We start from the raw sequence: 72,089 nt of genomic DNA, 5'->3' as shown, positions 1-72,089 counted from the left end.
TAGAAGGGACGCAAGAAAGCGAGTAGAAGTAGAGGAAGAAATAGAACGAAAAGGAAGACAGCATGGACTTGATGCCAGTCTCATTTGTAAAGACCAAATGAGGCTGAGGACAGAAATATGGTGGGACAGAGTGGAAGAGATTCTTCTGATAAAGGAAGTAATGCCAGCAGTATCTAGAGTAGCGCTAGGAGAAGAAAGAATTGATGCGGAAAGCATTGGGGAAATAATCAATAAGGTCTGTCAGCAGTAAGGTGAGGTAGTGAGTATAGAACTCGAGGGAACAGTGATCGATCTCCAGTACCTCAATCCCAAAGTGAGGAGGGAAACCTGTTCAGTGACGAACGTCGGGCATTGTCTTTGAGCATACTGAACTTAGACAAAGGTGAAGGGGATGATAGTCAAACAAGTTGGGAAGGCAAGAGGAAGAACGAATTAGAAGGGACGCAAGAAAGCGAGTAGAAGTAGAGGAAGAAATAGAACGAAAAGGAAGACGGCATGGTCTTGATGCCAGTCTCATTTGTAAAGACCAAATGAGGCTGAGGACAGAAATATGGTGGGACAGAGTGGAAGAGATTCTTCTGATAAAGGAAGTAATGCCAGCAATATCTAGAGTAGCGCTAGGAGAAGAAAGAATTGATGCGGAAAGCATTGGGGAAATAATCAATAAGGTCTATCAACAGTAAGGTGAGGTAGTGAGTATAGAACTCGAGGGAACAGTGATCGATCTCCAGTACATCAATCCCAAAGTGAGGAGGGAAACCTGTTCAGTGACGAATGTCGGGCATTGTCTTTGAGCAGACTGAACTTAGACAAAGGTGAAGGGGATGATAGTCACACTAGTTGGGGACTAGACATGTCAGACGAGGAAAGAGAGTCCGGTTTCTGGGCAGAAGATGGGAGCGTATGTGCCCCTGAAGGAAGCCTGCAAATGGATAAGGAATTGGGATGGTCTGATCTGGAACATAGAACACCAGATCCTATAGCATATCCTGAGTGTCCCCGAGGACGATCACATGGTGAGAAGGGAGAGTCGCCACCATATGTGAGCAGGTTAAGGTCAATACCCACAAGGAGACAGACAGGGACAATTATCCCTGCCATGGATAGACTAAGAGTGGGATCCGACTATGGGACAGGCTCCCGCAGTTTCCCTTGTTAGAAAAAGGTGGAGCAAAACTGCATTATATTCCATGGCCACAGATGGATAAGGATAACTTACGATGCAAGCTCCCTAGTTTCACTTTGGGTTCTGGGAAATGGATATACAAATTAGAAAAATGACAGGAGGAAATACGCTGGCCATAGGGGACATATAATGTTCTCCTCACAGCTATTCTTGGGGAGAAGGCTGATGACATATGGAGGAGAGCGGGATATTCAAGTGTGACTGCATAAAACACAGTGTATGATGGAGCGTTGTTAAATAATTGTAGAGCAGATGTTTGGAGGGCATTCAGAGAACGGTATCCTGACACATCAGATATGGGTGCTAATTATGACACGTAAGATTAAGAAAGATAAAGACCTTATTGCTTACATTCGGGATATTCAGGAGAAATGGCATCTTGAAACTTGTGAGCCATGGGAAAAGACAGTGGCATTATTTTACCACTTTTTATGTCAGGGGTTGCCTGAGCCAGTACAGAAGCATGGATGGAAGCGAAGCCATTGGCTGAGATACAGTTGATGATAGTACACCATTGTCAGTTACTACAAGAAAAGAACAAGAAGAAACATGAGAATCAGAAAATAGAGGAAGCAAAATTAGTTCAGAAAAAGTTGTAAAAATGTGCCATAGACGAGACGGTATTGACAAGCGGAGAACGATTGGGAATGCAGGAAGCAAAGAGTACATCGCAGGCAAACAATCTGCACCCGATGGATCAGAGGTATGGGTTACAGAGGAAGAGGAGGTGGGTTTCAAAATACACAGAATGAGAACCAGAATGTTCTGAGAGGATATAACCAAGGAGGGACTAATAGGAGAGTTCCTCCAGTATGTTGGAATTGTGGAATGACAGGACACATTGAACGCATATGTGGGAGCCAAGGGAATGTACAAAATTGACAGATCTCAAGAGGGGAGCTGCTTACACTCCACCATATAGTACACAGACCAGAGAAGGTTTTGCCCAAGATCACACATCTTATCAGACACAAGCACTGTGACTACAGAAGGTACCAAAGCAGGGACAAGTACAAATGAATCTGCCACAAGGGCAGTCACAACAAGCCCCTATGCAGACACAACAATATGCAAACACAGGACAAGTATTGACATCCAGAATAGGAGGTGTCACTATGGTAGGAGGAAATCCTTTCACAGGGACAGGGATGAGCCTGTAGCCACAATTGGACAGCTCACAGGGTGAGAACCATGGGTCGCTGTGATGATAGGAGGCAAATCCTTTTCTTGTACACACTGGAGTAAGTCGTTTGTGTATACGAGAGGGAAAATATCCAATGTCAGGTATTGCCATTAATGGTCAAGGGTTCTCTGGAGCTACACATTGAGTTCCTTTTACTGATAATGATAATGATGTGTTATTTATATAGCGCTTTTATCCAAAGCGCTTTAGAGAGCACATAATTACATACAATATCACCCAACCAAAATTGGTACTCATTAATCGACCTCGGAAGGATGAAATGCTGAGTTGGCCTTGCCGAGTTTGAATTTGCGACCTGCAGATCACACTCAGATCGCATCAGCGAGCGCTCAACCCGCTGAGCTATCTTACCAGCATGATAAACTGCCAGTCTCCATAGGAGAATGTGATATGTCCGTTCTCTTGTTATATTCATGACTGACACCGGTTAATATTTTGGGAAGAGATTTAATGACAAACGTTAATATGACAATTTCATTTACTGATCAAGGAATAGTGTGCTCCATTCCAGGGATACACTACTTAAACGTGGGAGTTTATACTGGTGTTCACAGGTCAGGTGGCTCTGCGAGGCGTTCCGGTAGATCCACATATTCTTCTATATGTTCAGGGAAGACCGAAGTGATGATGAAGTGGTGTTGTTCATGAGCATTACATACTGGATAAGAATAGAGAAATGGGCAGTCCCACAGCGAATGGCGATAATGCAGCAATGACCAGCATTTTGTTCAGGAAGACTTGGAAAAGGTGCCAAGCGCCTTATGGACCACAGGACCCTATGAAGTAGGTTTATTGAAGTGGATAGGAGAGGTTATAATAAAGCTTAAGCCAGGAGCGATGTTACCTCGAGCAAAACAGTACCCCATGTCTCGATAAGCTGATTGGGTATATTCCAGACTATTTCAGTACGGACGAATCAGCAAATTCTGGTGCCATCAGAATCATCATGTAATGTTTCAGTGTATCCGATAAAAAAATCTAAAGTGGGATTGTGGCGATTTATCGAGGATATGAGACCGATTGACCAGGTAGTAGATGCAGATTTTCTTTTAGTTCCAAATCCGGTGATGATATCGTGAAGCATCCCGGTGGAAGCTCAATATTTTACGGTGATTGATTTGAAAAATTTGTTTTTCTCAATCTCGTTGCACAAGGACTCACAAGATTAGACTTCATTTACATTTCGCCAAAAAGACAGAAACATACTAGGCTGCCTCAGGGGTAATTTGAGACCCCATCAATCTTTAACAGAGTCCTACAGATGGATTTAGGCAATTTTGATCTTAAAAGTGCGGTGATACAATACGCAGATGACATCTTGATTTTTAGCATCACAGAAGTTGAGTGCAGATAGGATTCTGTTCAGTTGATGACTATTCTAGCAGGCATGGGATATAAAGTAGACAAGGAGAAGCTACAATACTTGCTAAGAAGAGGTGTTATATATAGGTTAGTTTATTTTGTATGAAGGAAAGAAAGTGACCCCTGAAAGAGCTGAGGCGATTACGAAAACCTCAAAACCAAACACAGTGAAACAGAGGCAATGGTTTTTGGGTCTATGCTACTATATTAGAGCCAGGGTGTTTGATTATAGCACATACACAAGACCACTTCTTCAAGCATTAAAGAAAGTGGCAGTTGGTAAAACAAAATTAGAATGGACTAAAGAAATGGAGGAAGGATTTGAAGAGTTGAAAAAAGCAATTTGTACAGCCCCTGTTTAAGTAATTCCCAACTATGCCGCAAAATTTTATTTGTTTTTGCATACAAATGGGACAGTCATGACAGCAGTGCTTACACAGAGGATCACATTGGGCTAAAAACCTTTGGCATATTACAGTGGGATTTTAGACCAAGTTATGAGAGGATGCTTGCCTTGCGAACAGTCTTTGGCAGCTGTCGCGTTTGTGATAGAGAAATCTACAAGTATTGTCATGGGCTGCTCTATGACCCTCTTTGTGGGGCATGCTCTATTTGCCATTTTTTAGGACACATTAACATCACAAAGAACTTCTGATTATGAGGTAATGATCTCTAACCCAACGATTAAAATCGTAAGATGAAAAATAGTGAACCCTGCCACATATATAACAGAGCCAGTAGAATAAGGCGAACATGTGCATGACTGTGATATGATATGATGTGGCATTTATAACGCTCCTATACACAAGTGTTTCAAGGAGCGATGAGGCAAGGGAAGGGGAACGGGACGACACAGACAGCGATCTTCCTAGGCCAGGTGACATTGAGATCACCAAGTGCAGGGGGGAAATGGAAAGTGCAGGGGGAGGGTAGCGGGCAGTGCAGTACATAGGATCAACAGTAATAGATAAATAGAATAAATAAAAACAAAAGGTAAACGTGCGGCCAGCTTGTGGCAAGTGCAGGAGTAAGTGCAGACATGAGGTGTCAAGAGCTGGTGGGGACTGCAAGGGTACATAAACAGACCCGAAGTGCAGGGGCTGCCTGGGAGGCAGTGCAGGTGTGCAGCTGACGGGGGAGGGGACCTGGGCCCGAGATCAGAGGGTAGCCAGGTGACCAGTGCAGTTTCAGTCAGGAGTTCAGCAGGGGAGAGGAGGAGAGAAAGCAGAAGCAAAGAGGAAGGTCTTGAGGTGCTTCCAGAATCAGAGATGGTTCTCCTGAAGTTTCAGGGAGGCTGTTCCAGGGAGAGGCCCCAGCCAAAGAAAGAGTGCTAATTATGTTGAATTTTATGATTATATACCCTGTGTGAAAGAGAATGCTTTAGCAGGAGGGGAGATTCTCTTAATTGATGGTTCTTCGAAAAATTATCAGACTAGTGGGGAAAGGTGCTTCAGGCACCACAGTAGTAAGACACAGACTAAATGGGGAATTTGAGGTGGCAGCAAGTGCAAGGCTACCGTCTCACTTTTCAGCACAAGCAGCAGAATTAGTAGCGCTTATTGTCGCACTTAAACAACATGAAGGGTAGGAAGTGACGGTGTACAGTGACTACTCCTACGTGACGTCGACCGTACACACAAGATTGTCATGTTGGAAAAGGAGGGTCCGTTTCAGCATTTACATATCGACTATCTATATCGATATGCTGCAGGTATGTAATGGACACAGGTATCTATTAATGGTGGTGTATCCCTTTTCTAGGTGGATCGAAGCATGTCCATGAACACACCCTGATTCCACTTGCGCGTGTATACTTCCAGTCATTGACAAGTGCGAGTGGGAAAAGGAGTGTGCGGAGGACTCAGAGTTAGCATGGATTAAGGAAGGTTTGAGCATTGACTGGAAAGATCTGAACAGCAAGGAGGAAGGGAAAGGTTATGTACATATTTTGAATGAGTTATCTGAAGGGCTGTGGGGTGTTGTGAGAGGGGACAGGTTAGTTCCTCCTCTTAGTTTAAGGTCCAAGCTTGTAGATTTGGTGCATGAAGGACATCTGGGTAGATCTCTGACTAAAAGAAGATGGATGAGGATGTGGAGCAGGTTGTGAAGGAGTGTTGCATGTTCTGTAAGCAATAAGAGCCAGGTTTTGCGCCCATAGTCTCTCTGCCTGGTGGAGGTTCCCAAGGAGGTGTGGTCAAAGTTGGTGTTAGATATGTTAGATATAATAGGCCCCATGGACGCGCTTGGTGGAGAGTTGAGGTTTGTCGTGGTTCTAGTAGATTATACTTCATGATGGGTAGAAGCTATTGCTTAGGAGATAGTAACTGCTGTGAAAATTGAGAATTCTCTGGGCAAGGGCTTTGACAGGGAAGGAATTCTGGTATTGTCACAGAAAATGGGGTGCAATTTGTGTCGGTTTGTATGGAGGAATTCTTGAAGAATTTGGGGATAAGGATCCACAGGACCTCTTTGTACAATCCTTCAGCCAATGGGTTAGTGGAGAGGATGAGCAGATTTGTCAAGGGTACAATTCAATTGGCTGTAGCCAATGGACTGAGGTCCTATCAGAAGCGTTGTCTGCTTATAGACGTACGCCATCAGCTATCGCCAGACCTTCTCCTTTTGAACTCAAGCGGGGTAGAAAAGCTGGTTCGAAGTTGAGGACATTTGCTCTTGGTGGGGATGTTTGCATGGAAGTGAATATGATTGAGGTTTTGGAGAGGGTGCATATTCGTCACAAGAGGGTGAGGTTACAACAGGGAAACAAGAAGCCTGTTGAGTTGTTGGTCGGTGATTGCGTTCGGGTGACAAATCCAAGGTTTGTACCTAAAGGAGGCAGTCTGTACATGGCTCTGCAGAACGTTGTGAATGTGGGTGCAGGTTATGTTGTACTTGATAATGGTTATAAGTGGAGCAAAAGGAGGTTGGTAGTGGAGAGGGATTCAAATGTTGGGCAAGTTCCTAATGCGGGAAGTGATTGTGTTTGGGGTCCTAGTGAGGGTGCAAGGAAGTGTGGCTGTGAATGGAGCAGGTGGTGGGAGTGGAAACGTAACAGAGAGGGCATCCACCCCAGGTGTTGAAGATGGCGTGGGCCTGAGGGCCGCTGGAGGGCAGATGGGTAGGGGTTGGGCTACTGCTGTGGTAGGGAAGGACGGCGTGTGCCAGAGCTCTGACAAGAAACTAGTCGTTCTGGTCGCACTTTAGGTTACCTCCCATCAAATCGAGAGACCATGTGCTTTGGTGTGCGAGGAAGTGAGCATGTGGGTTTTCGCATCTGTCTTGGTTACTCATTGTCTTGTGTTCATTTGGGGAAATTGTTGCTTCCCCTCTCTTTGTCTTTGCTCTTTTCTAGTTCCCCTCTGTCCTTATCCTTCCCTTTATTTTCTTATTTCCTTTTGATCATTTGTTCAAGCTTATGGCAGGGGGTGAGGGGGGAGAAGTGTTGTAATGGAACCCTGGTGCATTTACTTGCATCCAGGGTTCCACGCTCTGCATCTGTTAATGTTGAAGGGTGGCTGGGTGGCCAAGGTCCGTTGAGCAATATACTTGAATGTTTCTTACCTTCATCCCTGCCTGGACAAGTATCCTCAGGGGCCATGGAAGTGTTCTCCCAAATCTTAAAGGCAGTGGTCGAAGTGAGCGGGAGCGGGCGGGAGCGGTGCTCCTATACTTTTTTTAATTAGCCTGTACAGCTCCTATACTTTTATTTTAAAAAGAAACCGTTCCGGAATGGTTTTGTTTTAAAATAAAAGTGTAAGAATAAGTTGAAACCTTCACTTTTAGTGCACTGCACTGAACGTTCCCTTAAACAGCAGGTGCAAGTGTTTGGGGGGGTGTATTGTGTTTGGGAGGGGTTGTGGCAATGGGGTTTGTGGGGAGCAGGGGCAGGCCAGCAGGGAACATAGCTCCACTACTTCTTTTTGTACACTTCGACCACTGCTTAAAGGGGATGGATGCAATGATTTGTCCCGCTGGAAGGTGCGTGGGGCGGGGGCAGGGTCCGTCCTATGTTAGGCTCCCTTGGGAGATATCAAAAGCTGATGCCATCCGGAAGTGCACACTGACTGGCCCTTCAACTGTCGTCTTTTCATTGGACAGAGGCCGCACGAGGGCGGCGTGAAACATCCAATCCCGATGAGTGGCTGGCTTCCTGGAGACCAGTCTGAGCGCGCAGCGTGGAAGTGTTGCATCCTTGCAGTAAGTGGCCCATATTACTGATGAGAAGACCCGAAGAAAGGCAGCTTAGTTCCTTCACAGAATTGACCTGTCAGCAAGTCCTCAGGTGAACTCACGACACAGGCCCACATCCCTGCGCCTCTTTGCGGCTGTGTTCACTGGCCACTCCATTGGTGTCTTGACTGGCGCATTTGTTCTCTCCTCGGGATTTCAGTGAAGTTAATCGCCGGTTAATGAGGGGGAGACATGGATTTATGCTGCGTGGGGTGTGTGCCCGCCTTGCAGGCCAGAATGCAGAGTCCCACCTCTGCTCCGAAGAGAAGTTCATTGGACGAGTCTCTGGAGCCAAGAGGAGCCACCGGCACTGCCTGCATACTGGTACCATTAAACACCCATTTTGGGGGGCAGAGAGGGGTATCCCCCAAGGATCTTGTTGGGAAGCAAATTGCCAAATATTTTAAAGCATATTGGGATAACAATTTACCAAAAATATGCGATCCGCCAGGCCAGATCGGGTGGTAATGGACCGGGGCCCAAGCATTCGGCCCTTACCGATGGGCCCCAGTGTCGTTATCACCCCCGGCACTCCGGATCAGGTATTATTGCTATTAGCAGCTTGGGTTTGCAATCCCGAAACCCGGAGTGCTAAGAGCAACATATTTTGTTTCAATGAATGGGTCACCTCGCGGGGTCCAGTTTATTGAAAAAAACTATTTACCTAAGATGGCTGCTATGGATCAGGAAGGCGGGGCTCCATACGAAGTCCCTCGTCCATTTCCATGGCCTCCAGCAGGGACACAGAGTCGGGGAGCGTGAGGGGAAGATTGCGGGGCAGGGGAAGCATCAGTAGATTCAGCCCGCGATCCAAGCAACCTGATTGGTTACGACCCCCACCCCAGGTGCTAATAGAAGTTATACCGGGATAAACAAGCATTGACCAGCGCTGCAGTGATGAATGGAAGAGTTCGAAGATGGATGGGTGGATGAATGCATAAGTGTAATGTGGATAAATTATATGATCAAATGTGGCATTTATTACTCGCCTGTACACAAGTGTTTCTAGGCGTGACAAGACAAGGAGGGGAAACAAAGGGAGGACAAACAACTATCTTACTAGGCCTTGTGACACTCAGATCGCGCAAGTGTGGGGTAGAGGGAAGGGGAGAAGTGCCCGGGGGGAGGGGAAGGGAGAAGTGCAGGTAACTCAATAAGTGCAGCCAGCTGGTGTCTCATAAGTAAAGAGGGAAGGGGCTGTAGGGTTGCAGATACAGAACCTTAAATGCTGGGGATCCCGGAGGCAGTGCAAGGGCCACTGGACATGTAGGAGCCTGGGCCCGAGTTCAGAAGGTAACCAGGTGACCAGTGTGTGGAGCAGTCAGGAACATCAGCAGGGGACAGGAAGAGAGAAGGCAGAAGCCAAAAGGAAGATCTTGAGTTGTTTCCAAAACTGAAGGTGGTTCTGCTCAAGTTTGAGACGTGCGGGGAGGCTGTTCCAGAGGGAGGCCCCAGCCGAGGAGAGGGATCTGCCCCCAGCTCTCTGCTTGGAGAAGCGCCTCAACCTCAGAGAATGGAGGTGGATAAGTGGAGAGCTCGAGAAGGAAGACGATTCGGAAGAGAACGTTGGAGGTAGAGCGGTCCCAGGCCCCAGAAAGCCTTGTGGACGATGCAGAGGGTCTTGAACTTGATCATTGCAGCCACGGGGAGCCAATGATGAGATTTCAGAGCTGGAGAGATACGATCCCTGGGCTTGGGGCCAAGGAAAAGTCTCACAGTCCTGTTCTGGGTAAGTTGTAAAGGTCGAAGAGTAGAGGCAGGAAGAATTAGAAAGAGGCTGTTGCAATTGTCCAGCCTAGAGAGGACCAGAGCTCTGGAGACAGTGAGCTACTGGTGGAAAGTGAGAAAAGGAAGACTACTTCTGAGGAGGTGCAGCTGATAGTTTGACTTCTTACAGAAATCAGATATGTGAGGAGAGAAGGAGAGGGTGGAGTCGAAGATGACACCGAGGTTTAGCCTCGCAGGAAGGAGCAGGAAGAGGGCCCAGAGTGGGCGGCCAGAGAGAGCGGAAAGGAGGGAGCGAGTGTCCCAATGAGGAGGATCTCAGTCATGCTGGTATTAAGGCAGAGATCATTGGTGGCACACCATTCCTGAATTGTAGCCAGTCTTATATGAGAGAAGAAGCAGAGGTGGCTGAGGGGAACCTGATAGAGAGCTGAGTGTCAACCGCATAACATTGAAAACTGGAGCAGAAAGTAGCAATGCGTTGGGCAAGAGGTGCCAGGTAGTGGTTGAAGGGCCAGGGAGAGAGGTTAGACCCCAGAAAACCACAAGTAGAGAGAGAGATAGAAGAGAGGGAAGACCCCAGTTGGACCTGAGAGGGTCGGTTGGTGAGAAAGGAGGTAAACCAGGACAGTGCCTGATCAGTAATACCAAGTTTGTCGAGGAGACGATTGAGCAGGACGGCATGGTTGACCGTGTCAAAAGCAGAGGATAGATTGAGAATGAGGACAGAAGGGAGAATAGAGTCAAGAAATTAGAGCACGTCTTCACAGGAGGGCATCAATGGAGAACACCCATTCAAAAGTAGTATCTTCACACCAGGGTGCTGCATCTCTAGGGCCTTTGTTCTTGGTGGGAAGGAAGGGGGAAGGATCAGCCTAGATAGGAGTGCTCTGGTCACTGGAAGGAGACTTCCACCATCTTGTTTCTCACTGTCTCACTTTCTCCTTCCTGTGCCTCCCACTTCCTCCGGGCAAAGTACTCTGGATGTGACATCAGAAGGGCAAATTCCACTCCATCCAATCACCTGGGGACTATGGCTTTTAAAAGAAGAGGTCTCCCACCCCTTCTCAGAATCTTCTCAGTATCTTCAAGAGACTTGAAGGACCCACTGGACTTTCTTTGGGAAAGTTGTTCTTTCCAAAGGCCTCAGCCTGAGGTGAAGAAGGAGCCATCCAAGACTGAAGGAAGATCTGTCCCCTACCAACTGCCAGGGCACATCCAGAGTGACCTTTGTTGAGGACGAGGACCTACCACTCTGCACCAGAATCTCCTGAGCTGAGAAACGGTCGCTCCATGTTCACCACACATTGAACGAGAGGGAAGGTGCCGGCACTGACTTTTGTGCTCCTCCACCCACCTGAACTATTGCATGCACTTTGAATCAGGAATGACGCCCATCGCCTAGTAGGCCTGTATTGACTAGACAATGCTGGGACCCAATCTGAATCACTGGCAAGTCACACACTGACTCTCACCAAGGGTTACAACTACAGCTCAATCCAGCGAGCCATGAATGGCCGCCTCATTGACCTGCACATCAATGCCCTCAAGGTCACTACTTTGACAATCGTCACCCGCCAACTCGGACTGCTGGAGCGTCACTCATTGACCACTCCCAATGGACAAAGATAGTCCCAGCCTGGCCCAACAACGACGAAGTGATCCTTGGATCATTCCGACCATCATCATTGAGAGCCCCCCTTTGACCACACGTAGTGACTGTATTCGCGCTTACTCGGTGCCTGCTTGCTTTTTGGGCCTTCACAATCCAACGTGGCCAAACTGAGCTTGTTCTGCTTGCATCAGCGTTCAAACTCGATCTGACTCTGTCCTCCCACTAAGAACTGAATCCAGGTATCTGCTGACCATGAACTGCCCTCTAGATCCACTTGGGTCCTAGAGACTGCAAGATAAGCTTCTCAGTCGCTCAGTGGCCTTAGGAGAATCTGATTCATCAGACGGACACAAGGATAGAGCGATTTTCTTACCTATTACATACTTTATGCCTATATATTTATTTTATACTTTCTGCCTATCTGGTAGCTAATTCTAGAAAGTGCTGGTGTGCCACTCATCTAAAATGAGCCAGTAAAAGAAAGGAAAAGCGATCTTCTTTTTAAACCCTCAACAGAAAGTAGTTCAAGCTCTGGACAAATGATCAACCTGATCTGTCCTAGGCCTCTGTCTCCCATGTGTATAGGTGCATAGGGAGAAAAAAGAAAAATAATTAAAAACAAGAAGCAAACACCCGTGGCAATTTAATAGCCCTTAGAGTTACTGAGTGCCCCTATGGTTACTGTAGATTAAAACAAAACCCCCAAGGTTAGGAAAGTGTCACTTGAGTAAGCAACTCCTATTGGGAAGTGGAGGAAGACACAAGAAAACCTCCTCACTCTCTATTCTTAGGTACTGTATCTTCACAGGGAGTATGGAGAGATACAGGTTGCTCAGATAATATGGGTAGGCAGACCTTAGCCTCCTATATGTAGCAACCGCTGTCTACCGGTTTCAGTGGCGTGAGTGTTGTTATAACCACTTTCTTCAGGACAGTCTTCACAAATATCTGGAACTACGAGACAATGGATAGCCAGAAAAGGTGTTGTGTGCGATATACTTTAGCACACCTCTAGTGCCATCAACTGGAGAGGCTCGGGACCAAGACCTGTAAGCAAAGAAGCATAATCCAGGGTCACGAGTCTGTTGCAGCCCAAAGTGAATTGGTTAGAGGATATGGACTCTAGTTAGTGCATTTCTTCAATGTACAGAATCTTTGTAGAGAAACACATAATTCTCAAAAACCTTATGACAGGTTAAGGATACAATCCTATAGGTTACACCTTAGTATCCGCATATATAAACATCTGAATGAACACTGACCTGTTAGTTGGCTCTTATGTAGGTTAAGCTTTGATTTAATTTTTATAGAAGAGCTCTCTCCCTTCTCTCGGGTATGGTTTGGTTTGCTCTATTTTCACCATATAGTGAGGTACTGGAAAAAAACAGACAACAGAAAAACCAAGGGCATTGTCAAGCACTGTGCATTTGCTCTCTGTGTTTACAGTCCAAAATTCAGTGTCTAATTCTCACAGGGAAGCCCATCCCCGGTGATGTTTGGGACCAGGACATATCATAAGTGCCCACAGTAAGCCGGTCAAGTGGCACAGCGAGTAGAGCGCTCGCTTTGACATCTGTGCAGAGCCTGCTAACGCAGGTTCGAATCCCGGCGGGGCCAAACTCAGCCTTTCATCCTTCCGAGGTCGATAAATGAGCACCACACACCGTGGGTAATAATAAGCAGCGCTCAGATACCTGAGGGTTTGTAGCGCTATATAAATGCCTAATTATTATGCCTAATTATTAAATAAATACTATCGCACGTCAAATACATTATCTCATTGTCCCGTGTCTGCATAACCCGGCAGCCGCATATGCATCGTGTACAGCCGAGCACTGGGTAGCGTAATCGCGGTTTTAACATAGGCAATCCCGAAAGTGACGTAATTGTTTAAAAGCTTCACAATGCATCACTAATCCATGTCGCGGTGCTGATCCGGTGACGCTAGAGGATTTGCTAAGCATATTGTAGTTGTTAGTAGTCTGTCGCATCTTCTCTGTTATTCCTTTGGGGTGGGTTTTTGTACAGTGTTTTCCATTGGTTCTTTTGTAGATGGCGTGTTTAATTAAAGTATATATATTTTTATAGAACCTTGACTGGACATTCCATTTATTTTGAACTGTGATCCTGTGTTGTTTGGGTCACTACTGGTTCACCTCCCCACATCCCTCTTAAGAGCATAGCCTTCCCTCGGTCCACGTTACCACAAAAGGCAAAGGAGGGTTGTCTCTTAACTGTGCCTGCTTTACCTTTGTTTGGTTTGTAGAAGTGTGAGGCTGAGTGGGTCATTTTACCCCGCCTCCTCCTTGTACTCCTACGGCAGACATTCCTATTTGTCACACTTTCCTCTGTAGCCAAAGCAAATAGGCAGCACATTTATTTTGGAAACACATGTGATTCCATGTTATTCTTAAATAAATCACACAGGAATGACATGTGCACTGCTCTCAAGGTAACCCACGTTAGATGTGGAAGCCCAATCATTCCCAAGTCCCAGAATGCAAAGCAAAAACCAGGACTGAATGAGTCGACCCATTCAACAAGAACCGCCTTGCAACTTCTGCACATGCAGAATGCCCCGCTGCTCAGAATCACACCCCCCGAGAGTCAAGGGGTACTGGTTAATGGACCCACGCAGCAAGGCCGTCCTAAAGTACCAGGAAAGCTCCAGTGCTGCAGAGAAGCATTCCACCTCTGTGCGCCACGGAACCTCCCACAGCTGCCCCAGGCCAGCAAAGTAGCTAGGCATCTCTCCTCTACAAATGGCCAGAACATGTGCAAAGAATAGCCCCCCCCCCATGGGGATCCTGATTTCCTAGGATGAATGTGCACGTTATTTTCCAAGCATGCTGCTGAGAGGGGAGGGAAGCTCGCGAGATAATGGTCACACGTCTTTATACCGAAGTCATTTATGAAGAATGCCCATATATCGAATCTTTTATATTGAAACATTTTATATTGAATTCACTTTTTGGGAGGAGGGGTACCCCCAATCCCCTGTTTCCCACCCCTAAAAACCCATCCTGACCGTTTCCGAAAAATATTTAACCCTTTACCCCACCCTACATACATTCATTATAAACGTGTTCAATATAAAATATTCGATACATGGGCATTCTATATAAAAGATTAAATATGAACACTGTATACCGAGATAATGCAATGCATGGAGTGACAGTGGTATCCAATCAGGGTGTGCTTGACGCTGCTGTGTAAGGGCCAGTCAACAATCTGACTTGATAAAGGCGCTACAGAAAGGAAACAGCACACCCAACCATACTGTATCCTTACACAAATACGAAAATCAACAGTACGGGAATATTTTGGCCAAGTTCCAAAACTAAAAACTAAAGATCACTTCACAAGTGGCTGCGACTTTGTAATGCCAAGTACATTAATTGGAGAACCGTGTGGTAAGTGTCAATGATCCATTAAGTCGTAAAATGAAATATTATATCCATGAGGCAGAAGAAGCCATGATGACCTTCAATAGATAGTGCGGGTAATACAGACCGTCCCACCCCCCACCCCCCCACCCCCTTGTCACCAGACACTAATGTATGCAATGGGCCTGCCCAGCACATGGAAAAAAGCCCATCTTCTGAGCTTTTTTAATTTGCAATCGTTTTTTGAGCATTTGCCCAAATGTGTAGTCTATGTTTGCCTATTCACCACATCGTTACCAGTTTCTATTCTTCTCAAGTAAACCATCAATGGCATTTTCTACATCATTGCCCAAGTATGCCATTAATGATAGTTACCGTTACACCATGTCAGCACATCATTGCCAGTTTCAATTTTGCCCAGGTGTGCCATTAATGATAGTTTCCATTACACCATTACACCATGTCAGCACATCATTGCCAGTTTCCATTATGCCCAGGTGTGCCATTAATGATGGTTTCCATTATACCATGTCACCACATCAGAGAGAAATCAGAGGACCCTCCAGACGTTCCAGACCCGGTACCCAGCCAGCACACAGCGTGCCCTGCTAGGCTCTGCATCAAGCTTCCTGGATAGGGAGTGCCAGAAGGTTGTTGAACCTACAACAAAGGACAAGGCAGCTGCCTGCAACACGCGCCTCAGATGTGGGCCGTTCTCCTTAAAGGACGACACAAGCTCATTGAAGAAGCTGGTAGAAGGCCTCGATGAGCATCTACCACTATCCGTCTTAAAGGACAATTTCGAGCCAGTCGAGTTCCTCGATCTGCAACCGACAGCAACACTGTCCGTTGTGAAGCCGCTGTCGCTTAAAGACATCCAAGAGGCCTCAGATGCCTGAATAACCACTGATCAACACTGAGACGATTCCTAACCCCGAGCCGCCATGTAGGCTAGCCTGATACCTGCAGCTGACTCCCATTTCGAACTCTGTTACAGAAGCCTGCACAGTGCCCTGAAGTCGACTCGACCCTGTCGAGCACCAAGAACACCAACAGCCAAAGGTACATTGTGGTTCTGTGCTGCTGGTCATTCCCAGAATGCCCCTGGAGATGTTTTAAGACCCTTTTTCACCTTTGTGCCAAATCTAACAAACCGTAACAAACCTTGGTGGTTAACCATACGGACTACCATCCTGTCAGTATCCAGAGTGCATCCATTTTCCTTCTTTGCAACTGTCTGTCCACTGCATTCCTTTACAGGGTGGGTTGTATTTCGTAGTGTTGTTATATTGTCTGTTTTGATTAACAAAGTAGTTATTTGTAATACAAACATGACTGGACAGTCCCTTTTATCATTGGGTAATAATTGTATATTTGCTGTGTTGTAACTAACCAACGATCCACAACCTTTCAGAGATAAGCCTGCCATTCCGTCCACGTTACCAAAATTGGACAAGGATGTTTATAATTTGCTTGTGGTTTCAATCTGTTCGGATCCCTTTTGGTTTGTTAGAGGTGTGGGGCTGATTGATGGTTTAGAAATCGATATTCACCCTGGACCACTGGTTCCCCCGAAAGTTGATTCGTCACAGTGGCGTTATCACTCCCCAGTAATGCAGTACTTGATGTTGGCTCATCATAGCCCTGTCACTGAAAGGCTACCACTTCTGGGAAGTGAGTCTATGCTGTCGACTATATAATACTGCAGTTGGCACGCCTCATCGGTTCAGCAGTGTGCACCAAAGGTGCACATCCATGTTGCTGAAAGGCTGCACGTGGCTGGCAAGGCTACAGGCAGCCCAGAGGGTTGTTGTTATGGTGCCTGGAGGGCAGCCCACGAGAACATCATATCAGCCCCCTGCTCCCCAGTCCACGAGTTATGCTGCTGCTGTGTGGTCTCCCAGTCTGATATTGGTTACATGCTTACTGTGAGGCATGGTCTGTCAGTGAAGAGTGGAAGACCCATGCAGCCTCCTGCAGCTTACAGAGCTCTCCTGTGCTGTTGGAACAGTTTTCTAAGTGTAGGAGGTGGGCAGTTGTGCCGCCTCACCGAAGTCAAAACGAATATGTAAACTAGTGGAACTGAGCCAGCAAGTGGAGCAAATGAGAGAACTCCATCAGCCATTCAATATGCAGGGGTGCTTTAAACCTGATACATTGTAACCTGTGCCACAGATGGCCTTAAGAACACAGCAACTCGCAGAGATGTCTGCCTCCGCCCTCCGATCTTCCGTCCCACTACTCTGCTCTCTCTCCTCGCCAGCGCTACTCTGCACTCTCGCGTGTCTAGATTGCCACTACTCCTCCTCTCCACACTTCCATTACTGCCCCTCTCTTCACTGCCGCTACTCTCCCTCTCACTACACCACTACTACTCACCCCACACTGCTACTATGCCACCCACACCCAGCCACTCCCGCTTTCATTTTTCCCAGCCACTCCCCTGACAATCCGATCATACAGACACTCATTCACCTCCATCTCACCACCCAGTACCTCACCTTGATTACTCCTCCACACCCCCTGCAGCCCAGGGGTCTATTGGTCCGCCTCCTCCTCCTCTGACCTCACCTGAACAACCCACAACTTCCTGCTTCATAGGTCTCCTTTTATCCCCCACTTTTTCTCACCATTTCCTATCCCCCTCTGCTGGTTTCCTGTGGCAATCTTTCAATACTCTTCTTACCTCGCAGGAGGTGAAACAATCAACGGGAATACATAAAAGGGGTCTAGGCACCTCCGCTCTCTCGTGTGCGGTTCTGCCGGGGGTATGCAATGGCGACCAGCGGTGGCGAGCAATACAGTTCGTGTGAGGGTCTTTCAGGCTTCTTAGCCCCTTAGTTTGGCTGGGGAGGAGTTTCTGCAGCTCCGTGACAGGTAAGCATAATGTCCTTAAGCATTTTGGAGCCCTCTGCATAGGCACTGGCTTCTGTTGTGCTTAGTGGCTCTGTGTTCTATACTGGTTATCCTTCAGTATATTTCCTTTTGGCGTTTGTAGGCACCCGGACAATCTTTGAAGTTTCGGATCAGCTGGTCTGTTGGCTTTCCACCACTGGGCATGTTGGTAAATGTAGTTTCCTCGCAAAAACAGGAAGAAACTGGACAGCAACGTGCGAGACAGGTATGGGGTGATTGACAGTGGTTCTCTTGACAAGCATGTTGACGCTATAAAAAGGGACGTGAATTGGGGCTCTTCCCATTGCCGCCTTCCTCCTAGGGGTAGGACTAGCGCTGGATACCACGCTGCTAGCCCTCCCACTCGAGGCTGAGAGGGGTCCCCACCCCTCTTGACAGAGTCAGGCTATTGCCCCTAATACACCCTGTTGTCAGGGGGGAAAGCGCCTGGACATCTCCAGGAGGGGTGAGGGGGGCGCATAGCTATCAGCCCCTGACTCCCAGAGCAGGGCAAATATATGTCTTTTTAGGATTAAAAAAGGCTGCTTTATTTTGACTCATCTACGCACAGCGGGTGGCACTCAAGGGGTTGAAGGGCATTTTACCAAACAAGTGATTGACTAATGCTATTTATGTCAGTGGGTCCCTTCTCCATTGAAATGACCTCTTTTTTCAAAGAAACCGTCAGAAAGAGCATTATTGCATGGAAAATGAGGGTCTTCCACCCCGAGTGCCCCTCAAAATGATGCATTCACACTCTGCCAAATTGAGCAAATTCCCCGTGTGCACTAGTACAATATCTATAGTGCCACACTTTGTGCCCTGGAGGCAAGCATACTGCCAGATGTGCTGTGCAGCTGCAAATGAGCTTCAGCGGAGGCAACCGTGCCTTCAGAAGCAGTGGCCACCAGGAATTCTATACTGTAAAAAAGCAAGAGCGCTCATTGTACACAAATGCATAAACTGCATGAAGGGGAGATGGTACCTTGACCCCTTGAGACAATGGGCTCAAGCATTAGTGAGCCCCCATATCTTTATTAACACCTGCCACACTTTGCTTAGAGAAGCGTCTGATTTGCAGAGAGTTGGGGCCAGAGGACCGAAGGGCTCTAGCGGGAGGTATTTAGGAAGGGAGAGTCGGATGTAGCAGGTCCCAGAACCCAGAAAGCCTTGTGGATGATGCAGAAGGTCTTGAATTTGATCCTAGCAGCAACGGGGAGCCAGTGGAGAGAGATTAGGGTGGGAGAGATGCAGTCCCTGGGCTTGAGGTCAAGAATAAAACTCTACCATGCGTCACTGGGTTTACTGAGTCTCCTGTCAATCCCGGATCCCCCTCTGCTGCATGGATATTCCTCCTTCGACTCCTCTACTTACATCATGGCAAGTCCAGCCTGGACCTTTCCTGCCACCTGCAGGTTGTGGAGGTTGATTCTAAAACCCGCCCCCACTCCTCCACCTCATGGTCCTTGTCCATGCTTTCCCGCCACTGACCAACCTCAGCGTTTATGGTCACAGGTGAGGAGGATGGTCTCTGATCTCCTGCTCTCTCTAGGCAATGTTTGGGGGTTATGTCCTGGCTTTAGGCTTCCTGCCAGGCCCCCAGTTGAAGAGTCTTTGCAATCTGAAGAGGTGCAGCTTTCTCCAGCAGCTGCCAGGCTTAGACCCGCCTTCCTGTTTTCTGGTGAGGCCTCAGAGTCAGGAATTAACTTCTCCAGGACTTGCCTTCTTCCACTTTATCAAGAGCACTTGCACACCAGGATTGCCCTCCGCTCTGGGCTTTCCCTGCCTCTTTTATATTTCAGGGAGGGACTCTGTCCCACCCACTTCCCATCTCATAGTTTATTCCCTGAACATCGATGATATGCACCCTTCAATTATTCTTAGTCTGATTGCTTCATCGTCGTTGAAGTTGGCAAAGTCACATTTCACGATTTTTCTCTGGAGGCGTATGACGAATTCACCTATGGATTTGTGGATAAGCTGAGCACATTGGTTAAACGTGTAGCGTTCATAGTCTCGATTGGGTGTTACCACTAGCTTTTCGTTGATGGCGTCAAGGAGGCGCTGATATGTCGCTCGATTTTGTGGTGGAATTGTTTGTGTTATGTTTTTGATTTCTCCTCCTGCCACATTTGTGAAGATGCTGATTTTGTTGCGGGGGTCTTGTGTCCCGATGGCACCCACAAAATCTTCAAACTCTTCAACCCACTCTTCCCAGCGTTGTCCTTGATCATGGTGTGGGTTGAGCGTGAAGAGGCTCGGTCTCCTCATGAGGCTGGCGTGGGATGAGGGGTTGGTGTTGGTGGGTGGGTTTGCTCCCGCGTCGTGGTTGACTGGCGGCTGTGGGGTTGTAATCCCGTTGCCGGTGGGCTCCTTGTTACCTAGACTGTTGACTCAGTTGGTGGTTTGGGTGTCAGTAACAGTGTTAGCTGGTGCACATGGGTCCCATAGGGTGCGCAGTGGTTCGTACAGCTGCTGAGGTTGCGGGCAGATGACTCTTATGAGGCCCTCTCGGGGTTGGTGCATGCTTAGCCAGGCCGCGGTGCACAGATGAGGGGTGCGCTGGCATGAGTTGTGCTCTCTGTGGGCTGCGTCCTGGTTTAAGGCTGCTATGATTTCTCTTCTATATGGGGGGGGGGGTGGGGTGTCTTACCGGCCCTCTTGGTTCTCTCTTCACGTTGATCGTCTGTCCCAGACTGCTTGCGTCGCTTGGAAAAGGTGACCGCATGGTCGGATCTCCTTTCTTCCCTCCCCGGCGTATGTTGTGGGTGTGTAATGATACACGTGAGCAGGTACATCTAATTACTGTCGGGCGTCGGAGCGTGCGCCGCTCTTGTAGCTGTTCCTGTCTCCTACTATTCTCTGCCGGGCTTGTTGATGACAGTGGCCGCTCGTTGTGCTCGCTTGTTGTCGGGTCGATGCGTGACTCTCCCCCACCGCCGGCGGGTGAGTGTGTTTTGTTGCTGGGGGCCGACGTGCCCCTCCGCTGCTTTTGTACTGCTGGGCTGGCTAATCCGATGCTGCCCTCCCTCTTACTACATTCTGCTGCTGGGGTGACGTGCCCTACTGCCGCTCCTCCGATGCTGGATGCTGGGCCAGCTTTATCAACGCTGCCCTCCGTTGCCGCAGTTAGGATGGCTGCTTCACTGCTGGCGTGCCACAGTTGTGACGGCACCCTTCCTCACCGCTGGGTCACAGTACCCACTGTGTGGCACGCCATGCGTTCGGCGGCCTCGTCGCCAGTTGTTGGATTTCACTTCACTGCATTCACTCGTGCATACTCTCGATAATGACACCCCGAGCCTTGCTTGCTGTCAACCTTCTTTATTCATTAACAAACCATAACTAACTTCCTAGCCCCCGTTCCTCGTCCCTCCCCTTCCGCCCTCCTCCCGCCCTAGCGCACGCTTCCTACTTAAAGGAGCCGTGTCTTGTTTCACTCATTACAAACACTGCAATGAAAAGTAGTGTGCTCTCAGTAGAAAAATTGCCCCTTAGTAGAAATGTGCATTACAGTAATGCATGATACCACTCAGCAAATCAGACATAGACAATGGTCAAAGCTTATCGTGGCAGAGCATGAAGCCTCAGGATAGGGTGAAGTAGAAGAAAGCATTCGTCGCGGGAGGGTAGCTCAGGCGCAACGTGCTTGCCTTGAAACCAAGACGGCACAAACCACCACAGGTTCAATCCCCGGTTCCGCACTTAGAAACCTGGGTATTAAGTGCATTATCAATAACCTATCATATCATAAATGCTTGCTAAAGCCCGTATGGTAGCTGAGCAGGTTGAGCGCTCAATGCTTCATCCTGTGAGAGATCTGTATGTTGCAGGTATGTATCCCGGCAAGGCCAGCTCATCCTTTCAAAGTCCATAAATGAGTACCAACCTTGGGATGATAGATGTAGGTAAATCTGTCTATTAATAGCGCCTAGGCGTAAGCGCTATATAAATAACACATCATCGTCATTTCTTTGCCTGTTCAAGAAAGGCAATTTTATAAGCCATTTCATATTTCGACGCAGGCTAAGTGCAAGTGTAAACATTTTTACTGTGTGTTATAATGAAACTTTAAGCAAACAAAAGATATCACAACTGAATGTCAGGATTTAACCTGGCTGGAGCCAGATATTGTGTAACTAGCCTAGAGGAAGCCATTGTTTGGCGAAACAAGAGACACGTGTCCCCAGAGGTTATTGTTGGCTGTTTCTTACTGCATTGTATGCAATGGCAGATAATGATTGCAAAAGCTTATTACACAGCTGATAATTATGATGTAACCTTCTCATAGCAAGTTATTTGATTAAATAAGCACTTCTAGAAAAACTAACGAGGAACAGATTCGTTTTTTGAATGACTGATCACAGGCATTGAGCGCACAAGTGTGAGGGGTCAGTCACCCTTTCATTTCTTAGACTGAAAAGCAGCCTTGCAGTTTATCCAGCTTAATCAGACCCTCCAGCTTATAGCGATTTTGCGATCCCGCAAAATGCAGCGAAAACGGCCTTTTTGTACAAAAACAGCATCTTTAAAAAAAAACATTTTTTTTTACTTTTTCTTTTTTAAGTAATTTGCAAAAATGAATGTTTTAAAAAAAATTATACTCGGGGTGCCTGGTTCTCAAATTTTTTTTTTTTTACACAAGAAATGAAATGCGCTAACGCATCTCATCACTTGCACCCCAAAAAAGTGCAGCCCAATCCACAAGGGACACATGAATGGGCACATTTTATATGCGCGCCCATTCAGATGGCCTTTTTCACCTCCTTGATCAAATAAAGTAGCGTTTCTGTCAATTTAAAAGTGCATCCCTCATTTCCAAGCAAGATGCACTTTTAAATGTGTAGAAATTGTAGGCAACCCTACGCGCACGGGATGTGGGGCTGCCACTGCATGACAAGGTCTTTCCTGACCCTGTCATGCATTTCTTTTAAGGTATGAACCGCTGCTGTGTTGCTTGCATTTCTGTTCCTCAAACAGGATCAAAATGAATTTTTTGGGTCGCATTTTACAGTGGCAGGCACCTGGAGGGCCTGTCCCTATGAAAGGTGCTGGGAGTTTGCAGAACACTGTCAGGAGAGCGATTCCATTCAAAGTACTGCCCATTTTGATGACAAAAATCTATCGAATGTTCCAATTTGACCTATTTCGTCCAGTACTATTCCATCGATTTTTATAAATACTGAACATGTGTTGCGGGGGTGTCACCCGCTCCCCATGTTCAGTATTTTTGGTCTAGGGTGGTTGAGAAGTGTTTTCCCCTTTTTCTTCAAAATTGGAGGCGGGGACAGAAAAAAAGAAAATAACGAAAAAAGGGACACTGCGGAGTTGGATCCAACCCGCGTTAGAGGGACGGATCTGGCACCGCAGGGTTGCAGGGAAAGCGGCAGCGAGCAAGCAGTTAAGTGGGGGAGGGGGTGGGGTGGTGGTGAAAGGTACATTTTGGCTGGTTTGGCAGAAGTGCAAATCAATTTGCAGCGAAATTGACTACGGTCAATTCCGCCGCAAATAATTACACTTCGGTCAAACAACCCAGATCACCATTCAAGGCAGCTAGACAGCGCACAATTTGCGCAACAGCTCAAGCCTGTGGAAATGCGCCGGTCACCTTTGAGAATAAGGTGACCTTCTCATTTCCAAAAATGGGTTGTCTAAAAATAGCATATCCTCCGTTCTTTTTTTAAGTGCCCCATTATTTGAGGAACTGGGTCAAAATGTACCATTCAAAAAAATAAAAAAAATGGTTACACTATGAGAGAGAGGGAGAGTGATGGGTGAGATGTGAAGTGATAGGCAAGAAAGCAGAGGGAGAGCAGTGGGTCAGAGGAGGAAGCGCTGCACAAGAGAGCAGAGTAAGCAGTGATGCGGTGGGCCAGAAATCTGAGAGCGAGCAGAGGTACAGAAAGTAGAGGGAGTGTGTGGCCTGAAAGAGGTAGTGAGCTGCAGATTGGGAAAAAGGATGAGGGAAGAGTGTGATAGAATGGGAGATAGGATGCAAGATGCAGAAGCAGCACAATAGAATGAAGGACTGTATATTGCGGGAGGAATTGTAGAGTGTAAGGTGTGAGTTGGGAGTATGATTTGGAGTGTGGCAGGGGCTGGGCGGTGTAAATTGTGACTTGACAGTGTGACATAGCACATGAGTATTTGTATGACAGAATGAGAGGTTAAGGAATGCAAGTTGTGATGGAGAGTTGGTGAGATGTGTGTTGGTGAGAGAGGTGTGTGGGTTTTTGGGGGATTGGAGAACATAGAAGGGGAATATTTTCAGCATTACAATTGATACTGATCAATTTAGTTAATACTATTAAATAGGCATGAACATTAAACCAGAAATGTAGCCAAATCAAACACTGTTCTGCCAAGCCAGAGACATCTGGGACTCTTCCTATTAAATTAATACAAAAGATACATAATAATGATACCCTGGCTCTCTTGTAGCCTTGCACTATGCCTATTTTCTGCAATGTGGCAATCTTACACCCTCCAGTTAATACAAAATGTCCCACAAAAATGCCGCAATAAATAAAGGTTTGTGCCGCAAAATTTGCCATTTCATGCCGCAAAATTTGCCATTTCATGCCGCAAAATTCTGGAAGGTCTGCTTAATGGCAGAAGCATGCATTGGTCCTTCAGTTAACAGCCGCGTGATGCATAAAGCAAACATGCCAGTGCTGCAACATATAGAACATTTCCGTGTCAATGTCAGTCAAATTCAGGGCTAAGATTGGGTGTGAAAGAGAGGGCGTGTACACCATTATGTGCGACCCAATTTTCATTTAATCATCGGCTTCTATGATGAGAGGATGTGAAAGAGGGGGCGGTACTGTACAGTACCGCTAAACGCAAATCATGTCCTGCCCAGAGGTCCTGGGGCTGTCACCCAAAGGGTATGGCAGCCCCAGCAAGAATGCAGTTCTGTTAATGAAAGGTATAGCATCTATGCTGAGAAATTGGGGTGCCTTAACAGTAAAGGTACTACACCTGAGTGCCAGGGCTAGCCCATGAAATCAGTGGTAGCCATGCAGAGTCAGTCATGTACTGTCCTTCATCACGATATCAGTGCTGGTGAGAAGTGTCAGGAGTGGCCTGGACAGGATGCAGCCTGAGGGGCAGGGTGTGCCCTCTTATTCACCAGTGGTCCACCTGCCACATTGCCTGCAGGGAGGGGATACGTGTGAAGAGAGCAGCTTCTGCTGTTACTGCAACACTGCTCACAGCATGCGTAAGTGATGGCTTAAATCCTGCAGGGAACAGCAGATAGCAGGGGAGGGACATGGACCCCCATGTCCCCACCAGCCCCAGGGACCTGCCTGCAGCTTTGTTTCCCCATTAGATAAACTGAAAGGATCTCACCTGTGTCTGGGGCTGCCATGGATGGAAGTGGGCCCTGAAAATTGTTGTGGCTTACATCACTTTGGGCCTCATCACGAGTTGGGCAGTATCCCAGCAGTAAATTCACCAGAACACCACCCACCGCAATTACCGTTAGCGCCACATGGTCTCGCGGTATTAATGTCAGATTACAAGTGGCAGTGGCAGTATAAATCCCAATTTCTATGGAGTCCATAGGACTTAATGGGGCATTTTTGGCACAATTACAGCAGCGGTACTTGCGCCGTGGTAATTGCACCAAAAATGGGCAGATCATCAGCGGACCTACCTCCAGCTCAGAGCTGGAGGTGAACCTTCCAACTTTCCACCCAACTCATAGTTGGGCGGTGCACTCTTGCAGCAGTAACGCTATTACCACTGCATTCTCACCACACCACCCAACTCGTGATGAGGTTTGTGTTCTGGTAAAATGGAGGTGGACATCTGCTTGTGCTGTGTCTCAACTTTCTGGTGTGTTGGGATGGTTCCCCGGTATGCCAGAGGTCGTCTGGGGGTCAGCCCGACTCTCAGGGGTCCAACATCCTTCCCCAGAATAAACGGAAGACTCACCCAATGGCAAGTTAGTACTGTGGTTTATTACAAAAAACCAACAGGGATCATACAAGACAACCAAGATTCTCCAGTACATCTGAAATTTACAATGCGTGCTCCCCAGTTTTGTTGTGACATTGCATCATCACCTGGGCCCTTCCCCAAAAACCTATCCCCAGGGCGAATTGGGTGCTCAGAGTGGTATCCTTACAGACGTACCCTATACAGGTTATTCTACTGGTCTTTGCATGTCATTTGGCTGGCCTGTCCCATCCCCAACAAACGATCTATTACATTGTTGCAGAGTAGTGGGTTTACCATTGGTTCTTGCCCCTTGCCATCCAGCCCTGATTTTCTATTTGGTGATTGGCTAGAGCTGATCTCCCCAGGCTTGAGACTCGATTCAGTTCTGAGCTCTCTGTGCACCTCTTCAAGGTGATGTGAAACGTCTATGTGTCTGTATTGTATCTGGTAATGTAACACCTTTGCCTATGAGAGTGCGTCTCCAAGTTGCAATACTTGTTTCACTCTTCGTCTGGGTTGCTGGGTTCAGCTCTCCTTTCCCACCATGGGTGAATGCCCATTGTCTAGTTCGGCTGCATCATGTGCTTGCAGACCACAAAATCGAGCTCTTGAGTCTGCATTCCTGAGGATTTATTCAATTTTTCTGCAGCTGATCCCTTGTCGTCTAGAGTTTGGAATGTGACTGTTTATCTCTAACCTTGAATGTGAGCTTGCTTCGCACTCCGTGCAGCCTGGGCCAGCTCCTCTCATCTCGTGTTCTGTGGCTTGAGGACTTCTTTAATTTTCCTTAGACTTATAATCTGATTTCTACATGCTCATGTTATACTAAGTAACCTATATATTAGTCACACATGGTCCTACCAGGCTCTATATATACTCCTGTAGTTCCACAGGGTTATTCGTCATAAGCATCTGCAAGCTTGCTCAGGATCTCTTGTAGCCTCTTGTTTCTGCGTTACTGCATTTGGCTAGTGAAAAAATAAAGCTTTGACGTATGTATATGTACCCGTCCTCTAGCTATAGAACTGTGTAAGCATGTTCTTCGTGTATGCTGATGTGTCTTTGTGTAATGTGGTGCAGGGCTGTGAGTGTGCTTCATGACTAACGCTGCTATGTTGTGGTGTCACTAATGACGTCAGCATAATGGCTTCTTGATGCTTAAACAAGACTGTCCATTAGGGTATTTCCATCCACAATCTCCGTTGAGTCCCCTGTACCTGTAAAGATATGTACTGGAGTAGGTCTGTAGGACTGACTGAGGGGATACCTTTCTGTGTACGTGGAAGCCAGTGGTGCACTTGGGATTCATCCAAAATAAGTTGCGTGACTTTGAGTGTTCCTGGCTCATCATCCTGTCATGTTCATGGGGGTCAGGAGGGGCATTCCTGGGATCCTCTCTTCAGTTTAAATGCATACGATAGGCTATAATAAGTCAAACTTTGCCCTAGTCTGTAGGAGCACGCTAAAGTAAGCCTTCTGATAAAATTAAATATATATTCTTTGTTTTGGAGTACCACTGCCATAAGCCCACATGTTTAATGTTTAGGTCCACCTACAAATAAATCATGGCTACAGCCATGAGTGTTAGTACTATCCTTTTTAGTAATGTAATGTAAAGTGGTTTTATATTGCCCAATTCTGGCAATAACATTGGCCTCGCTGCAGAAGGTAGACAGGGTTAGTCGGATAGCGGGAAGGCAGAGGCAGAAACCATCGGGTTGATGGATGCAGGTCGGCAGTACTCGATACTTGTGTATCGATGTAACAATCTCTAGGTTGTTTGTGGTTGGTACAGACCGGAGAGGTTAGCCATGTAGGCAGCCCCCGGATTGTACAGCACGGTTTTTGAAAGAGATGGCGTGACTGGGTGGCCTGCAACAAATAACCACACTGAGTCGGGATGCAAGTCCTAGGGTGTTTATTGATGACTTATAGATAGATTGGCTAAAGACTTTTAAAAAGGATATTATGGGCTGACTGGGTTCTCTGGGAGGTTTAGCGCTAGGTTCGGCCTTGCCTGCCTCATCTTCCCTGGTCTTTCTTCTTCCCTAGCCCAAGCGGCCTTAACGTGGATGTTAGTTCTTGCCAACAGTAACACCTGGCTGTCTTTTGCTGCCTTATTTTCATGGTGGTTCCCCTAAGACGTTGGCTAAATAACTCCTGTGGGGATTTCTATGCTTTCCCTAACCTAGCCCGCTTAGTAGTCTTAGGGAGTTAGGGATGGTACCTTCTTCCGCCCAGTGTCACGCTCACTTATCTCACAGCAACTTGTACCTGATCCTTCACTATACTGGTCTCTTCACTGTCCTTCCGATCTCCCTCTCTGCCTTTCCGCCGTCACCCTTTGATCTTACTTTTCTTACTCCTGTTATTACTATCGCTTGTACCTCCAACTACCCCTCTACCTCAGTTATCTAGTCTTCCCTCTTTCCTCCCACTCTACTTCCTTGCTTCTCGCTGTTCTCCTTGTTATTCTCTGTCTCTCTCACCTCTTATCACTAGCCACTCCTATTCTCCAACTCCCTGTCACTCTTACTATTTACTCTTCCTCTACTACTGTTCTTACTCCTTTACTAACACTATCCGTTTACTACCTTTACTTCCTCCCAATATTACTATCAGTCTCTTCTACTCACTTGCACTTGCTACCGCCCTCTACTACCAACTACCACTCTACTGCATGTTACTACTCCTCCTACTGTCTATACTCCCAACTCCTATGATTCCCTTTGCCACTACTACCACTACTACTCTGCTACTCCTACACTACCTCTACTCCTCACACTCTACACTCTCCCACACAAACATTCCACAGACCCCTTCCTTATAAAAGCCTCTGCACTCCTTTTGCTCTAACCTCATCTGGCCTCTTTGATGTACTCCACCACCTCCTGTCCTCAACCAACTAGCCACCATTCCACAACTCACATGCACCCCCATTATATACCCCACCCCTCACAGGAATGGATACTCACCCTGTCCAATCACTTAGCTGGCTCAAGGTGGTGTGGCAGTGGAAGGGCCTGCAAGGGTTTAAAAGGGTCTGTAAGCCACATCCCCTTCTCCAGGCACTTGTGCTCTAGCACCTTGAAGCGTTTTGTGTGCTAGATGGAATTACCAATAATGCTCTTGGACTCAAATAACCATAAAGACTCAAAGAATATGGCAAAGTACTACTTTATTATCAGCATAAAATAAAGTAGGGCAATCTGGCGAACAATAAACTGTAGTCCACACACTCACACCCAAATTTCATTATGCAAAGGTTCATACCACAATATGCGTCATTTATGCCATCATCCTATGTGGCAACTAGAATAGTAAAACCTATTGAAGGGAGGGATTGATTAAGAGAACATGAATACCTATATATCATGTAAGTATTAGTATTCTTACTGGTTGCCCCTTATCAAATGGGCACTCCTTGAACCATCTCTAAATACGAATAGTACAGATTATAGCAGAATAATGGCAGTGGATTGGCATATGGAACATTGTATAGCATGTTGCTACATAGACCCTCTGTTTGGTTGGCATGCTTTCCCAAACTTGGACATTTGCCTCGTTAGTAGCACGTAATCAAAATAGACCGAAAGTAACGCTAGACTATTCCCCACTTTCCCAATTAGTCCATCATCTCTCATCGGTCCGGCCCTAAACCAAGGCTTCTCCTTTATAGTTGGCCTTGCAGCCTGTTCTCGATTCTGGGACTTTTAAGGGAGTGTAGGCACACCATTATCTTTGTCTGGAGCTTAATGAATAGCCCTTGTTTTCGACTTCTGAATTACGTGTGAGGAGACCACAAATGTGTCCATTTCGACCTTCTATTTACTACTATTTGATTTAATTGTGCTGGGTGTCATTACTTCTCTCTGCCTCTAGAGACTTGCTCCCTCCACCCTGTAGAGGCTTTTTGCATCTTTAATTGCTCAATACTTGGCTCTTGCCGAAGTTTTCCTCTTTGCTTAATCTTAGAGATATAGGTCTAACACACATGGCTTCTCCTCTTGGCTCTCCTTGTGACTTGAAATTATTTCTTGATGTGGCATCCTTGATCCCAGGCCGATAGACTCCTCTTAATTCTTGACACAAATATGTTTTTTCATCGTCTTCTGACTCTACAGCCCTGGTCTGTCTCTGAGGTAGCATGATTAGTTTCAATACGAGTCCGGCGTCCATCTTTCCATCATGGCCGCTCTAGCCATGTTATGTTTTCTTCTGCATCAAGCTTCTATGTCTCATCTACCTTGCGCTTTTACGTATATACACTTATTAGTCGGCAGGTTACTTTACTTTCTTTGCATATATGTTTTTTTCATATTTGTTTACATGTTTCTCTTGTTACTTCAGTTACATCTTTATTCTTAAGCAGTTTCATATTATTTCAGTACATCTCAGTACATTCCAGTATCTTTCCTTCATGACGTCACTCTGTCCTCATCAGATTTCATGTATAGCTTTATGAAGTCCAATGGTGTGTGCCGACATCCTTCCCCCCTCTCAGTGGGTGGTTACATTTGATACGGTTGTCTAAGTGCATATCATCTCTCATAACCCTTGATATGGTATTGGGATGATACCTGGTGTCCCACATAGGGCTCTTCTCCCGCTGTACAAGTATGACATTGATTACTGCTAAAAAGTTATATTATAGTCAGAAAGTTAAATCTGCTCTCAATAAACCTAAAGCTCTCTTTGATCTTGTCCAATCCCTCTCATCACCTGAGAATGGTAAGGCCTCGGTTCCTCCTTTGCAAGGTCTGTGTGACTCTCTTTCGGATTTCTTTCTTGAAAAAATGTCTACTATCCGCGACCACATAAAGGATGGTCTGCCGTCGCTTCCAGTTCCTACAATGGCTACTCCTTCCCCTTCCCCTACTGCTTCCTGGTCTTCGTTTCCACAGTTCTCTAACTCTGATGTACTGTCAGCCATTTCCAGACTAAAGTCTGCATCTCCTAACGATGCCATACCTCTTATTCTTTTAAAGGAGATATCTACTAACCTCATTGAGCATATCACCACTGCTGTAAATATTTCCTTTTCCACAGGGTTCATTCCTCCCTCCCCTAAACACGCCCTGGTTGTCCCTCTTCTTAAGAAGCCGTCCCTTGATCCTGATGTATTGTCCAACTATCGTCCTATTTCACTTCTCCCTTTTCTTATGAAGTTGATGGAGGCTTTGGTGTCTCCTCTTTTTCTAACTTTCTTGAGTCTTCTCACTTTTTCGACTCCTTTCAGTCTGGTTTTCGCCCAGGGAGGGGTACGGAATCCGTCTTGAACTCGGTACTTGATGACCTGGTATGTTTGGTGGACAAGGGTGGTGTCGGAGCAGTCCTACTTCTGGATCTGTTGGCTGCTTTCGACACCGTCGATCACTCCATCTTGCTTTCTTGTCTTTCCAACGCCGGTCTTTCTGGCCAGGTCCTTGATTGGTTCACATCGTTCCTGTCTGATCGCTCTCAGTCTATTTCTCTTCCCCCTTTTTGATCTAAGCTGGCTACACTTGTCTGTGGTGTCTCTCAGGTCGCACTCTCTCCTATCCTTTTCAATGTCTATATTAGATCTCTTCTGCTTCTTATTCACTCACATGGTTTCCGCTACTATTCTTAGGCGGACGACACACAGATCCTCGTCCGCCTTGATCTTACTCAAGCTGAGACCGCTGCACGTCTCAGAAACTGTTTGGAGGATCTAGGTCATTGGATGATGTCTAATTGGCTAAAACTGAATGGCAGTAAGACCGAGGTCCTGGTGGTGGGTACCTCATCCCCCCTTCTCTTTTGGACCTCGCAATTCTGGTCATCGAGCCTGGGCCCCCTCCCGCTCCCAGTTCAATCGGTCCGCAATTTAGGTGGTAAAATCTCTGCCTCCCTGTCTCTTGACAATCAGGTCGCTTCTGTATGTAGTACTGGTCAGTTTAAACTTTGCATCCTGCGGAAAGTTTTTTTTGTCCTTTATCCCTGCTGAATGCCAGGCTCTGGTAGTGGCAGCCCTGGTTCTCAGCACCCTTGATTATTGTAACTCTCTTTATCTGGCCCAGCCTCGCTACCTGATCCAAAGGCTTCAATTGTTACAAAATGCTGCCGTCCGCTCTGTACTTCGCCCCCCCTTCGTACCCCACATCTCCCCGTTGCTCAAGAAACTACACTGGCTCCCTGTAGCCAGCCGGATTTTGTTTAAATCGATGTGTCTGGTGCATCGTGCCTTTTATGGGTTGGGCGCTGAGTATCTCCAAGCAAAGATTACTCACTACACACCTGCTCGTCTGCTGCGCTCCCAATCTGCCTGCCTTCTCAGTGCCCCCTGCTATTGTTTGTTTCATATGGGAGGCCGTGCCTTCTTGGTGGCGGCTGCTAGAGCCTGGAATGAGTTGCCTATGGCCCTCCGCGCAACTGAAGATCACTTCACTTTTCGCCGGTTGCTTAAAACTACTCTGTTCTAAGCCATTTCTCTCCTTGGTTGTTGTCACAGTACTGTTTCTGATTCCTCTTGCAGTAGCCAGCGCCAAGATGCCTTTGGGTGTACGTGCACTTTACCAAGTTTACCTAACATAACATAACATAACATAACATAACAGAAGTGAGGGGGTAGGATCTAGGGATGACTTATCCACCTGCTCCTCCACACATTCTTGTGTCAGGCCAAACAATATACAGGGATGATTGCCCCTTAGCTTCAGGCCACCTTGCAGTCTTTTAATATCCTCCCTGCCTGGTGGGCTAGTAGCATTGGACAGGCCTTTAACCCATATGGCCGTCCCTGGTGGCTTAGTGGAGAAAAGACCTTTCATGGGGACTTTATTTAATAATTAAAATTGCCTATTAGATTAGTGGTAGTGGGGACCTGGGAGGGAATGCAGACTTTCTTCAGGGATGCTGTAGTGGCTTACAATTCAGCTGTTACACCCCTCTCTAGACAGCACCCGGTGTTGCAATTTTTATGGCACCCCCTGGTGCTGCATATACCGTGGCCATGCCGTACTGCACCCGGTGTAGCCGTGTATGTGGCTTCCCACTTCATATCGATGCTGCAGGTGGCCCCCACACCCTGGATGGTGGCGGTGCTGCCGGTTTTCCTGGTTCCTTTTTGCGTATAAGGTGGGATCAGGAGGGGGCGTGCCCACCCTTGGGCACCGGGTTCAGGTTGGGAGGGACTCCCCTGCCTCCCTCCGCCTGACAGGGCCATAACACTGGCCCTATCACAGAGGACAGGGTGTTAATCTGTTAAGTACACTAGACCTAGGAGTCCATCAGAAGGAGTGTGGGAGGTGTGAGCATGCAGGATTCTAGTAGTGAGGAATTAGTTGAGGAATGAGGGAGGTGTAGAGATGGGTTGGGTGTGGCAGTTCTGATGACACGTGCTGTACAGTCCCACTAAATACCGAGCAGTCCAACAGAAACATGCTTTACTCATTGAAAGTATAACAGCCCTGCTGGGGAGTTGAAGGCCATCATACCAGTAATTTAGACGCCATGCTCAGTTTGATGTATTTGCTCAATAGAATGTGTCACATCTTTTCTGAGAACTGCATGTAGTGCCTTCAAAGTGGATTTTGTAGTAATGGCTATTCCAGGCAAGATTTTAAGTTTTCATTCTGAGACTTGTAGCCTGGGTTTATAATGGGGAAATCTGGGACTACAGGTCCCAGAATGCAAACCTAAAACGGAGACTGGATTAACATCTCCCGACTGGAATGTGACATATCAGCATGTAGGTAATGTGATGAATCGAGGGATTTCGTCCCTTATCCCCAAGGGAGAGCCTCCCCCTTTGAGGCTAATGTTGGGAAAGAAATTAGCCTTTCCCACCCCACTAGGCGCTTTAGAGTGAGGCAAGTCCCATAGACAGATGTGCTGTGTACCCAGGGGAGAGGGCCCTGCTCAGAAACCCGGCACAAATACAAACATTTTCATCACAGCCAGGCCTACAGCAGACCTCCAACTCCCACCCAGCTCGCCGGGAGTAATGGCATCCACCACTGACCCAGTCCAAGAACCCCTGCATTTCACGATAGTGGGCAAACTCCGACCACCAGCAATAACAACAATGGCCATAAAAGATCTAAAGATGAACACGACCATTTCACCTTATCCCATAAATACACCCTTTGTAGTACAAGGTACAGGGAGGAATAAATTATAGCTCAAAACGAGGGTGAAGCCTTGGGTGCGTATAGTGCGATATGAACCGAGCAGAGAATGTGTGGGTCAGCATGACCGTGATCCTCCCCCTGTGCCAGTCCCCAAGATTCCCAGGTGCTGCCATAGTGATGTAGTAGTGCTATCTTGCAATAGTAACTCTGTAATGGCAACTTGTGAAGCGCCTGACCTTCAGTTCCTTGAGAGATGAGCCCAGCTGTACCCACGTGAGAAGAGACAAGCGGACGAGAAGGGAGCCATTCGTAGCCTGGCATCCCCTATGGAGCAGGCCCATGCATAGGGCCTCACCAACCAGGCTTGCGAGTTTCGACTGTATGTAATGATGTCACTGATGAAGGTGTGTGCCCTTATAATGTATTGTTCATGCAGATTCTGGCAGAACGTTCTTGAGCAGCAGAGTCCTTTGCTTGCACCTTTACCTTTTGTACAATTAAAACATGTTATCCTTGCAAGCAATCTCTAGCCCTTTTCCTCTAGCGGGTTTTATTCCTACTGGTGTGAGCGTACAGGGATGTGCCTTCAATTGGTGACCCTGATGGGATCCCGGCGCCCTCGTACCTGCAGAGGTATGTAGGTGATCTCTCCGGAAGGGCCATGCCCACCTACAGCGACCAGGCCCAAAAACGCTTACTTCCCAGTGGCCGTGCAGGAGCTGTCTTTGCAGAATCCTTCCTGCTCTTTGGAGCGAGGTGCAGCCCCAAGGGGAGGTACAGGCCGGTTTTGGAACCCCATAAATGGAGGAGAACAAGTGAACGCGATCACATGAGTATAGCTTTGCAAGGAATAACAAGTTGGGGATATATGTGTGGGGAAATGTGTACAGTGTGCACACGCAACAAATGCAATTGGTAGTGTGGCATGTTTGTGGTTTATTCTGTTTTTTTGGTTTTATGAATTTTGTTCATGGAGAATAAAGGAAAAGGAATCAGGAAGATAGGGAGCCTCCCCGAATGATTGGGAAAGGTGGCGCTACAACCATTGTTTAACAAAAGAGGAAAAGAGGAAATACATAGGAGCTCTGTATAGTTAGAGAGCTCGGGTATAGTAGTGTTTGTTATTTTAGCTTATTATTTTAGTTTATGTTATAACTGTATTTTTACCGTGTAGGGAGGAGGCCCAGGCGGGGCGTTGTGTGGCTTGAGTGTGTATATGTGTGGACGAGCAGAGTGTGGTTTGTGTCAACAAGAAGTTTTAACAGGGAACAGTGAGCTGGGAGAAGAAACAACACACATTTTTGGATGTTTTGTGTGGGTAAAGAGGGGAGGGGCAATTGAACTGTGGTTCTCACAACATCTGCATAAATGTAGGTCATTACCACAGGCGTAGCCCAACTAAGCAAGCACACGGGAGGTGTAACCATGGGGGCAGAAAAACCCATAGAGCACATGTGCAAGGCCCTACCGTTGTACTGTAACAGGAACAAGAAATATCACAACCAGTGGGTGACAAAGACTAGTAAAGAGGGGATGCCCCACTCCTGGCCAAAGCAGGGATCCTTTGACAGAAGTGCATTGGAACACATGTTTACCTTTTTGACAGCAAGTTATAAAGGGAGACCATTGCAGAATAGAAGGGAAATATTGAACGTCAGGAAAATGTTTGAGGATACAGAGGACAACAAAGGGGAGGGAGGGGCACACGACGATAACAAAAATAGAGTCCCTGGGGAAGAGGGGGAGGGTTTGGCAAGGAAGAAGGGAATCTATCCTTTAGCCTCCCGTCCCGCAGAAGGGTACATGAACCAAACGGATGTGTCTATGGGTGTGAATGTATCGACACCAGCGACGGCACCACCTCCCCCATATGTTTCCCCTCCCGAGGTCACAGCGCACACAGCACACACCAGTGTAAGCCAGAGAAATGTAGAAATAGCACTAGCATTGACACAAACAGAGTTAGCCAGGTTGCGGCCGGCATGAGACGTAACAAAGGCAGAGACGCCAATAGAGCCAGTGGGAGATGAGTGGAAGTCAGGAGATTTCTTATTCAGAACACACAGCGCACACATAAAGACCGTTCATGTAGAGCGTGATGGCGATACAGACAGTTTGGGTTACAAAAATGTTTGGTCCCATAGGGGGAGACGAAGAGAAGTGGAGCAAGTTTGATGAGGTTAAGGAAGGTGAGGATGGAGAGGCAGAGTTGGCGCCCCAACGGCAGGTTGAGGGAGAGGTTTGAACAGAAGGTAGTAGCAAGAAGAAAAGGCAAGTGCAACTAAAGGCGGAAGAAGCAGGATGAGACTGCAAATACCCCTGATACACAAGGGGGCAGGGAGACCTCAATACGTACCATGGACACAGATTGACAAGAACAATATACTTAAGGCACTCCCGGCACTCACAGGGAACTGGATATACTCCTTCGGAAAACACATAGCGGGAGTACACTTAGCAAGAGAAGACATTAAAGGTTTAATGGTGGCTGCAGTTGGGGATCAGGCTGCCGATGTGTAGGCAAAGGCAGCATACCCGGGAGTAACACTGAGCAATTAGCTCACAATGGAGCATCATTCAATAGGATCAGAGCAAAAGTTTGGGATGCGCTGCAGCGAGCGCTCCCAGACACGCCAGATTTACAGTCCATCATGCAATGTACAATGGGTGATGATGAAGACACCCCACAATTTATTCTAAGGTCCAAGAGATGTGGAGGGCGGAAACAGTTAACGCCTTGGACCAGCCAGTGCCCTTTTTCTATTTTATAGTAAAGCAAGGCTTACCAGAGGATGTGCAAAAGGCGCTCGATAAAATCGCCAGGATCGGGCAAAAGGGTTGCCTGAAATTCAGAGCATTATAGTACATCACTGTAGGAGAATGAAAGAGCAAGAGAAAGAAATGCTTCAGAGACAACAGACAGAGGAAGTGAAACTGGTACTGAATAAATTAGCCAAAGTGGCTGTGGTGGCATCGGGACCAACAGCCACCCAGATGGAGGAGGGAGGATACACCCCTAGCCATACAAATGCCAGAATAGCTGCAGTGTGGGCTGAGAAAGGACAAGGACAGTGGGGCAGAGACCCGCAATACTCTGGGCTGCAGTGGCAAGGAGGACAGCAGCGAGGATGAGGTGGGTTGAGAGGTTCAAGGGGGGGGGGGTTTGGGGGTATAGGACTCAGGGTGGAGGGGCGGGCAGTGCTGGACATGTGGAAAGTGGGGACATTTCTCGATGGAGTGCAGGAGCAGACAAGGTATGGATATGGCTACGGCCAGCAGAACAATGGCCCACCACCCCAGGGCATCCCTCAAGTACCACCCCCCAGAATTACCTCAATGTCATATGGGACACAGCAAGCTTACACTCAGTTACCCCCACAAATCCCTAGCCTTCCCCCACTGCAACACCCTCAACAGGCAGTGGCATAAGTACCAGCCCCACCCCAATGCCTTCGGTAGCATGCCCAATAATACAGTACCCCCATTCCTAGGCGCTACAGTGGTGGGGGGAAATACTTTCTTGTTCCCATGAACAGACACCTATCATGACTAGGACAGCCCACAGAGACTACCTGCGTGTCCAGCCCTGTTGATTAACCTAAACCCGGAAGAGGAACCCCTGGTGGGGGCAGAGATAGGGGACAAGCAATTCACCTTTATGGTAGACTCAGGTATAATCATGCATCAGTAAAGGTGACTTCCCGCTATCTGGAAAAACTCTTGAAATGCAGGGATTCTCTGGAACTGTTTTAACGGATCCATATATGAAAGATTTCGATGTAAATGTAGGAGGAAGGTTAGTACGTGGCCCCCTATTATACTCCAAGAGTTCTCCTGTCAACCTGCTCAGCAGGGACCTTCTTAGCAAGTTGAACATGATGAGCTCATTCACGGACAACAACATTGTGTGCTCCATGCCAGGCATATGCTCAATGAGGGCGTTGCTCATAATACACGTCATGGCACGTGACGTGGTGGTGCGAGGTATCCCCGTAGACCCAGGCATGTTCGTCTATGGTATAACAGTGCTTGCTCAAGCAGTGAGGCAAATTACCAAAACCTGCTTTCATTTTCCGCCCTGTAGTGTCCCCAGTGCAAGGGAGGCAGAAGAGGGGGATAAAGGACACAATACAAGCTTTGCTACACCAAGGGATCATAGTGCCCCCACCTCACCATGCAACACGGCCATATACCTTGTTAAATGGGGGTAGCTGGAGAATGATCCAGGATCTCTGCACCCCTCAATGATGTAGTACAGAAGGAATTTCCTTTCGTTCCAAACCTGGCCTCCATCTTGTGCAGCATCCCCAAAGAAGCAACAGCATTTACACATGGTGGGAAGTGCTACGAGTACACTTGTTTCCCCTGAGGGTATTGCCAGAGTCCTAGCATATGTAAAAGGGTATTGCAGGAAGACTTAGGTAACATCCATGTGCCCAGCATAGTCATTCAATATGTAGATGACTTATTGGTGTTCAGTAAAAGTGAGCAGTACTGCTGCAGAGACTATCACCCTGCTGCCACTGCAAGCCCACAAGGGTGATAAGGTTGATAAGGCCAAGCTTCAATACAGCCAGCTTGAAGTACTCTATATAGGGCAGCTCATTACAGCAGACGGCAAGAGAATTATATCTGACAGAACAGTGATAGTGCACCACCTAAGCTTGTTGCAGAAAAGGACATGCAGAAATTCCTGGGGGTGAGTAACTATTGCAGTGCTTGGATTGTGGACTACACAGCATACACAAGGCCATTCTTACAGGGCCAAAAGGAAGTACAAAAAGGCAGCCATAGTCTAGAATGGACAGCAGACATGGTGCAAAGTTTCAATGGCCTGAAAGAATTGATTTCCACAGCTCCAGTTCTCGCCACCCCAGACTACACGCAGGAATGTTATATATTTTCACTGTCAATTGGCATACCTATGATGGCTGTACTGACATAGAAGAGCACAATGGGCTTAAGCCACTGGTCTACTACAGTGGTACACTAGACTCAGTAATACAATGGCAGTTCGCATGTGAACAGGCTCTTACTGTAGCTGCCTCTGCTATCAAAAAAGATCCACAATTCTAATGGGGTGCTCAGTAACATTGTACGTGGAACACTCAGTATTTGCAATTCTTAAAAGATCAAAGTCCACCCTCACCACTTAGAGAGCATCGGCTTATGAGATTATTATCTCATGCCCAAATGTCCATGTTGTAAGATTCAAAACAGTAAACCCTGCCATGCTCCTAATGGAACCATGCACAGATGAAGATTTACAGCAGCACAACTGCACCACCTATGAGGGTGTAGATGACATCCCCAAAGCCAAAGATAGTCCACTAGGAGAGGGGGAGGTGCTCTTTGTTGATGGGTCAGTGGCAATCGAACAGTACACGAGACAAAGACATACTGAGGTGGCAATAGTGCGCTTAGAAGCAGGGGAGTATGAAACACTAGTAATGAAAAGACTACCCATGCACTACTCAGCACAAGCAGCGGAGCTCATAGAAGCACTTCGAGCATCAAAAGGCTGTCATGTGACCATATACTCGGACTCAGCATATGTCACCACAATGGGCCACGCTGGTTTCTCAGGCTGGAAAAGAAGCTGCTTCCGACGAGCAGACATATCACCCATGCAACATGCAGGGCTACTAAGTGACCTGATTTCCGCACTAACAGAGCCATTTGTAGTGGCGATCGTCAAATGTGCCGTCCATACCATTAACAACGACGAAATCGCTTTGGGAAACGCAGCCGCAGATGTGGCGGCAAAAGCAGCAGCATACCTTCCAGTACCCACACCTGCTGAATATGTTGTTACCGCCATTCCCACATGACCAGAAAAGGACCCGTACACGACAGTGCTCATGGTACAAATAGTAGAGCTCCAAGGTAGAGCACCGCAGAGAGAGATAGACATTTGGCTCAAGCGTGGGTGCTTGCAATCACCAACTGATCTCTTATGGAGACAACAGTTCACAAGGAAGGCAGTAATGCCCATGGAGCTACTACACACAGCCTTTGAACAACAACACTACCCCTCTCACAGCTCGAAACAACACATTGCAGCAGACATACAAGAGGACTGGGTCATTCCAAATCTTCAAGAGCTCCTCCCAACTATGGTCATACAATGCACTACATGCCAACACATCACGAGTTACCTTGCCCCACCCCATTGCTCCCTTCTGTGAGCTCCTTATGGATTATGCGGACATTGGTGAAAGGTGCAACGGAGCTCGATATCTCATTGTAGTAGTGTGTCAATTCTCACAGTGGGTTTAGGCCGGCCCCTGTGCCCACCCAGATGCCAAACGTGCCACAGAATTCCTCGTACGGGAGGTGCTACCCTGGTGGGGAGTGTGCGATGTTGTGAGTTCCAACAATGGCACCCACTTTTTTAATGAACGCCGAGTTCAAAGAGTACTTGACAAACTTAACAGGTGCAATCAAATACGTTTCACGACAAATCGCACCACCCTGCCCAGACAAAACGCAAAACATTACAGATCAAATTGCAGACACTACCCCCACCCAACCACTATTGTCCGGTGAGATAGTGTATGTAAGGAGCTTTGTACGCAAGTCGAACAATCCCAGGTTCCACAGGCCCTAAGAAGTGGTGTTTTGCACCCGTCTCGCTGTAAAGGTGAAAGGGCTTCGATATTGGATACACATTTCAGACATTCGCAGGGCACAACTAGATTCCTCACCAGTAACCTAAACTAACACAACCAGTCTACCTCTCCTTACTTAGCTTAATACTGTCAATATAAGTGCATGTTCAAAGATACCATACATGCATTGCTGTTAAAAGCATAAGCTCTGTACATTTTAACAAACTACCTCTCTCTTTCTCTTTCTCTTTCTCTCCCTCTCTCTCTTCCTCTCTCTCTCTCTCTCTCTCTCTCTCTCTCTCTCTTTCTCTATCTCTCTCTCTCCCCTTCCCTCTCCCTCCCTTTTCCTCTTCCCATCCATTTTTCATACCAGGTTTTGTTCCCATTACAGGAGAAAGAAGATGAATCGTTCAATGTCAAATTGTTCATTGTATAACAATAGAAATGTCATTAGTTCTATTAGAATGTATTCTTATCTATGTGGCTTGCATTTTACTGCCATATTGTTGTTCACCTTCCTTATGTTAATATTGGGAATATATTGGGGTTCATCTAAAAGATTGGGCAGTGGGAACCTGAACCAAAGTACACCTCTCAATATAACCAAGCTACCAAACACAACTGTATACACATATAATATGTCCCAAGCAAGTAACACCAGCGCCCGTATGACCCTATGGACGAGTAAAATGTTTGAAACATTACTTGCCACTATCAAAAGCCTTTTGTGTAACACAAATAGTAGTAGTAGCACCACTGTTAGCAGGAGCATATCACCAAGGAGGTATATCGCACCATGATAGGATGAAAAGGCAAGCGCGAAGGCCCAAGTATGATGCATACCAATACCTATGCCTGGATGTGGTTGAAGATATCTGTCATCCAGAGCACTCAAATAGTTGGTAATCTGACATGAGTGTGGTGGGTAGACAAACAACAAATTGTAGTTGCTATGTATGCTCATTAATACTGCAGACATTGGGGGCACCGAAGTTTCTAGTGCCACAAGAAGTACCAATAATAGAGGCACAATGCCTGATCCATCTTGCACTATGTAGGATAAAATGTCTCTTCCAGGCACACAACGTGCATATACAATTTGTCGATCTAGATGCCCAGAAATGCAAAGCCAATCCGACGAACACCAACTGTTTAAAGCAACCATATTTGGTGATCGGGGGAGCACAGTATGTTAACAACAAGTGGCAAAAAACAACCCTCAGTTGCTGAGCTGAAGGCCTTTTTGGGTTTCAAGAAAAGACAGTGGCCCTTGTAGAATGATGTGTGCACACACATGAACAGAACATGTTACAAAACTGACATGGATTGCAGCAATGGAGAAGCCAGTAAAGGTGCACCAAGAAAATAACTATGAGTTGTGCTTTTTTAGCAAAGGAACTGTTTTTGCCGACTCCAAGTGATGGAACAGAATTTTCTTTATTCCAGATCTAAAGAGAGGCACAACAGCACTGATGGACTACTATTGGGTGTATGTCCAGCAAGAGTACTTGCACCTCCCACCATCATGGAGGGACTATTGTTTGCTGGCCACACTACACTTAGCCCTACTAGTAGTCCCAGAAGAACACTTGCAAGGGGGGCCACTGCCTGACGAGGCACTGACAGTGTCCACAACGATCGCAGAACAAAACAGGCTTACACCACCAGAGTTTCACATACTCCCTGGGAAGGGGCCATATGACCAGCTGCGGAGAAAAACAAGAACATCGAACTATCTATCCAAAGACTCATCAAATCTGCTTGAAGAAATACCTGATGAGTACAAGTAGTTAACCTCAGCAGAGCCATTTTTCGCATCACTATTGCTACCTGCCATACAAGCACAAGCTAGTGCCAAATGGCTCCAAATTGTGCGCTGGTAACAGGTCCAGTTGGCGAATGACACTGAACAATGATTCAACATCATAAGGGTTGAGCTGCGTACACTGAGGCTGATGACGATGCAGAACCGGTACGTCCTGGATATGCTGTTGCAATGGAAGGAGGTGTATGCAAAAAGATCGGGAGTTCATGTTGCACATTCATGCCTTCTAAGGATGCAGAAAATGGGACCTTGTCACACATCATTCTGCAGTGCATGACCTAGGGGCCAAAATGAAGAAAGAAGCTGGTGTTCAAGAGGAGGAGTGGTTCACAATGGCTTTCAGCTGGGCCCCATCCTGGTTGGGAGCACTCGTGAAGATGCCTATCATCGTGTTTATCCTGGTCCTTATTTGCATTTGCCAATTGGGGCTCCGATGTTGTGCCAAAGCATTACTGTATAGCGCAATGATGATAGTTTCAATTGCTGTTTCAAAAGTACCTCATATCACAAAGGAGATAGAAGTACAAACTGACCACCCCATCACCCGCATGATCCCCATACTCTATGAAGATGAAGTAGACAGGCTATACCACACGATCATTGTCCCTCCCCAGACACTGAAAACTATAAGGAAGTATGGGTAGATTTAGCAGGGGACGGGGGCTGCATCTATATGACATGGACTCCTGAAGAGTATGTGCAAGCAGGAGAAAGCCTGCGTGACGTATGTAGCGTGTGGATGCCAATAAAGGGAATGCCCCCATGTGAAGCTTCAGTGAGAAGGGAAAACCAGCGCAAAATTTGCAGAGGAATTTGTTACTGTTGAAGTAACAAAAGGGGGGAATGTTGGTAAAGAAATTAGCCTTTCACACACCCCTAGGTGCCTTAGAGTGATGCGAGTCCCATAAACAGACATGCAGCGTAGCAGTGGGGAGAGAGCTGTGCTAAGAAACCTGGCACGAATACGATACTGTAGGAATTATAGATGCATAGACTTAGTACGCGCATATAAAGAGATGCCCTTCTATCGTTATGGTAGGTACATTAAAAAATGCTGAGGGTAGATAAACCCACGCTGCTTGCTCTCATAGAAATTTCCTGTGGTTCCTTAACTATGGCAATTACTGGCACCCACCACTGACCCAGTCCAAGAACCCCTGCATTCGACAATAGTGGGCAACCTCCGACCATCAGCAATAAAACCAATGGCCATAAGAGATTTAAAAATGAACACAACCATTTCACATTATCTCATAAATACTCTCTTTGTAGTACGAGGTACAGGGAGGAATAAATTATAGCTCAAAACGAGGGTTGAAGTATTAGGTGCGTAGAGTGCAATATGAACCAAGCAGAGAGTCACCACCCCACCCCCGTGCCAGTCCCCACGTTTCCCAGGTGCATGCCATAATGATGTAGTAGTGATATTGCACAATACTAACCCTGAAACGTCAACATGCGAAATGCCGGACCTTCAGTCCCTGGAGAGACTAGCCCAGCTGACCCCACGTGAGAAGAGACAAGCAGACGAGATGGGAGCCAATCATAGCCTGGCATCCCCTATGGAGCAGGTCCATGCATCGGGAATCACCAACCTGTCTTGCGAGTTTCTACTGTATGTAACGATGCCCCTGATGACGCTGTGTGCCCTTTTAATGTAATGTTCATGCAGACTCTGGCAGAACGCTCTCAAGCAGAGTCCTTTACTTGCACCTTTCCCTTTTGTACAAATAAAACTTGTTATCCTTGCAAGAAATCTAATGCCATTTTTCACTAGCAGGTTGTATTCATTCTGATGTGAGCGTACAGGGATGTGCCTTTACTAGGGAGGTGAGCACACTTTGCAAGACCCTCCATAAGGGATTGGGCAAGTGGGAGCTCACTGGGGGAGAATCCCCATTAGGTGACAAGGACTCCCACCACCATTCCCCGTGACAGCATACAAGGCACTGTCTGATGTGCAAAAACTTATTAAATTCCAAGACTTGGCTGAATATAAAGCTAACTTGTACCCTGATGAGCAAGAAAGAAAATGTATTCCTTTAAAAGAAAACCTACAATTAATTGCGACGAGGAGGTTGAAGAAGGAGTACATGCCGAACGAAGGCGAGCGAGAGAAAGGCATACGCAGGCACGAGAGGCCCCCTGGAAGTTTAACACCTGATGGAGGCAGGCCTAGAGAGAGCTGCAGAGCATGATATGTTCAGAACAGCTCTGAACACAAGAATCAAGCACTAAGGAGCCAGCAGGTGCAGATCCTGAGAAGCCGAGGAAACAGGAAACCAATACCAAGTGGTGGCATGACCATGAGAATGTCATGGTGGGCAAGCTGCCTGCAAAACGCTGAAGAATCAGATACCCGTCCAGTTGCCAGAAGGGATACCAAGACACAGAGAGAGAAAGAGAGAGAGTGAGCAGACAGTAGATGCTACAGAGAGTGAACCGAGGGAGAAACAGAAGGGAAGAGAAGGTCGCAGGCAACTACAGTCCCCAGAGAGGTTGTGTTGTGGTAGCTTAGGGATTGCGTGGAAGTTGGAATGTGGAGAGAGTTCTGTGAAGGGGTTCTGTGAGGGACGGTTAAACGGGAACTCGGGAGGTGGAGGAAGGAGCTTTTACAGCTGCTGTTGTGATCAATAAAGAATCATTCAAGTCACTTAAGAGTCAGTGACTTACTTCAATTTGGCGACGAGCACCAGCAGAGTGGACCCACGTTGTGTGCCTGCAGCAGTGTTACAGATCTGCAGATCTGGTGAAGCGCCATCTGCATCGCCTTTTCAATCGGTCCCAGTGTGGAAGGCGGAGCAGAACAAGGTAGGCACAGCAGCACTGCTGAAGCCCCTCTCACCGGTGCAAGGGTTTCTGGCCATCTGTCCTGCAATTGAAGTTACAGATGTGTGTCGCCCGTCCATAGGGAGCAACCAGTAAAGGCCTCAATATCATAGGGAAGAAATTAGAATAAAGGACCTTACGGTGTAGATTTAAGCGACAAAACACTTTTTTTTTGGAGTGTGAATACAAGGAGTACACACACCGAAGTACCATGGCAATGCAAGGGATTGCTGTGCATCCCCCAGAGAGTTTCCTTCCAAATGTGGGCAGCCGACTGTGCCATGGCCAAAATGGAGGGAATGTTGGCAAAATTACATAAAAACGGTGGAACATGATGATCTCATTGCAGAAAAAAAGAAACTACTATTGCTACATGCGTTAGGTGCTGAAGGACAACGGAAACATAGAGAATTACCAGTACTTACTGATTTGGATGCCGGGGACATGTATGCACACGAACAAGTTTTAAGACAACTTGATAACTATTTTGCACCGGAAACTAACATAGCCATAAATAGATTTAATTTCTGTACCAGAGTACAGAGAGGAGAGGAAACAGTGGAAGGATATGTTTCAGCATTGAAGAAATTCGCTTTGGCCTGTAGATTTGGTGCTGGTATAACAACAGAAGAATTGATACAAGATCAAATAATAAAACACTGTAAGGATTCAAGAATTCAGGATAGACTGTGGATGATAGTAGACATTATGGTGTGTGAGAACATTGGTATAAAAGGATTCGGGAAAATCACTGTTTGCCATCATGAGAGGCAGGGAAACCAACACCATTTTAAACCCTGAATGGGTCATTATTAGAAGGTTTGTAGAGGATGTAAAGGAAGTTCAGGTTAATTCCCACAAACTGAGCTTTATTGTAAACCAGGAGAGTAAGTGAGAGTAAAGAAGGGTGTGCCTCCCAGGAAAGGTGGTTTTAAGTTTTCTGATCCTGTAAAGATAAGCAAGGTATTTGGTAGGTCTGTTAGAATTGAGGACGGTGGAGTTTGGAATATGGACAGATTAAGTACATGGAGATGGAATGAGAAACAGATGAAGTTGAATGGTTTAAAAAGGAAGAAGATGGATGCAGGGGAGGAAAAAGATCTGGGCGAGTTGGTGAGGGAATTAAATATTCATAGAAGGTTTGATAGTCTGACTGATGATAGAAATGTAAGTGAGAGGGATAGAAATATTATCTATGAATAGTGACATAGGTCGTAGAGTATGCAGAGCACCTGCGTGGACCAGAGACTATGCCATTAAATAACCTATTGCACCTTGGTGTTATATTTTCTACTACATATACTGTTTATTTAGTGATTCAAACGCAGACCCCTGTGTTGGATTTATATTATTCAAATAGGAGTAAGTGTCACAGCAACGTATTCATTATGTTTTCGGTCATCACAGTGTTTCCCTTTCGTAGTACGCCATGTTCTGTTTACATGGTTGCAGAAACATACTCACTGTCTTTTATGTTTTCACAGTTTCATCACCTGTTGCTTGCTTTATTCTTTTTCACTTTGTTTAGTTTTTTTATGTTGTTTTGTAGGGACGGGGGATGTCTTGTGGTAGCTTAGGGATTGCGTGGAAGTTGGAATGTCAAGAGAGTTCTGTGAAGGGGTTCTGTGAGGGACGGTTAAACGAGAGCTGGGGAGGCGAAGGAAGGAGCTGTGACTGCTGCTGGTGTGGTCAATAAAGAATCATTGACGTCACTTAAGAGTCATTGGGCCTCATTACAACTTTGGTGGTCTGGTAACAACTGTGCCGGTGAGCTTACCGGCACCGTTGTAACCGGACCGCCAAAGTACAAGTCTGTGGCCTGGTGCCATTCCGCACGCTAGGTCTGCCCTGGCGGGTGGAACGGTACCCGACCGCAGACTTTCATGGAAGCACCGGCCCCATTATAAACGGTGCTGGTGCTTCCATCGTCCCCATTCCCATTGAGTCCTCTGGGACTCAATGGGAATGGGGACTAACACTTGCTGCCATCTGACATACCAGACCGCCAGGGCTGTAATGCCCTGGTTATTCCGGCAAGGCAGGCAGCGGTAATTCATTATGGGTCCGGCAGCTACCTGCCGGATTTACCGGCACGGTTACCGCCAGACTTGTAATGAGGCCCATTGACGTACTTCACGCTCTCAAGCAATATTGGATGTAACAGGCAGAATGGTAGGACCGGGAGGCCACCGAGGACTTGTTATATAATCTGAGAGACTCGATCCAGTATAAATGATGAAACCTTAAAAAGAAAAGTTGATGAACTTGACATGAGGGATTGAAAGCAAAGTATATAACACAACCATTGTCTCTTGGAATGTGAATGGGGTCAATAATTTGCTGAAGAGAAAGAAAGTGTTTCACATGTTACAGGACATGCATGCTGAGATCTGTTTTTTACAGGAGACTCATATTTTGCCGTATGAAATTTCTAGGTTGGAAAAGGAGTGGGTGGGTTCTGCTTATGACTCTTCCTTTTCATCAAGGTCGAGGGGCGTGTCCATTTTGTTTCGGAAGAAGTTGCCTATGAAAATTCTAAGGGAGTGTGCGGATAAGGATGGTTGGATAGTCGCCTTGTTGGTTGAGGTTCAAGGGGAATTGTTAACTCTCTGTAATGTGTATGCTCCTACAGTGGACGACGGCTCCTTTTTTATAATGGTTGCACAGACCCTTTTGGACTTGAATAATTCTAATATTCTCCTTGGGGGTGATTTTAATATGGTGATTGATCCTATGCTTTACAGAAGTCAAGTCAGGCGGGTGACACGGTGTGATCATCATCATTGGGCACTTAGATCGCTTTTAGAGGAACACAATTTGAAAGATGCTTGGCGTCTGGAGAACCGGGACAAGCGTCAATACAGTTTCTTTGCTAGTGCTCATGGTGTGTTTTCTAGATTGGACATGATTTGTACTGGTGGTAATGTGTCGGAAAGTGTGGTATCAAGTGATATTGGTAATATTTTATTGAGCGACCATGCCCCTATTGTAATGCATTTACGACTCAAATTTCGGTGTGTTCGGACTTTCTCATGGAAATTGAATACCTCTATATAGTTGGATGATGAGATATTGGAGCGGATTGTTTTGGAAGCAAACTATTTTGTTTTGGAGGACCGCTCAGAAGAAATCAGTGTGGCGAACACGTGGGAAGCCTTCAAATGCTGTATGCAAGGAGTCTGTTTAGGGATGTCAAGTGGTAAACAGAAGAGGGAAGAGAGAAAAAGACAGGATCTTGACCTACATATTGGTGAGATTTCTCGGGATCTGATGCTTGATTCGACTGACTTGGTGAAATTGGCGACTTTGAAAAAGCTTAAAAAGGAAATGGAAGATTTTTTGATGATGAGGGCGGAGCGTGGGTTGTTCTACTGTAAGTGTACATATTTTGAAAAGGGAGAACGTTGTGACAGATGGCTGGCATACAGGTTAAAGAAAAGGGTGTCAGAGTCTGCTATTGCTTCAATTCTTGACCGGGAGGGTAGAATCACATTTGATCCCAGGAAAATTAATTCAATTTTTCGTGACTTTTATGAGAATCTGTATAGCAATGAGGCTGGTATAATGGGTAGGGGTGAGAACTTCTTCAGTAATTTGAATTTACATAAGATCCTGGATACTGAGCGCGATCTTCTTGGTGAAGTGATAACGGTGGATGAGATCAAAAGTGCAATTTCAGGGCTGAATGTGGTTAAATCCCCGGGCCCGGACGGCCTCCCTTGTGGGTTCTATAGGATCCTCCCAAACTCGGCCTTGGAGCTCTTAAGGGATGTTTGTTTCTAGCAGATTGGATGGGATGTTGCCTAAAAGTACGAGACATGCATCTATCTCTGTTTTTTTTAAAAAGGTAGGGATTGTAATCTTCCAGAGAGTTATCGTCCAGTTAGCCTTATCAATGTTGATAATAAGATTCTTGCTAAGGTTCTTGCTATGCGTCTAGTGAAGTTATTACCTACTTTGATTGATGAGGAGCAATCTGGATTCATGAAGAATCGGCGTACTTCTAGTAATATCATACCATGGAAGTCGTGGATAGAATGGACTGTGCGTCCGCTGTCCTCTCGCTTGATGCGGAGAAAGCTTTCGACAGGGTTAGTTGAGATTACTTGTATTCGGTTCTGAGGAGGATGAATTTAGGTGAAGATTTTGTTTCTTGGGTCACCCTTCTATATGTCCGACGGCTGACGTTAAGACTAACGGGGTGGTTTCTGGGCCTTTCTGTTTGATGAGGGGCACGCGCCAAGGTTGTCCTTTTTCTCCTCTGCTGTTCCTTTTAGCGATTGAGCCACTTGCCTTTTGCATCAAAAATGAACCGATTTGCAAGGGGTTAATTGGTGGGGTGTGGTGCAGAAGGCATGGCTTTATGAGGATGATCTTTTGTTGGTGCTGCAGAATCTTGAAGTGTCCCTGCCCTGTCTGATGAGGATTTTGTCAGATTATCATGATTGTTCAGGATACAAAATTAACCGCTTGAAATCTGAAGCATTGCCCCTGTCCAACAGGTGTGATAAGACTCTGCTTATGGGGCTGGGGTTTACTTGGTGTGATGTGCGCTTGCGCTATTTGGGGGTATGGCTATTGTATGAGTGTGGTTATTCGGGATTGTAAATTGGATTTGGTGAGGTGGTCGCTGCTCAATCTTTCCCTGTCGGGTAAAGTAAATGCCCTGAAAATGAATTTGGCACCCAGGATTAACTTTGTATCTAGCATGCTTCCTTTGAAAATTAAGAGTGCTTATTGGAGAGATCTGGATCAGGAATTTCAGGAATTCAGGAATTTCAGAGTTCAGGAATTTCTATGGGACGGTAAGCCTCTGAGACTTAGTCTTTGGAAGTTGCAGCTTCCAGTCCATTTAGGTGTTTTAGGGGTTCCAAATTTTGGGGCCTACCATTTGGCCTTTTCTGCTCATTCTTTTGTTCCGTTTTTGAATGGTGAATTGGATGGCTGGTAGGTGGCGGAGTCGAATGCCTATGGGCCGTTGGGCCCAGAGGCCTTGTTGACCACTAATACAAAGCTTTCCGGGGGTAGTATGTTAGCAACGTCTTTTTTGCGTTCCTCATGGATTGAAGTCTTGTCATTGCTTGGTCGTAACGCATTTAAGTGCAAAAACGCCTCTATTTGGCTGAATCCTCGAATTAAGGACAATTCCAGAACAGTTTTTTGGCCAGAATGGTTCTTTATGGGTATCAAACAAGTCTCAGATTTGGGAAATGAGGATCGGTGGTTGACTGCGGCTGAGTTGAGGGAGAGATGGAATTTTGTTGGTATTTCGGACTCTGCTCATAGACGCCTGAGGAGGTCTGTGGGTGAGGTTGACTGGTCCGACTCTCTGGATGTGAGTATTTTTCTGGCTGATTAAGATGGCAAGGAAGGTGGACTAGCCAGTAGACTATACAACCTTATCGTGTCACATTATCGGGGTAATGATAACTTGCGGAGAGTTTGGAGTGAGAGAATTGGGTCTGAGATTGATATTGAGGCCTGGCAAACTATGTGTAGTAATGTCTCCTTGTATTCGCTAAATCTGGGGGAAAGGTCTCGACAAATTAAGATTTTAAATCGAGTGTATTGGTGTCCTGAAACACTTCATAAGAGAGGTATGATTGACAATGATGACTGTTGGAGTTGCATCCAGGAAGTTGGGTCGCTGGAACACATGCTATGGAGCTGTGTGCGAGTCAGAGATTTTTGGAATGAAGTTTGTGGTGTGTGTGACAGGGTTTCGGGTGGAGGATCTGTCTTGGATTTTAGGACGGTTATCCTTGGTGATGATTCAGGGTTGGCTGATGTCAGCTCCGCCCTTAACAAATGGTTTTTTAGGGTGTTCATTGTGGCCAAGAGGTTGATTCTCAGAGGGTGGAAGGGTCGGGTCCCTCCTTCCTTTGAGGAATGGATCCACGAAATGCATTGCCTGTCAAGCACAGAAAGAATGATTTACAAATTGAAATGTAAGTTGTCTTTGTATGAGAAGATCTGGAATGTGTTTAATGATTTCTTTTAGTTTGTGTTTCTTTACTTATCCTCCTGATCCTGCTGTACTTTTTCTGATTGTTGTTTTGATTTGTGTATGTACATAAATGTAAATAAATAATAAAAATATATATATATAACACAACCAATACTGAGAGAGAAATCAGTAAACACTACTGTGGGATGAGTTGGAGGTACCTCATCATTCATGAAGCACAGACCGTAACATTTCAGAGAGAGAATGCTACGAAACAAAGACAAGAGGAATCCATAAAATAAAAGAGACACAAGAGACACCAAATGAGAAAAGGGTGAACTAAAATTACACAGGAAGTAAAGTACAAATCGGAAGTGGTACTTCACAAGACAGCTGATGGGCCCCCTTTACTAGGATACAACAAAAGTCAAGAAGGGTACTATGGAAAATAATCCATACAGAGGGGGGGGGGGGGCCAAAAGAGAGATGAATTGATAGAGAAGGCGGCCGGAGACACATTTGATATTAGAAAGAAAGTAAAAGAAGGCAAACACAAGAACCACCACAGTACACTGCTTATCAGAGTGCCTCACAGTACCTGAGTTCCTCTCCCGCCTGGAATGATGCATGTTGGCATGTATGTGCGCTTTGCTTGGCAGTGGAAGCGTATCGCACTGCCTATCAGAGTGCCTCACAGTTCCTGAGTTCCTCTCCCGACTGGAATGGTGCATGTTGGCATGTATGTGCGCTTTGCTTGGCAGTGGAAGCGTATCACACTGCCTATCAGAGTGCCTCACAGTTCCTGAGTTCTTCTCCCGACTGGAATGTTGCATGTTGGCATGTATGTGCGCTTTGCTTGGCATTGAAAGCTTATCGCACTGCCTACCAGAGTGCCTCACAGTTCCTGAGTTCCTCTCCCGACTGGAATGGTGCATGTTGGCATGTATGTGCGCTTTGCTTGGCAGTGAAGCGTATCGCACTGCCTATCAGAGTGCCTCACAGTTCCTGAGTTCCTCTCCCGACTGGAATGGTGCATGTTGGCATGTATGTGCGCTTTGCTTGGCAGTGGAAGCGTATCGCACTGCCTACCAGAGTGCCTCACAGTTCCTGAGTTCCTCTCCCGACTGGAATGGTGCATGTTGGCATGTATGTGCGCTTTGCTTGGCAGTGGAAGCGTATCGCACTGCCTACCAGAGTGCCTCACAGTTCCTGAGTTCCTCTCCCGACTGGAATGGTGCATGTTGGCATGTATATGCGCTTTGCTTGGCAGTGGAAGCGTATCGCACTGCCTATCAGAGTGCCTCACAGTACCTGAGTTCCTCTCCCGCCTGGAATGGTGCTGTAACGCTCACCTGATTCCCGCAGAGGCGCCGGTCTTGACTGGGTGAATGCCGTATCTTCAAAGGTGATGTGTAACACACGGTTGGCTCTTTGGGCTGGACCTCTGTGCACTGTATGTCTGACTCGAAGAGTAAGATGTCTGCAGATAGAAAATATGGGATTAATGAACTGGGTTTATTGGGTGCCTCTCTCCTCTTCCCTTTCTCTTCTCCTGTAGAACCCCAAAGGTTAACGCCCTCACCTTAGGTAAGTGAACGCCGAGCTCTCCATCTGCCTCGGGGCAGGGTGCCGTAACCAGTTTCTTCACTGGATAAGGGTGCAGGCCTCTTGACCTCAGAGGACTGCTGTCCGTCGTTAACGGCACGAACGGTAAGTTCTGGGCACTTCAAATGTCTTAAAAGTCTTTTGTAATGATATCTCTTGTTTTGCAGGGTTCCGGCGATGGCGGATGGCGGGCTGATGAGAGTTGAGGATCGAACCCGCGTGAGGAATAGAAGCGCCTGGAAGCACGTAAGTAAGCGCTTGTAGCCTGCTTCACCATGCGCACTAACTGTCCCTTTTATCTTGCAGGTACAAGTTCGGAGCTTTAGAGAAGCTGAAGGGTGCTGGAATACCCACTGGATTCGGCGTGGGAAGGAGTAATGGCACGTGAGTAATAAAGTTGCCCAATGTCTTTAAACGCACCTTCTTTTGTCTTTCAGATGCAGGATGCAGCGCCGAAGGCCTCCGGAGCGTGCGAAGAGCTGGTTAGCTTTTGTCTGTCAGATGCCGGAATGCAGCGCGAGGCGTTGGTGACAGCCGATGGACCAGGTAAGAGATGCGCTGCCACTGAAGACCGTAGTGCTAACCTGTTCTTTCTTTGTCTTTACAGGTGCTGCTGAAGACTGGATTCCAGGATGGTAAGCCTTTGTTCCCTTAGGCCCAGGATCAGAAGCAGAAGACACGATGAGCGTTCTGCTGCAGAGAATGCAGAATAACGCAAAGCAAGATTCATCCATCGGGTGTGGTTTAAATAGCCTCCTGTAGTGCTTAGGTGTCTCCTTCCACAGCCACGCCTAGGTAAGAAAAGAGTTCCTGCTTTCCAGAAGAGTTCCAGTGTTCTGAACCTAGGGAGTGGCTCCTGCCCCGCCCAACAGGAAAAGTAGTCCCAAACAGAAGAGGATCAGGGGTTCAACTGGCAGGTAAGTAAGCAGCATGGTCTGCTGCAGGTAAGTCCACCCAAGCATTATGAGCCCGGCGCTTCCAGCGCTGGGACTGGGCATCTTTATGAGCCTGGTGCCACTGGCGCCAGGACAGGGTCCAAAAGGTCCCAATTGGGACTGGCTGGCACTCGGAACCGGGGTTATGGGTCTGCTTCCAAGGGAGTCGGGCAAGTTCTGATCTTTTGGAAGCAGAGATCATGACAGCACCCCCCCCTCAAGGCCCCTCCCAAACCGGGCTTCTCCGGGGGTTTGGGCTTGTTAGGAAATGTTCGATGAAATCTTTTGATTAGACGAGGCGCGTGGACATATTCTGCAGGTTCCCAGGATCTTTCTTGGGGACCGTAGCCTTTCCAGTCAATCAGGTAAAATAGTTTAGATTTGGAGATCTTGGAATCCAGGATGCTTTTGACTTCAAACTCGAGTTCTCCATCAACTAGAATAGGTTTTGGAGATGTAGTTAGTCGGGTTTGAGGTTGCACGGGTTTTAATAGAGAGACGTGGAAGACCGGATGTATCTTCATGTGAGGGGGCAAGTCCAACTTGACCGCTACTGGATTTACTATGGTAGTGATGGAATAGGGACCAAGGTATCTTGGGTTGAATGTGCGTGGTCCTTTTAGAGGTAGATATTTGGTGGATAACCAGACTTGATCTCCTACTTGATATTGGGGGGCTTCCTTCCGATGTTGGTCTGCTCCTTTCTTGTATTGTTCTTTAGCCCTTTGAAGGTGAGAAACGGCTTCCTTAAAGGCTTGGGTGATTGTAGAATGCAGGTGGTCTACTGCTGGTGTTCCAAGATCTTGGAGTGGATCCAACTCTGAGGTTCGAGGGTGACTACCGTATAAAAGAAAAAACGGGGTCTTCCCAGTTCCCGAGTGGACAGAGTTATTGTAGGCATATTCGGCTATCCAAAGGATATCTTTCCAAGTTTTTTCAGTTTGTTGTAGCATGCAGCGCAAATACTGTTCCAGAGTTTGATTGGTCCTCTCGGTTTGTCCGTCGGTTTGAGGGTGGTGGCTGGTCGAAAGTCTCACATCAATTTGAGCCGACCGACAGCAACTTCGCCAAAAATGAGAAATAAATTGACTACCTCGATCCGAAATTAGAACTGAAGGAAAACCGTGCAGTCGGACGATGTTTTCGAGAAATTCTCGGGCCAGAGTTGCTGCTGTTGAGTGGAATGAAATGCGCCATCTTGGAGAATAGGTCCACGATTACTAGGATCGTATTGTATCCGGAGCATGGAGGTAGATTGGTGATGAAGTCCATAGAAAGCGTATGCCAAGGGCGAGGCGGGATGTCAATAGGGCGTAAGAGGCCGGCTGGTTTTTCCTTTTGACTCTTGTTTTGGGCGCATACTCCACAGGACATTATAAAGTCTCTGATATCTTTTTTCCAAGACGGCCACCAGAAGTAGCGCTTGATCTTTTCCGAGGTCTTGGTCATACCGGGATGTCCTTCCATTAAAGAATCGTGATAACAAGAGATTACCTTTTTCTGTAAATCTGTGCTGGGCAGGTATAACCGTTCTTGGAAATATAATAGGTTGTCCTTCACCGTAAAGTCCTTTCCCTGCAGATGCCAATTCTGTATGTCTGCTGGAGTTACCAGTAGCCTGGCTTTATCCTTAACTTCCTCTATGGATTGTGTGGTGATTACACCTAGAATTCTTTGTTCTTGAATGATAGGTACAGGTTTAGGATTGATCAAATGTTCTTCCACTCCCATCCGAGAAAGGGCATCAGCTTTACCGTTTTTTGTACCAGGTCGATAGGTAATTATGAAGTCAAACTCGGCAAAGAATAGTGCCCAACGGAGTTGCCTAGAGGATTGAGCTTTTGCGGTTTTCAAATATTGCAGGTTTCGGTGATCTGTAATCACAGTAACGGTGTGTCGGGCCTCCAGAAGATAATGCCGCCAAGCCTTAAAGGCGGACTTGATAGCTAGAAGTTCATTATCAGTAATAGTGTAATTGATTTCAGGAGGCGAGAATTTGTGGGACCAAAATGCCACGGGAGGCAACTGATTGGTTACTGGGTCCTTTTGTGATAGAACTGCCCCCATGGCAAGGCTCAAAGCATCAGTTTCAACGATGTAGGGGAGTTCTGGGCGAGGATGTTTTAAGATCGGTGCAGAGATAAATCTAGTCTTCAAATTCTGGAAAGCTTGTTCCGCCTCGGTAGACCATTCAAAACTTTTGTTTTTCTTTAACAAGGCGGTGATGGGCTGGACTATTCGAGAGAATTTGGGGATAAACCTGCGGTAAAAGTTAGCGAAGCCTAACATGCTTTGAACACCTTTTACGGAGGATGGCGATGGCCATTTGAGAATTGCATCGACCTTCTTTGAATCCATACGCACTCCGCTAGGTGATAATATGAATCCCAAGAATTCAACTTCAGTCACGTTGAAAACGCATTTTTCCAACTTAGCGAAAAGTTTGTGTTGACGCAATCTCTCGAGGACCATTTTCACGTGTTTCCGATGTTCAGTTTCCGATGAAGAATAAACGAAGATGTCGTCAATGTAAACAACAACACACACATCTATGAGCTCTCTGAGGACATCGTTCATAAAATATTGAAAGGCGGCCGGGGCATTGCAAAGTCCGAAGGGCATGATCTGATATTCAAATAGCCCATACTTGGTGCGGAAGGCCGTCTTCCATTCATCGCCCTCTTTTACTCGTACCAAGTGGTAGGCTCCTCTAAGATCCAGCTTTGTATATATGCATGCTTTTCTGACTTGGTCCAGGAGTTCAGGGATCAAAGGTAACGGATATCTATTCTTAACGGTGATCTGGTTCAGGGCGCGATAATCTATACAAGTTCTAAGGTCCCCTTCTTTTTTTGGAACGAAGAACAAAGCTGAGGAAGCAGGGGACTTGGAAGGACGAATAAACCCATTCGCTAGGTATTGATCCAGGTATTGTCGGAGGTGAAGATTCTCAGGCTCGGTGAGGGCATAAATTCTACTACAAGGAGGAGTAGATCCAGGTATCAGGTCTATCTGGCAGTCATAAGACCTATGAGGAGGTAGAGAGTTAGCCTGATCCTTCCGGAAAACATCTTGGAATTCTAGGTATTCAGGAGGTAACTGGGGAGCCTCCGAGGAAATTGCTGCCAGTGCAACACCAGGTCGAGGGTGACAAGTAGAGACACATTCTGGAAACTGAACCGTTCTTGCTCGCCAATCGATCTGAGGATTGTGCTTCTCTAACCAAGGAATTCCTAGAATAATCTGGAACTGAGGGGCCTTGATCACATCGAACACGATCTTCTCATGGTGTCCATCTTGACTTACTAGCGTCACTTCTTGGGTGTTATGCGTTACTGGTCCGGAGGCTATCTCCGTACCATCCACCGTAGTAATGATGTCCTTTACAGCCTTTGGACAAAGAGTCAGATTCATCCTCAAAACCATTTCATGATCCACATAATTGCCGATGGCACCGCTGTCGACGTAAGCTTCAATCGCATGTAATCGATCCGGATGTTCAGGGCTAATGAGGACCATAGGTATCACGAAATGCGAGGTCACGGAACTGGTTTTAACGCTCGGCAAGAGGACCTCTATTCTTGTCGGGCGAGGTCGTTTCCCTACTCAGAGTTTGTGACCCTGGTAACTGCAGCTCCTACTGCCTTCTTGGCTGGTTTCACCGGACAGTCTCGAAGAAAGTGCCCCGAGTTTCCGAGTTTCCGCAATAGAGGCATAATTGCAGCTGTTTTCTCCTTTCCCGCTCCTTTTGTGTTAGTGGTCCTTTCAGGCCCCCTATTTGCATGGGTTCCCCGGAGTCCACTCCTTTGGTAGGAGTTGGTGGTTTGGAAAATACTCGAGCATCAAACTTGGAACGATCGGCCTTCCTGTTCTGCAGTCTGTGGTCAATTTGAACGACTAAGTCAATATAGTCCGAACAGTCTTGCGGGGGATTCACTACTTGGGCTAACACATCTTTGAGCTCTCCACGTAGACCTCTATAAAACAGCGTAATCCTTTTGTCCTCAGGCCATCGAGTTTCCACTATCAGTCTGTTGAAAGACGCAATATAAGCCCAAAGGTCTTGATTACCCTGTCGCAATGAAAGGAGCTCATTGTCCAAGGCCTGCCCCTGTGAATGTCTTGCAAACAGTTTTTCCATACTGAGCTGAAAAGCTTGAAAATCATGGAGAACCGGATCATCTTGATTAACTAGAGGGATCGACCAGTCTGCCGCATTGCCACTAAGGTACGAAAGCACGAAAGCTACCTTAGCTTGATCAGTTGGAAAGGCTGCTGGCCGGCATAAGAAGTGCAACCGGCACTGATTAATAAATACTGCAAACCTCTTTGGGTCACCAGAAAATCGTTCGGGCGGAGCCAGAGGTACATTCCCAGGTAGGTTGATCTGCACTGGGTTCGTAGAGGATGTTGAAGGAAGATTTGCCCCTGATGCGGGTAACGGAGTTTGTCCGGCTTGTGACTGTAGCAATTGTCTAGCGAGATCGTCTGTTCGCTCCTTGGAAATAATCAGTTCCCTTCTTAGAGCATTCGTTTCCTGACGGGCTGCATGCACTTCTGCTCTTAGTTCCCCAAGTAACTGGGCTAGCTGGTCGGTATCCGAGGTTTCCATAGCGCCTGGGTGGGAGTTTTGCGGTAGGCTTTGCGTTCTTTAACGCTCACCTGATTCCCGCAGAGGCGCCGGTCTTGACTGGGTGAATGCCGTATCTTCAAAGGTGATGTGTAACACACGGTTGGCTCTTTGGGCTGGACCTCTGTGCACTGTATGTCTGACTCGAAGAGTAAGATGTCTGCAGATAGAAAATATGGGATTAATGAACTGGGTTTATTGGGTGCCTCTCTCCTCTTCCCTTTCTCTTCTCCTGTAGAACCCCAAAGGTTAACGCCCTCACCTTAGGTAAGTGAACGCCGAGCTCTCCATCTGCCTCGGGGCAGGGTGCCGTAACCAGTTTCTTCACTGGATAAGGGTGCAGGCCTCTTGACCTCAGAGGACTGCTGTCCGTCGTTAACTGCACGAACGGTAAGTTCTGGGCACTTCAAATGTCTTAAAAGTCTTTTGTAATGATATCTCTTGTTTTGCAGGGTTCCGGCGATGGCGGATGGCGGGCTGATGAGAGTTGAGGATCGAACCCGCGTGAGGAATAGAAGCGCCTGGAAGCACGTAAGTAAGCGCTTGTAGCCTGCTTCACGATGCGCACTAACTGTCCCTTTTATCTTGCAGGTACAAGTTCGGAGCTTTAGAGAAGCTGAAGGGTGCTGGAGTACCCACTGGATTCGGCGTGGGAAGGAGTAATGGCACGTGAGTAATAAAGTTGCCCAATGTCTTTAAACGCACCTTCTTTTGTCTTTCAGATGCGGGATGCAGCGCCGAAGGCCTCCGGAGCGTGCGAAGAGCTGGTAAGCTTTTGTCTTTCAGATGCCGGAATGCAGTGCGAAGACCTCCGGAGCATGCGAAGAGTAGGTAAGCCTTTGTCTTTCAGATGCCGGAATGCAGCGCGAGGCGTTGGTGACAGCCGATGGACCAGGTAAGAGATGCGCTGCCACTGAAGACCGTAGTGCTAACCTGTTCTTTCTTTGTCTTTACAGGTGCTGCTGAAGACTGGATTCCAGGATGGTAAGCCTTTGTTCCCTTAGGCCCAGGATCAGAAGCAGAAGACACGATGAGCGTTCTGCTGCAGAGAATGCAGAATAACGCAAAGCAAGATTCATCCATCAGGTGTGGTTTAAATAGCCTCCTGTAGTGCTTAGGTCTCTCCTTCCACAGCCACGCCTAGGTAATAAAAGAGTTCCTGCTTTCCAGAAGAGTTCCAGTGTTCTGAACCTAGGGAGTGGCTCCTGCCCCACCCAACAGGAAAAGTAGTCCCAAACAGAAGAGGATCAGGGGTTCAACTGGCAGGTAAGTAAGCAGCATGGTCTGCTGCAGGTAAGTCCACCCAAGCATTATGAGCCCGGCGCTTCCAGCGCTGGGACTAGGCATCTTTATGAGCCTGGTGCCACTGGCGCCAGGACAGGGTCCAAAAGGTCCCAATTGGGACTGGCTGGCACTCGGAACCGGGATTATGGGTCTGCTTCCAAGGGAGTCGGGCAAGTCCTGATCTTTTGGAAGCAGAGATCATGACAGGTGCATGTTGGCATGTATGTGCGCTTTGCTTGGCAGTGGAAGCGTATCTCACTACCTATCAGAGTGCCTCACAGTTCCTGAGTTCCTCTCCCGACTGGAATGGTGCATTTGAGCATGTATGTACGCTTTGCTTGGCAGTGGAAGCTTATCGCACTGCCTATCAGAGGGCCTCCCTGTTCCTGAGTTCCTCTCCCGACTGGAATGGTGCATGTTGGCATGTATGTGCGCTTTGCTTGGCAGTGGAAGTGTATCGCACTGCCTATCAGAGTGCCTCACAGTTCCTGAGTTCCTCTCCTGCCTGGAATGGTGCATGTTGGCATGTATGTGCGCTTTGCTTGGCAGTGGAAGCGTATCGCACTGCCTACCAGAGTGCCTCACAGTTCCTGAGTTCCTCTCCTGCCTGGAATGGTGCATGTTGGCATGTATCTACGCTTTGCTTGGCAGTGGAAGCTTAGTGCACTGCCTATCAGAGTGCCTCACAGTTCCTGAGTTCCTCTCCCGACTGGAATGGTGCATGTTGGCATGTATGTATGCTTTGCTTGGCAGTGGAAGCTTATCGCACTGCCTACCAGAGTGCCTCACAGTTCCTGAGTTCCTCTCCCGACTGGAATGGTGCATGTTGGCATGTATGTGCGCTTTGCTTGGCAGTGGAAGCGTATCGCACTGCCTACCAGAGTGCCTCACAGTTCCTTGGGATGGTAAGAGGGGTGTTCAGACACCGTGATCATTCAATTTTTGGGTTTTCTGCTGAGACTGCCAACAAGTGCCAGTACTGTGCTGCTGGCATTATTATACAGACCCTCCAGGATATGGCGACAGGAAATATAGAATTTAGCCTTGCCCACCGCCTCTTTCCTGCAGTGTGCCAATCCCACACCCTCCAGGACATGTGCTGCAAATAGGCTGCACTAAATCAATTTTGTGCAGCAAAATCTGCATTTATGCCGCAACATTTTGCAAATAGTAGTTCTTTACAGATGTGCACATACGATCCCATTACACATGTGTGGCAGTCCTGCTGTGACGCTAGTACTGTGCCTGTTAAAATGCCAGTATCACTTTGAGAAACACAGTTTATGGCCCGAGAAACATGATACAGGTCTGTTGCGAAGTTACTGTGCTGTTCAAATAGAAGTATAGCAATTCTGCCTGGGGTTGTTGGCGCAGTCATCTGGATAAGCGCCATGAAATATCTGCGGCAGCCCTGATGAAAAATGGTCTGGTAGTGTGCTATTAAAATGCTAGCAGCCTTGCGGCCATGTGCTTGCACTGTGCCATTAAAGGTTTAGCAGCTCTGCTAAGAGGGGTCTATTACCCTGCGCGCCAACGCATATTAAACCATGCCCATTCTACATAACATTTCTAAAATCCAATCCACTATTAAGAAAGCATACATTTGATTTTCGTAGGGATTGTTAGATCTAGTGAGGTTCAGAAAAATCGCTAGAAGTTTCTTCTTTCAGCCTATGCTGGTCACAGTTAGAAGGCTACTACTACTAAAGAAATATAATGGGGCGCGTGTATATTATGTTTAGGGGATCTGGTACGTTTGCACTTCGACGTACACAGGTCCCCCTGCATCATTTTTTTTACTTTTGCACAGCGTGGTGTACATGGTAGGCAGCGTGCCATATACACATGGCAGGCATTGTGCCATGTACACATGGCAGGCAGCGTTTACAATGGATTCCTTGAATGGCAGGCAGCGTTTACAATGGATTCCTTGCATCGCAGGCAGTGTTTACAATGGATTCCTCGCATGTCAGGCAGCGTTTACAAGGGATTTCTTTGGAATCTGCCTGCTTTTTGCTGGTGTAAAAAGCAGGCGGATTCCATATGAAATTATTGCCTTTACTCAAAAAGGGACACGCGCCACAAAGAATTTGTATGATTTTTGTCCCAATTTCAGAGTTTTATTGTGTTGAGAACGAGTGCCGATGCTTAGGGGACAGAAAAGTACACGGATTGCATCTATAATAAGGAAGGGATTATCCCAGGACCATCGGATGCTATTGAACTAAGCAAGAAGGGGAAACCTACTGTGAAAGAATACAAGCCTGCTTTTGAAAATGGCACATAAGCCGAAACAGGTGTCAGCCATGAGGGGCTAATACAATAAAACTGGAAAGTGGCACAGTAATCATACAAATTCTTTGTGGCGCGTCCCATTTTGAGTCAAGACAATCACTTCTTATAGTTAACCGAGTGGGTTTATCCATTTTACTCAGGGAGAGTGACCAAGAGGACCTAATCTTTGAACATAGAGTCGCAAGGGCAGAGTCTGACTATTAAACCATACCAGAGGATTCCATATGTCTCGGGAGGATAGCTCAGGGGTAACGTACTCGCCTTGGAAGCCAGACGACACGGAGCAAAGCAGGTTCGATCCCTGGGTCCATGCTTGGAAACCTCTGGATATTAAGAGCGTTATAAATAACCTATCATATCATTAAACCCTACCAGAGGATTCCATATGTCTCGGGAGGATAGCTCAGGGGTAACGTGCTCGCCTTGGAAGCCAGACGACACGGAGCAAAGCAGGTGCGATCCCTGGGTCCGTGCTTGGAAACCTCTGGATATTAAGCGCGTTATAAATAACCTATCATATCATTAAACCCTACCAGAGGATTCCATATGAATCCACAGCATTTGCGCCAGCATGAACATGCATGCTGCCGCAAATGCTGGAGTATTTTCATGGCGGAGCTGAAGGGCAAGGCGGAATCAACTTACTTTGCGCCCCTCCTCTCCGCCATGCAAGTGGTTGAAAATGAGCTGCACCGTTAACTGAATGCGCTAAAGTCTTAGGATGGACTTTCACGCATTTCATTAACGATACGGTTTATCGAAAATGATCGTTTTGATCATGGCATAGAGTAAAAATCATTTGTAGAGTGTATGCATAAACATTACACGCATGATTTGTACTCTGCACGATATTTTTATTGATTTCTATCGTGAAGAGGTGGCGCAGGAAAGGAATATCTGTTGCTGCCACCCCTGCCCCTCCCACGCATTTCAAAAACAGTAGCATTTACGCTTATGAAAACTGCATGCTTTTTACACTAGCAAAAAGCAGGCAACTTCCACAGGATCCTATTGTAAATGCTGCTTCGCCTGCATAAATGACAGGCAGCATTCACTCATTTTGCACTGCAAAGTGTAAAAGGGAGACTTGCACGGGATTTTGCGAGCATTTTACACCTTGCTTTTGCACTTTGCAACACCAATGTCGAAACATATTATCTACAATGTTCACAAAGACTCCCAGCACTGCGTCTTCTAAGAAACTGGGAAATTGGTAAAAACATACCACAAAACCCAAGCAAAAGACCATGTAGCTCCTGTTCCTATGAGTCGTAACGTGAATGGAAGGCGTAAAAGTTTTGAGTAAGGCTTTAATGCCTTACATTTGACGCCAAGGCTCATTTTCAATCATTTGTATGGTGGAGTGGTGGCGCAGAATGCCACACTCGTTTCTGCCACCTCCCGTTGCTCTCTGCCATACTAATGCTCCAGCATCTGCAATGGCATGGATTTTCATGCCGGAGCAAATGCTGGAGATCCCATGGTAAGCAGTGTTCACAATTGAAATGAAACCCTGTCCGACATGTAAGCATGTCGGGCATGGCTTCATTGTAATTGAGAGCGCTGCTTGCCATGATCGCATAGCAAGCGGCGCGCACAAACAAAAGTAAATGTGGGCATGCCAGGCAGTGTTTGCTCACTTTGCATGGTGGAGGGCGAAGTGCAGGCATACACACATGTACGCCACCTTTCAGCCCTGCGCTTTTGTGCTACGCCGCGCAAAGGAAGAAGATTTGACAGCGATTATTCATTTCAAGCAAATGTGCTCCTCAGTACACAAAATTAGAGACTCTGGTCCAATATAGAGACTTTTACCAAATGTCACTGTTGTGGAAGTTAGAAAGGTGTGCAATATATATCCATGGCAACAATATACAAGAAAGCAGAAACAGAGCACACAGAATGATATGATATGATAGTTTATTCATATAGCGCCTACACACAATGTGTTTCAAAGCGCTTCAAGGCAAGGGAGGGAACAAGGGAAAATACAATGACATTCTTCACAGGCCATGCACAATAAGGATGTGAAATTAACACACACAGTTTTAAATGGATGGCCTGCAGCAAGAACAGGTGGAAGCCTCAGGAAACAAATTATACTGGTCACAAGCACAAGATGTTTACAGGAAAGAACATCACCAGTATCCGAGATTATTACAACTGTGAAAGAGAAAAGACAACAGTGACTTCCCCACTGTTGAACATAGCACTGTGCTCAGCTCAAATGATTCACGAAAGGAAAAGTCCTGCCAGTGAGGAAGCCTTCAAACTATATTGACAGAAATGGGGCGCAGCATGGGGTCAGTTAAATCTCTCCCCTGAGAAAGCAGAAAGAGAGGATTTCTTTGCATTTTGACAACACATGGGTAGAGTGACAGGGTGCAAGCCTGCCCTGCCCACACAGATTCTGCCCCCCATGATGTAGCCAAAATCCTAAATGCTCACTCAGTGGTTTTAATTAGGGACTCAACCTCAAAATTAGCCTCTCATTGTGAAACAGAAGATCCTTAAAACTGTCCTACAACCTTATAGACTGTGAAAATTAAGATTTAGAGACACTTTCATTTCAGGATAGAAGGTTGGGGGATTAGGGTGGGCTAAAACTACCTTTTGTTTTTTTGTTACTGGCTTACTGAAGAGGGTCAGAGAGTGACTGGAGTGAGGGATTGGGGGGTAAGGAAGGAAGAAATCCATTGCCACTTTATCGGTGGGTGGCAAAGAACCTGACCAAGGCTAATTTTCAATTTGATTCTGCAGTGTTGAAGAGCCAGGTGTTTAGTAGTTTCCTGAACTGTAGGTGGTTTTCAGTGTTTCTTATTTCTTTTGGGATGTTGTTCCAGGTTTTTGTGGCCAGGTGGGAGAAGGAGGAGCCCTTTAGTTTTTTCTTGATGTATAGTTTTGGTTCCAGGCGGATTTCATTGCTTGAACTGAGGAGTCTCGTTGGCTTGTAGATTGTTATGTTCTTTTGTAGGAATTCAGGTGGTCTCTTCTGGATAGTTTGAGGAGGAGTCTGGGTGCTGCATTTTGGATGCGTTGTAGTTTCTTTAGGAAATGAGACTACCAAAGGAGGCTGTTGGTTGAAGTTTCTTTGTACACCACTGTTCCCCTGAAGAAGTCCCTCTGTTATTATGTGATGAAAGTTATGGGACGAAACCTGTTGGGCTGATGTGGCGTACACCCCATATGACTTATTCATTTGTTGTTCAAAGTAAAGTAAAGTTCACTCTTCAAGTCAATTGATTACTTATAATATATGAAATGCCTCGTGTGGCGATAGTGATGTGAATTATGGTCACTAGGGTGATGGTGAATTTGTTTAAATATAAATGTTTTAGATTGTTGTTATTTAAAGAAAGATGTGTATTCATTTTAAACAATTTAGAACGTGATGTTTGCTAAACTCAGTCTAGGAAACTCAGTCTATGTTATCGCTCCTTCACACAAGCTGTTATAAGCTTCCCAGTACAGTGCCCTACTAGGAAACACAGTCTATGTTATCGCTCCTTCACACAAGCTGTTATAAGCTTCCCAGTACAGTGCCCTACTAGGAAACACAGTCTAGGTCATCTCTCCTTCACACAGCTGTTATAAGCTTCCCAGTACACTCCCCTACTAGGAAACACAGTCTATGTTATCGCTCCTTCACACAAGCTGTTATAAGCTTCTCAGTACACTGCCCTGCTAGGAAACACAGTCTATGTTATCGCTCCTTCACACAAGCTGTTATAAGCTTCCCAGTACAGTGCCCTACTAGGAAACACAGTCTAGGTCATCGCTCCTTCACACAGCTGTTATAAGCTTCCCAGTACACTCCCCTACTAGGAAACACAGTCTATGTTATCGCTCCTTCGCACAAGCTGTTATAAGCTTCTCAGTACACTCCCCTGCTAGGAAACTCAGTCTATGTTATCGCTCCGTCACACAAGCTGTTATAAGCTTCTCAGTACACTCCCCTGCTAGGAAACTCAGTCTATGTTATCGCTCCTTCGCACAAGCTGTTATAAGCTTCTCAGTACACTGCCCTACTAGGAAACACAGTCTATGTTATCGCTCCTTCACACAAGCTGTTATAAGCTTCTCAGTACACTGCCCTACTAGGAAACACAGTCTAGGTCATCGCTCCTTCACACAAGCTGTTATAAGCTTCTCAGTACACTCCCCTGCTAGGAAACTCAGTCTATGTTATCGCTCCGTCACACAAGCTGTTATAAGCTTCTCAGTACACTCCCCTGCTAGGAAACTCAGTCTATGTTATCGCTCCTTCGCACAAGCTGTTATAAGCTTCTCAGTACACTGCCCTACTAGGAAACACAGTCTATGTTATCGCTCCTTCACACAAGCTGTTATAAGCTTCTCAGTACACTGCCCTACTAGGAAACACAGTCTATGTTATCGCTCCTTCGCACAAGCTGTTATAAGCTTCCCAGTACACTCCCCTGCTAGGAAACACAGTCTATGTTATCGCTCCTTCACACAAGCTGTTATAAGCTTCTCAGTACACTGCCCTACTAGGAAACACAGTCTATGTTATCGCTCCTTCACACAAGCTGTTATAAGCTTCCCAGTACAGTGCCCTACTAGGAAACACAGTCTATGTTATCGCTCCTTCACACAAGCTGTTATAAGCTTCCCAGTACAGTGCCCTACTAGGAAACACAGTCTAGGTCATCTCTCCTTCACACAGCTGTTATAAGCTTCCCAGTACACTCCCCTGCTAGGAAACACAGTCTATGTTATCGCTCCTTCACACAAGCTGTTATAAGCTTCTCAGTACACTGCCCTGCTAGGAAACACAGTCTATGTTATCGCTCCTTCACACAAGCTGTTATAAGCTTCCCAGTACAGTGCCCTACTAGGAAACACAGTCTAGGTCATCGCTCCTTCACACAGCTGTTATAAGCTTCCCAGTACACTCCCCTACTAGGAAACACAGTCTATGTTATCGCTCCTTCGCACAAGCTGTTATAAGCTTCTCAGTACACTCCCCTGCTAGGAAACTCAGTCTATGTTATCGCTCCGTCACACAAGCTGTTATAAGCTTCTCAGTACACTCCCCTGCTAGGAAACTCAGTCTATGTTATCGCTCCTTCGCACAAGCTGTTATAAGCTTCTCAGTACACTGCCCTACTAGGAAACACAGTCTATGTTATCGCTCCTTCACACAAGCTGTTATAAGCTTCTCAGTACACTGCCCTACTAGGAAACACAGTCTAGGTCATCGCTCCTTCACACAAGCTGTTATAAGCTTCTCAGTACACTCCCCTGCTAGGAAACTCAGTCTATGTTATCGCTCCGTCGCACAAGCTGTTATAAGCTTCTCAGTACACTCCCCTGCTAGGAAACTCAGTCTATGTTATCGCTCCTTCGCACAAGCTGTTATAAGCTTCTCAGTACACTGCCCTACTAGGAAACACAGTCTATGTTATCGCTCCTTCGCACAAGCTGTTATAAGCTTCTCAGTACACTGCCCTACTAGGAAACACAGTCTATGTTATCGCTCCTTCGCACAAGCTGTTATAAGCTTCCCAGTACACTCCCCTGCTAGGAAACACAGTCTATGTTATCGCTCCTTCGCACAAGCTGTTATAAGCTTCTCAGTACACTGCCCTGCTAGGAAACACAGTCTATGTTATCGCTCCTTCGCACAAGCTGTTATAAGCTTCTCAGTACACTCCCCTGCTAGGAAACTCAGTCTATGTTATCGCTCCTTCACACAAGCTGTTATAAGCTTCTCAGTACACTGCCCTGCTAGGAAACTCAGTCTATGTTATCGCTCCGTCACACAAGCTGTTATAAGCTTCTCAGTACACTCCCCTGCTAGGAAACTCAGTCTATGTTATCGCTCCTTCGCACAAGCTGTTATAAGCTTCTCAGTACACTGCCCTACTAGGAAACACAGTCTATGTTATCGCTCCTTCACACAAGCTGTTATAAGCTTCTCAGTACACTGCCCTACTAGGAAACACAGTCTAGGTCATCGCTCCTTCACACAAGCTGTTATAAGCTTCTCAGTACACTCCCCTGCTAGGAAACTCAGTCTATGTTATCGCTCCGTCGCACAAGCTGTTATAAGCTTCTCAGTACACTCCCCTGCTAGGAAACTCAGTCTATGTTATCGCTCCTTCGCACAAGCTGTTATAAGCTTCTCAGTACACTGCCCTACTAGGAAACACAGTCTATGTTATCGCTCCTTCGCACAAGCTGTTATAAGCTTCTCAGTACACTGCCCTGCTAGGAAACACAGTCTATGTTATCGCTCCTTCGCACAAGCTGTTATAAGCTTCACAGTACACTCCCCTGCTAGGAAACACAGTCTATGTTATCGCTCCTTCACACAAGCTGTTATAAGCTTCTCAGTACACTGCCCTACTAGGAAACACAGTCTATGTTATCGCTCCTTCGCACAAGCTGTTATAAGCTTCTCAGTACACTCCCCTGCTAGGAAACTCAGTCTATGTTATCGCTCCTTCACACAAGCTGTTATAAGCTTCCCAGTACAGTGCCCTACTAGGAAACACAGTCTATGTTATTGCTCCTTCGCACAAGCTGTTATAAGCTTCTCAGTACACTCCCCTGCTAGGAAACTCAGTCTATGTTATCGCTCCTTCACACAAGCTGTTATAAGCTTCTCAGTACACTCCCCTGCTAGGAAACTCAGTCTATGTTATCGCTCCTTCACACAAGCTGTTATAAGCTTCTCAGTACACTCCCCTGCTAGGAAACTCAGTCTATATCGCTCCTTCGCACAAGCTGTTATAAGCTTCTCAGTACAGTGCCCTACTAGGAAACACAGTCTATGTTATCGCTCCTTCACACAAGCTGTTATAAGCTTCTCAGTACACTCCCCTACTAGGAAACACAGTCTATGTTATCGCTCCTTCACACAAGCTGTTATAAGCTTCCCAGTACAGTGCCCTACTAGGAAACACAGTCTATGTTATCGCTCCTTCACACAAGCTGTTATAAGCTTCTCAGTACACTCCCCTACTAGGAAACACAGTCTATGTTATCGCTCCTTCGCACAAGCTGTTATAAGCTTCTCAGTACACTCCCCTGCTAGGAAACACAGTCTATGTTATCGCTCCTTCGCACAAGCTGTTATAAGCTTCCCAGTACACTCCCCTGCTAGGAAACACAGTCTATGTTATCGCTCCTTCGCACAAGCTGTTATAAGCTTCTCAGTACACTCCCCTGCTAAGAAACCTATTCAGTGCTTCTTGATTCTTGGCATTGCTTGTTTGCCTCTTGGCGATGTTCATTGCAATCATTCATTCCTTTCAACAATAACTTGCTTCTTTGAAAAATGCTCACAAGTATTGGCAATGCCTCCTTGCCTTTTTGCTTCTTAAAAATGTTCATTACAAACATTGATTCTGTTTATTGATAACTCGGCTTTTAATAATGCCCCCTTTTACAGTTCTTGGTCCTCTGGTTTCGGGCCTTTGCTTGTTATGCACTTTCCCATCTTCTGCTGTTAATTCGACATGTCCCAGTGTCCTCCTGCCTTCTGGGCAAACTGACGGGTTTCCAGTTGTGTCGGGTGCCTTCTGTATGGCGTCAGAGAACCTCCTTTGGCTCTCTCTGCCTTGCTCCACCTTTCCACATCCTCGGGACCTCCTCAAATGACCTCGCTTCACCCTGCTGCCTTACCTGAGTCACCGGCAAGCACTGTTCTTGCAATCCTGCAGCTTTGAACACCCAAGGAGCTTGTCTCCGCTGCAGGCATCTCTGCGGCTTCCCACAACGCCAGCTCCTCTTCTCCCAGCTTGCTCGCAAATCTCGACCTGGCTTCTCTCTGGTTCCCGCTCCTCCATTTCTACAGCCTTTCCGTGATTCCGCTTCTCCTCTCATGTCCTGCTGTGTTCCCACAGGGAAACAGAAGTCTCTCTCTTGCCATTGCATCCTTGATTTAAAGTTCCCGGCATCAATTACAATGTCAGAAAGACTAGACTGCTCAGTATCAAATTAACAGTCTTTCGTCCATGTTTGACGCCTCTTCCTCGTCTCAGTACCAAAGCGATGTCCGTGTATGTAAGAGTCATTTCAAAGAGAATGTGTGGCTCTGTGGTGTCTCTTCCTCGTCCCAGTACCTGATTGATGTCTACTGGGGAAGGATGTATGGGAAAGATAGGGAATGGGACAGACAGTAACCTACAAATACCCGGGGGATTTTAAGTTCACTGGAAAAGGGAACCTGGGCAAACGGGTTAGCTCCGGGGGAACCGGATTGAACAAATTACTCATGTTCTTTTGGAAGAATTATTCATTTTTTTTTTTTTTACCATGTCTCACCCAAGGATACCTCATCTCCACTCCCCAAGTCTCCTCCAACCAGGTGATCCTCCCTCGCATATCCACCCTCAGGAAACCGAAAACAACAGCCTTTCTCTGGCCACCTGGGAGGAGAATATATTGGGGTAACAAGCGAGGCCACACTCAAATTCCACACAATAGGAAGCAATGCTACATCCTACAGAGCATTTAATTTCATGGGTCAAATACCTCAGAACCATTAATTGACAATTGTATTATTTATTTCCTGTTATCTTTTCCTGAACCACCTGTGCCTCCCCTGACTGTTCAGTTTAGACCATGAAAAACTATGTTACAATGACTGTGTTTCTTTATAAAACTAAGCGTCTGAACCATTGCTCCAAAATGCTAATTACAAAAAACAGCATTGATGCAGTAATGCCTCTGTGCTAAAAATGTGAACTTTAGACAGCAGCCAGTTACCAAAATCCTGCCTTGCACTGTGATAGGCTGTGTTAACATGAGAAAAGCTGCACTCTAAAACAGGGGCCACTGCAAGCCCGTATCATCTTCAAATCCTGCTGCATCATTTACAAGGCTGTCACCCTGACGCCCCCGAGCTATCTCACTGAGAAACTCAGCATCTCCGGAGGCCTGCGATCCACCAGAAGTAGGGAAATGTGCAGGCTTGAACTCTGTCAGGGCAGGAAGGAAAGAACCAGAAGGGAGACCTTCTCTGTGTACGCCCCAAGACTCCCCATCACCATCAAACTCGCCCCCTCGCTTCTACAGTTCAGGAAAGAGCTCAAGAGCCTCCTCTTCAAGGAATGGCTCCTCCATAACACCAATGTCCACAAACCTTCCAATCCCCACCCTACCGCAGATTCAGTGATCTGCTCCTCACTGTTGCCCCCCCTGGCTGCTTTTAGGTCCCTTGCTGCCAATTGTCCAACACCGCCTCTGCCCTGTTGTGAGATCCACACTTCCTTTTTCTCTGCTTTCCACACTGATTTCTTCCTCCTGTGATTGTAAAGAGCACATTGCTTCCCGAAGTTAGGTCTGCGCTCAATACATACCCCATTAATAATAATAAAGGGACTCTCAAGAATAAACTGTTCTCACTCTGACTGTATCAGTGAAGGCTGTGACGATTCACCAGTAAAGGCACCAACGTCACCTAATTGGGGATTGTATTTTCTGATGATGAGATGGCCCGGGCTGCAGCTTCCACAGGTACAAGATTCTTCATGTTTTTCATTGAATTTTCTTCATGAGCTGTGACGCATGACCATAAGGTACCCTTAGACTGCTTTGTGGATTTCACAGGAATATTTTGTCTGATTTAGGGGGTCATTACGAGTTTGGAGGTAGTCATGGTGCTATTAGCGCCATGGCTGCCTACAAACTTGTGTCCGGGTTCTTTGAATGGGGACTTACTGGCTCATTCCAACCTTGGAGGACCTGGTAAATCCCCATTCAAAATGCCCATCCCCATTCCCATTCGAGCCCCTATAGGGCTCGAATGGGAATGGGGAGATTCGAGCCCTATAGGGGCCCTCGAATGGGAAATGCGGGATGCGCATTTTGAACTGGGGACTTTACCAGGTCCTCCGGAGGAATGGCCCTTAGTAAGTCCCAGCAAAGGAACCCGGACACACGTTCTGAGGGCGTTCGAGGCATCCATGGCGCTATAGCACCATGCTACCCCAAACTCGTAATGACCCCCTTAGTCATGAAAACCCCAAAAATAACTCTCTTATTAGCATGGATGGAAATGTTCTGCAATATAAGTTAGGTTATGTTACATTAAAGGGTGTTATACCACGCACTGTCACCACCTGCGTGGTCCTGTGGCCCACTAGTGGATTCGTAAAGCAAGAGGGTGAGGTGAGGTGTAAATTAGTGGGACTGAGCTGGAGAAAGGAGAAAGAGAGCTGTGATGTGCAGTTGGCAGCTTCAGTTTGGTTTGCACCGTTCGCTGAGGGTAGGTGTGATTTCCGGTCGGTAGCTGTCGTGTGCTGTTGGGCGAAGCTGTAGGCCTCATCAGGAGTCTGGAGGTATCCCAGCGGTAAAAGCGCTGGGATACCAGCAGCGCAAATAGTGTTACCGTTATCGGTCCGGTGCTATTAGCGCTGGTTCATGAGTAGCGGTACAGCGGTAAATTCCCATTTCCCATGGTTGTGGGCACTATTAACGCTGGTGGTAATTGTGCTGGTGGTAGTACCA

Source organism: Ambystoma mexicanum, chromosome 2p (assembly GCF_040938575.1).
Source record: "Ambystoma mexicanum isolate Mex_15411 chromosome 2p, UKY_AmexF1_1, whole genome shotgun sequence".
NCBI classification, from domain to species: Eukaryota; Metazoa; Chordata; class Amphibia; order Caudata; family Ambystomatidae; genus Ambystoma; species Ambystoma mexicanum.
Note: the sequence above shows the minus strand (reverse complement) of the source record.